This window comes from Physcomitrium patens, chromosome 3 (genome assembly GCF_059467195.1).
Source record: "Physcomitrium patens ecotype Gransden chromosome 3, ASM5946719v1, whole genome shotgun sequence".
In the NCBI taxonomy this organism is placed as follows: domain Eukaryota; kingdom Viridiplantae; phylum Streptophyta; class Bryopsida; order Funariales; family Funariaceae; genus Physcomitrium; species Physcomitrium patens.
Window position 1 is genome coordinate 5,749,492 of NC_143412.1, and position 58,211 is coordinate 5,807,702.

Below are 58,211 nucleotides of genomic sequence, written 5' to 3' on the forward strand. Positions count from 1 at the left end.
TTCTTGAGATGTTAAGAAAATAGTGCTCGGATGCTTGTAAATTAGGGTTTAGAGCATCTCCTAGGGTTTCTTAGATGCAAGAAGATCAGTAGTGAATTTGCAGTTGGTTTTTTTTGTGATAAATTTATGGTTGAATTCTATCCATCATGTAAATTTGAGACAAACTAAACAGTTAGATTAAATTTTATGATTTTGTAAAGTTTGGGATAAGAAAATCCTTTGCGGAAAAAATATGTTTTGAAGGGGTTTGGTTATATTTTGAGTTTTATGCAAAATAAAGGAGTTTTGGGAGGCTAACACAAGATTTACATAAAGATTTAAGCTACACTCTCTACAACTAGATACCATGTGTATTCTCAGATAGCAAATCATGCCATACAACAACGTGTTGGATTGCTTAGAGCTTTGCTCACGGCGCAAGCTCTATCATAGTTTGTTCCTTTATTTGAGAAAGGATTGTCAATTTTGAACAACTTTGAAACTTTTTTTGAGGTATTTGGAGAAGCATTGGATAGACATGACAAGGCGCGATGGGCTACAACAAAGATTTGATTGCTACGACAAGAAGCACACTCCACGTTAGTCTATGCATTAGATTTCAGACAATTAGCGTGCAACATCAACTCGAACGAGGAGGCATTGATGACTCAATTTTATTGAGGCTTGAAGGACGACATGAAGGATTTTTTATTATGTCTTCTTGATCCACAAACGCTCAATGAAGCTATTGGTCAAGTTGAGAAGTATGATAACTGTCTATTCCAACGTCGCCAAGACCAGCACTCAAGACAGCATACGACTCACCACGCTCCAACTTTATCAACAAGTAGCCTGAATTCACATTCAGAGGTGAAAGACATGTAAATTGACGAGGTATGTGTCAAATCTCTAACTCTAGAAGAAAAAATGTGACATATGGATGGAAGGACTATACTTATATTACGGTGAAGAAGGCAACATAGCTAGAAATTGCTCCAAGAAGCAAAATCAACACATTATTAAGATCAAAGGTGTATTTGTGTAGGAAAATGAAGATGCCCAGTCATAATAGGGACTATGTGGCTGGATGATTCAATACTACAACAACAATCAGGTTCATTTCTTTTTACTTAGCCTGCCCATTGCTTTACCATTTTTTTAACTTTTGGCCTTCAAAAACTAAAAACCTTAGCATTATTAGATTCAAAAGCATCTGCTTATTTTTTAGATGAAGAATTTGCTAAGCGTCACGAGATTCTTTTAGTACGAAAACCTAAATCCGTTCACGTAGAAGTAATAGATGGACGACCTTTATTGTATGATAGTATCACCCATGAATCAGAACCTATACAAGTGACGTTTAAAGACCATAGTAGTTATATTATTTTTAATATTATTAGAATCCTATCAATCCCTGTTATTCTTGGTCTTTCTTGGTTAAAAATGCACAATCCATCCATAGATTAGAGGTTACAAAGGATGACATTTCTTATAGAACATTCCGAGAGTAAGCTTCTTAGAAGATTCCAAATCAAAAAATTCTTATTTATTGGAGCAAAAGCGTTTGTAACATTGTCCAAGGAAGGCACATTGTTTGACATTTATGTGACTCCAAGTAGCGGAGAGAACATTTTGACAATTAATATATTGGAAAAATATAAGGATTTTGAAGACGTGTTTCAAAAAAAGAATGCCGACATGCTACCAGAGCATCAACCATACGATTGTGCCATAGACTTGTAGGAAGGAGCACAACCATCTTTTGGCCCAATCTACAATTTATTGCAGATGGAGTTAGCGGAGTTGCGGAAGTACATTGACGAGAATCTAGTCAAGAACTTCATTCAACATTTGAAGTTGCTAGATGGAGCATCAATCTTATTTGTGAAGAAGAAAGATGGCTTGTAGTAGATGTGCATGGATTATCAAGGTCTCAACAAGGTAAAAAAGAAGAATCATTATCCATTACCCTTGATATATGGTCTTTTAGAGCAACTTGGACATGCAAGGATCTTTACAAAGATTGATCTAAGGGGAGCTTACAACCTCATGTGAATCAAGGAAGGAGACGAATGGAAGATAGCTTTACGTACAAGGTATGGCCATTTTGAATATAATATCATGTCTTTTGGTCTTACTTATGCTCCGGCGGTCTTTCAACACATTATGAATGACATCTTTCAGAAGCACCTTGATGATTTCATTGTCATCTATCTACAAGATATTTTGATATTTTCCAAGAATATAGAAGAGGATGAAAAATATGTTCATCTAGTCCTTGAAAAACCTCACGAGCGAGGACTTGATGCGAAGTTGGAGAAGTGCTTGTTTAACCAAACTGAGATGGAATTTTTGGAATTCATTGCAACTATGGAAGGCTTGAAGATGGACCCTAAGAAGGTGGAAGCAATTATATCATGGGAAGTTCCAAAGATGATTAGAGATGTATAATGCTTTCTTGGCTTTGCTAACTTCTATCAGATCTTCATCAAGAATTATTCTTAAGTTGTTGCTCCGCTCACTCGGTTGACATATAAAGATAAGGTCAAATAGAAACCTCTAGCAGAAAAAGCATTCTAAAATCTTAAGACGATATTTACTATGGCTCCAATCTTGGTACATCCAGACTTTGCAAAGGCCTTCTATCTAGAGATTGATGCTTCAGATTTTGCTATGGGAGTTATACTTTCGTCGATAGGCGCAGACAAAAAACTTCATCTAGTTGCTTTCTACTCTCAAAAGTTTTCTGCTACTGAGATCAAATATTAGATCTATGATATAGAACTTCTTGTGATAGTAGATCCTTTCCAAGAGTGGGATCACTTTTTCGAAGGAGCTACGCATCCGGTGACTATATATACGGATCACAAGAATTTGGAGTATTTCATGTTGGCTTAGATTTTGAATCATTGTTAAGTTTGATGGAATATGTTGCTATCTAAGTTTGACTTTGTTATTACTTATTGGCTTGGAAAGCAACAAGGACTATCTATTGTATTATCATGGAGATTGTATCTAGCGCCATGGATTGGAGAAGCAGCATTTGATCGATAATATGCAACATTATTGAAGTCGAAACAATTTAGGCTTTGCTATGCTATAGTGTCAATTAATGCTGACTTCCTCAACTAGGTACATACTGCGACTATTGGAAATTTTGTAGCCCTCAATATCATATAACGTACCAATAATGATAAGTTCAAGGTGGAAAGAGATCTTTTATACTTTAAAGAGCGGTTGTATATTCCAAAGGAACCAATACGACTTCGAATTCTCCAATCTTGATACAACTTTCTAGTTGTAGGAAATTTTGGATTCAAGAAGATCTTGGAACTTATTTCTCGAGATTTTTGGTGGTTCAAAATGTGAAAAGATGTGAAGGATTTTGTCCTCTCTTATGACATCTGTTCAAGTTTTAAGAACCCTTGACATCATCCTTATGGTCTTCTTCAACCATTGCCTATTCTACGTCACCATGGTCTTTAGTTTCCATGGACTTCATTGTGGACCTAGTACCATCGAATTCATTTGACAGCATCTTTGTTGTGGTAGATCGACTTACAAAGATGGCAGACTTTGTTCCTTGCAAGAACAAATCATCAAGCAAAAACATAGCAAGACTCTTTCTTGATAGTGTATATCGATATCATGGTTTATCGGATGATATCGTATCAGATCGAGGAACCTAATTTGTATCAAAGTTTTAGAGATCTCTCTTTGAGATATTGAAGGTAGATATCAAGCTTTCTTCAGCTTTCCCTCCTCAAACTGACGACCAAATGGAACGGATGAATCAAATTTTGGAGCAGTATTTATGATGCAGCATCAACTATCAACAAGATGATTAGATTGCATATCTATCGTTAGCCGAGTTTGCATATAACAACACCCTTCATATGTTGATTTAACAAATACCATTCTTTTTCAACTATAGGTATCATCTGAAGCTTGATTTGTTGAGTCCATCAATCAATAACAACTCGACAGCTAACGAATTTGTGAAACAACTATCGGAGCTTCAAACTGTAATGAAGCTTCAATTGCAAACAGCCCAAGAAGCTTATAAGGCATCCGTAGATAAATTTTGGAATCAGACACTTACTTTCAAAATTGGAGATAAAATATGGCTGCTTTTGACAGAATATCAAAACCAAGCAACCATGTGATAAGTTGGAATACCAAAGATTGGGACCATTTGTCATCTATAAGCAAATCAATCTAGTGGCATACAATCTCGGGTTACCAGTTGCTATAAAGGTACATCTAGTCTTTTATGTTTTTTTGTTGGAGCCTTATCGAGAGTCATCTTTTTTAAAAGAGTGCAATGTCCACCACCTAGAATTGAAATTGGGAACCACGAGGAATACGAGGTAGAAAAGGTACTAGATTCACAGCGTAAGTGGGAGAAATTAGAGTACCTAATGCATTAGAGCAGCTATGATATCAATGAGAGCACATGGGAACCTACGGAAAATCTTATTAATGCATCGTAAAAGGTACAAGAGTTTCATCGATACTATCCTCAAAAATCTAAGTCCTTTCGATGAAAGTTTTCTAGTGAAGTCTATTCTCTTTGAAGCATCTTAATCCTCAACCTTACAAAGAATGGAGAGAAGGAACTTCTAAAAGACATAGTTAGAAACTATAAATCTGTAACCTGAGCCCATTCTTCCATATTTAGTGCTTATTTTTTTGATCTGATATGGATAGTTAAGAGATAGATACCATACCAATCATGTCCTCTCAACCAAGTATCTCACAAAGACGACCTCAAGATGAAGAACCGCATGTACTATAAAGACGATGGAGGATACTTACTAACAAGTCACTAGTGATTGTGTTTGAGGTAGAACTTGCCTATGGTGATCTTCTCGAAGGAGTGTTTGTAGGACATTTTTACAATAAAGACACGAAAGTTCATGCTTGGTTGAAAATCGAAGGCATATGATATTATTGTTGGTTACAAGGACCAATGAACTACTTGCCGCACAAACAACAATTGGAATATATTGCAGATACTATGTGACAAATTTTCAACTTCTTACATTGATACTAACTCGCAATAAGAGTGCTTCTTGTAGACCTTGAAGCTCAATGAGAGGAATGATGTCAAGGACATACACTAAGAAATTATAGAAGGTTCTAGAGAAGCTTTGTAGTTTGTAGAAGCTACTTGAGAAGTTTTCAAGCTCATAAAAGCTCCTTGTAGAAGCTGCTTTGGAAGCTTTGTAGCTTATAGAAGCTACTTGAGAAGCTTCCTAACTCGTAGAAGCTATTTAAGAAGCTTCATAGTTTAAAAAAGCTACTTGAAAAGCTTCATAGCTTATAGTATATATAAGAGCTGAGACTTAGAGGATCCTCAATCTTGACAATACATCTCTTTGAGCTGTAGCTCACCTCTCTAGTGTTGTTCTTGTAATCTTCTAATTAATCTAGTTCTTGTCGATTCTCCTTAAGTTTCTTGTTTAGATATCTAATCAATATTCTAAATTCATGCCAACATATTACTACCATGATTTACATTGGAATTACGTGAGATTTCCACTCTTAGAGTATTGACAATCTTATGAAGATCTACTATAGTTGCAAATCTATTCTCACTTCCATTGAAAGTAGCATTCATAATCTTTCCTTCTATAGACAACTCAAACAAATTTAAAAGTTAAATTAGAGGAGGATATTCAGTAACTTTTAAAAATAAATCCTAAAAAGAGGAATAATCCACTCTCTTTATAAAAAAGATTAGTGTTAAATAACAAGATTTTTTTGTTTAAAGGTAAATAGTCCACAACCTTCAAAACACAACAATAGAAGTGGGATAATCTACTCACATATAAAACAAGGCAGTACAATATGTTAGCACTCTTGTCAAACTATCAAGGACATGAATTTCGAAGAAAGTGAATCTACAATACACTCTTCTATCACAGAAGAAAACTAGAAAGTCTTTCAAAAAATTATATAATATTAATAACAATGGCTATTGCCAAAAATAAGAAGACTAAAATATCTTGAAATAAGACTAAGACTAGAAAGGCATTGACAAGAGTGAAAAAGGCTTCATTCTTGCCTCCATATATACTATCTAACTAAGAGCTACGTCGTGATGACCTCTAAGACCTCTACCATGTATTGACTTTGCTAGCCACATGTCTTATCTTGTAAGGCAAGTTATTTATGTATACACCATGTAGTTGGCATGTTCTACAAGCTATTACACAAAGATAACATGTTCCACAAGCTATTAATACATGATTAGCTTTTTAGCCAAGTTTCTAATCTACAAACACATCTAAAGTCAAAATCACATCTATGAAGCTTCTAGGAAGCTTTTCTAGAAGACTTTAAAAATTATTCTATGTTTACCTACTTCTACTTAATCATATTAGTAAATATTGAAATAAATGTATATGTCCATGACAAAGGTACAATTTGAAATCCTTTATAACTTTTAAGTACCTCTAAATCCTCTTTATCATTCTCCAATGTAATGGTCGATCCTTAGACATGTGTTGGCTTATGCCTTATTATCAAATCTATTGCATCTCTTTTAGTCCTAAACACCCACTTGCAATCAATACTAGATCAATTTGCTGGAAGGGCTCTCAATTCCTATGTATCATTGTTCAAAAGAAATTGATACTCTTCTTCTATAGCCTTCTCCTACTTAGTTGTATCTTAGAACTTCAATGCATCACATAAAGAAAACGGATCAGCAAGAAGAGCAACATTAGCATATTCTTCATTTACTTGAAAAAAGATATGATCCTTCACCATTCACCACGTTGTGTGATTGCTCGTTTTACTTATTCTGGAAGAAACCTCTCAGCATAAACCTGTATAGGGAGATTTAAATATGGAGAATGACTAGTTGCTTAAGCGTTCACGTTAGGATTATACAATTAATTACCTCCTGAATGTATTGTCTCTATTTTCAATATCTGAACACACAAGGAAACTATAATCTCCTCCTTCACTTTATCAATCTCTTGCTTATAGCAATTCAGTCATACCAATAATTACTATTTCTACCAATATATTCACCCTCATAATCTCCAACTGTAATACTATGCCTTCACAGCTTTCAGCACATAATTACCTTCATTCCAATCACTGGAATTCTTCACACAGAACTACCATACACATTACAGTGTTTCACACAAATACAGACTCATTCTCTTTGCTGAACTGCAATCAGATTTCAGCATTCAATCTTTTTTCTTCTCAAATAATACCAATCACATTTCCATTCTATAATTCAATTCACAATATTCAAAAACTCTCAATCTTCTTATTCAAAGAAAATAACAAATAAAAGAAAAGAGATAGCACTAAGCTTACCATGGCTCACACTATCACAGCGATGGCACCTTAATTAACTTCTACAACTTCTATATACTTTCCCTTGATTCTTCAGATTCTAATCGTAATTCTATAATTAACTACTTTTAAAAACTAAAGCACTCATCCATCCTCCTGAATTTCCTATTATATAGACTATTAATATATTTTACCAATATCTTTCAAAAATGAATTTATATCTATTCTACATAGCCCCACTCCTATCTGTGCACCATCCTCGCAAAGACTCAATTGATACCTATCTAAAAATTATTTAACAAAACTCGACAAAAATTACGATCCCTCTAGCCTATCTAATTCATCAATTGCGATAGTATCTATTATTGGTTCGACCGATTCCAATTCCAACTGCAAATTTTCTTCCTCCTCCAATCCTTCCATCGGGTCATGCCTCAATTGAGCTGAAAGGTCTTCATTGTACTCACCCAGTATATGGACTTGAGCATCCAATTTCACGATATGGGCATCTCTCAATTCCAACTGGTGCTGAAAGTGATTCCTTTCTTCTGGAACTTCTTCAATTGATACTTGTGACTGGCTCTTCACTGTTAACTTTTATTTGGACCTACTAATCTCAAAAATACAAGAAATACAAGAAAATGGCACTCCAGCCAATCCAAAACAACACCACATAATGACTTTAACTGGTGCCTCCCTCCTATTCTTTTACCACCTAGTGATAATGACAACATGTTACCCATACTGTCTGTGAAAGGTAATGGAAAGTAATCTTTCTTGGTGGCCGCATTTAACTTTTAAAAATCTTGACATATCCTGATTTTTTTATTTTTCTTCGGCACCATCACGATTGACGACACCCATACACTATGCGAAACAGGATAAATAAAATCCATGTCCAGAAGTTTATCCAATTCTCTTCATCATGAAGGAATATTTAAGAATGAGTAATGTTGCCTTTGACAAATTGGCGTAATATCCTCCTCCAATATAATCTGGTGCTCACATACGTCGATTGGAATCTCTTTCAAATCTGCATATGACCACGCAAAGGTAGATTTGTGGCAGACGAAAAACTATTTCTAAGCATCCAATTTTGTATCGATAATACCGGCATATATTTTAATTAGCTGTGGCATTTCGTTGGTGCCCAGGTTAATAGATTGACACACAAGGTCTTCAACAACCTTTGATTTAATTGTCTTCTCCTGATCTGAATATCTTGTATTATCCGACATATGGAAACCACCCAAACCTGGTTCCAATGTGCTGACTCTATTGACTGTGGGATTATTCATCCATTCGACAATAGCATGATCCGAGTTAGTCGCATCCTCTTGATGCAATAAATATTTGCTAGGACTTCCACATTAGTAGATTTCTGTCTTTGCTGTTGAAGTGTTTTGTCCTACCCCAAATTGTGGTGAACCTATAGCATTGTCATCTGCCTCAATCAATTGACTCTCATTTTCCGATATAAATTTTGATTCTACCAATTGAGATTCTCTATGATATTGTATCGAGTACATCTGTAGAACAATTTGGTCCCGGCCTTTTTCAATTATCAATGTGCCTCGGCCCCAATCGTTCTTAGCTTTGGCTTGATAAAGCCAAGGTTTGCCTAATAAAATGGGATACGGTAACATAGAACTCTATAATCGAAATACAATATAATCGATTTTGTATGTCAATCCCACGATAAAAGTGGCAATATTGTATAAGATTCCCATTCGCTTTACCCGACTATGATCTGCCATTCGCAAGACCAATGTCGTAGATAGCAATTGCTTTAGATCCAAGTCCTCCATTGTATCCGTTGTCGTGTTGTAACACGAGTATACCGTGAAAATATAAAGAAAGGGGACTTTTATTAATGTTCAGTTACCTCGAATATTGGGAGCAATGATCAACTCCAGTACAAATACTGAGTGGCCAGGTTCAGTCACCCCGTTACAGTCAGCCGGGGCATACTGAAATGCTCCATTCGATTCCAATAACGGGAGTCAGCAGGAAGAGAAAGGACCAATTCACACGACGGGTGAGCTTGGTTCGAAGAGCCAATTGGATCCAATTTCAAGAATCCAATCCGGGTCCTTTTACCCAATATGAGACCTGAATTGGCCGGACAACCCACTGCAGTCTAATTACAGAAAAATCCAGGTCTTACTACAGGCCTCAGCCAATCTGACGCGAAGGACCAATTTGATCCAATTACGGGGACATCCGGATCTTACTACTGGACTCTTAGCCAATATGAGACCTGAATTGGTCGGGCGACTCAATGTGGTCCCGATTACGGGGTTTTGATTCTGTTTCAGGCTGTTCTGTTCTCTGTGCCGTTTCAGGGAACGTTGTTTTTAGTAAAAGGATCTCTTAAAGGTAAAAACGGGGAAGAAAGCTCTGACGGCGAGAGCCAATTTTGGATCCAAGCTCTGGCGGTGTGAGCCAATTTTAGATCCAAGGCGGAAGATTGAAGAAATTCAGAGGATAAGGTTAGGGGAGAATATAAGTTTTTGGAGAGGTTTTGAAGGAGGGAGAGAGAGCTAGCTTCATGCTTCGGGCGGGGAAAGAAGACAGAGAATTGGGTTTTTTTTCTTCATAGGATTTTGGGAAGACTGAGGCAATCGTTGCTAAAGTCAGTGTTGTAATGGCGAATCGAGATTTTTAATGAAGTGGGTTTGATTACTCTTGACTGTTTTGTGAAATCGAATTACGTCTGTGATGAAGAGTTAAAAGGGTGTCTATAGGATTGAGTATGTGGAGTGAATGAAATTTATTGGGTTAATCTAGCAAGACAGTCAGTGGATACAAGATCGTGAGTATAAAGCGGTATCAAAGATTAGTAGTTTGGGTTGTTCGGGGTTCTCTGTAACGTCTAGAGACCTATCAGCTAGGGCAAAAAGGACTTCGACAAGTAGTCGAAGGGCATCCATATAGATTTACGGTGTATTCTTATAGTTGTTTGTATTCCAACAGTCAAAAACCAATAAACTGCTTGAATATTAGCGAATCTCCATACTACCTTCTACAACCAGACGCCCGGCACGTTCTCGAGCAGGAAAGCACATAATATGACAAAAGTGGTGAACCTGATGTGAAAGCTTGACGTAGAAGGTATTGGATTTTGGTTGATTTTATCGTTGTTTTTTGGGAAACGAAAATAAAAATTTTGAAGGATTTTTGGAAGGAGTTTCTGGTGGAGATTCTTCTAAAGGACAAGATATGCACATGGATCCCTCTAATGCTAGTATGTTTCAAGCCTTCTCATTATCAATGCAACAACAGCAAAGGAATGATCGAAAGGAAGCTTTGGCAACCAAAGCATTGCAAGCAGTGGTCAATAAAATTGATCAATTTGATGGAAGGAATATTTCAAGGTATTTAAGATGTTATGTTCGTGAAATGGAATTAAATTGGATTTCTGAGAAGAAAATGGTTGAATTATTTGGACTTGCCACGATAACGGAGATAAGAGACCACATTACATCGATTACAGATCATTATGGAAATTCATGGGAGGTTTTTTCACATGCATTGAAAGACAAATATTTCTTGGAAGATGCTGATCGCGTTACTAAGAAGCTATTTCAGGAATGGATTGAACGGCCCAATAAGAATTTGCAAGCAACAAAGCTACTAAGGAAATTTGAGAGGCAGTACTCTCAATTGTCGAAGGTAGAAAAATTGACATTGGAGCCGAACAAAGTTGATCTATTTCTTCAAGCTGCTGATGGAGAATTGTAAGGGAAATTAGAACTCCTTCTTGAAGACAAAGAAGAAGATAAAGGATTGACAACAAAGTAGAAGAACGTTGAAGATGCGGTGGGGTTGGTTACAAAAAAAGAAAGGAGGAAGGATAGGAGAAATATTCCGAAAACAGTACAAGCATCCAAAGCTCCAATACGTACAACACCACTCACAATGCCTACAGTTCAACCTTCGACATCCTTATCAAAGAAAGCAAATATGGGGATGGAAGAAATTATACGAGGAATGCGAGATCTTCAAATCAAATTGGCAAGACTTGAAGAGAATACTTCTATAAATAATTCGAAGAATGTTTCAAAACAAGGATATGTACAAAGATGCATTTGGTGTGATGATGCTTCACACACTAGAAAAGATTGCAATGAATTTAATAATATGATACGGTAGGGAATTATTTGCTCAAAAGATGGAAAGATAGCATTGAAAGATAGGGATGATGTTCTTCAAACCAATTTTGGCAAGGGAGGAATGAGAGCATTGATTCAAGATTACCTAAAAGAGCATGAAACAGCAGCACGAGAAAGTGCAAGTTATGGTACTAGAGTAGATGATGAAATTGGTGGAAGTATGGAAACTAGTGAGTTTTGGGCTTCGGCCGTTTCTACAATGCAAGAAGGGAAATTACCTCGAGAAGCGTTATTAAGGACTGCAGCTACAATACGAGGTGCAATTGGTTAAGAGGATCCTGTTGAGTCTCTTTCAGTTCATGCATATATTGCTAAGAGCCAACACGAAGCTTTGCTGGAAGAAAAGAGACGAGAAAATTTTGATGATACGAGAGAAGGAAATTCTTCTAAGAGGCAAACTCCAGGAGACAAGGCTCAGGAGGCAGCTTCACAAGAATTGCCTGTAAAGGATACCTCACCATCATTGGAAGAAAAAACAAAGGAGACAAAAGATAAGGGCAAATCAATTGCTTATAAGCTACTTTCTGACATTGAAGCGGCAACAAATTTGAAGGGGTGTTGGAAGAACGTATATTAAACACTAAGGTAGAATTCACATTGAAAGAAGTCTTGGGAATTGCAAAGAAGGAGTTTCATGATGTTATCATTGACAGCATTAAGTGAAAGAGGCGATTAATGGGCGAAACTGGATTGAATCATGCTATTGATGCAAGAATATATAAAGATGAAGAAGAGGTTGATATTGGTTACAAGCAACCAACAAATGAAAAGAATGGGTATAATCAACGAGTACGTTTCGAAGACTATAGTGATAAGGAAATGGAAACTTTGAGCTATTATATTCGAAAGCATTGGGCAAAGGCAACTACTGAGATATTGGTGAAAGTAAGAGATATAGAAGAACCAGTTGTTGCTTTAGTCGACCATGGTTCTGAAATATCTAAAGATCTTTATAAGAAGCAAAAATGGCCAATTGATATGGAACATGGATGGGCAATACGAGCAGCTAATAATACATGGGGCGAATTATATGGAGCTTGTCCAGATGTCAAAATTCGGATTGGGGATGTTGCGATGGACCAACATTTCTTTGTTCAAGATACAACGTCTTATCCGTTGATTTTAGGACAACCTTATATTACAGCAACATGGATGGAAACTAAAGTACTTGACGATGGTTCTGCTTATACAAGGGTACGTAGCGAAGATGGGAGGAAAGTTGTACAATTTCTAACAATACCTCCTAACTATGAATGGAATCGAGATAGGTTGAGGGAGAAACCATTGCCAAAGATTGTTGAAAGATTTAAGAATTTTGGGGAGGTACCACTATAAAGCGAGATTATAGAGGTACAAAAGAGGAGGTACTCTCGAGAGATGAAGGTGCCTTTGATGCGTGTTTTATTGGTATTTTGGAGAATGGAAATATTATGTATAAGAAAGTTGATGATTTTAAAAGAAAAGAAAGAAGAAGATTATATGATATTGAAGGACAATTATGCAAGTTAGGGACATTGCAAGATGATGAGAGGATTTTAGGTGTTTATGAAGAAAATGGACTTGAAGATTCATTGGAATTGATTACATCTATTGGATTAGGGGATAATGATAAGATTGTTGAGATTCATTCAAGAGAGGTTTATACCATACTTGAATCTTTTCAAGCACCAGAAGTCACTGTAGAGACGAGATATAAAACGGCAGCTAAGAAGGTAAAGCCTGTTGCCGGACCATTACCAGAAGATTCTAAAGAACAAATGGGAGAAGCATCAAAAAAAGCAAGTTTAAGAGATCCAATGAGTATTGTACATCAGTTTACTAAAGAGACTTTTGAAGAATTGAAGATTGGTTTTGATGGTTCTATATTGCCGGAGGAAATTACTTGCTTCAAAAAGATGTTGGCTAAACAAGGTAGATCGTTTGCTTTCGAATCTCATGAAATTGGGTGTGTGCATCCAAATATTATAACACCTATGGTTATCTTCACTGTACCGCATGTACCTTGGAATCTAAGACCGATTCTAGTATCGAGGGCACATTTACCTAAATTGGTTGAGCTATTAAAAGAAAAGATAAAGATGAAAATATTGAAACCCTTGTTTGCACTGTATTCTAGTCGATGGTTTACGGTACCTAAGAAGAATGGGTCACTACAGTTTATTCAAGATATGCAATCGGTGAATGCAGTAACTGTCAGGAATGTAGGAATTGGACCTATTGTGGATGAATTTACTAAGGCGTTTGCTGGAAGGGCGATCTATTCAATGGGTGACTTGTATTCAGGTTATGATCAATTTCAACTTACCGAAGGAAGTAGAGATATGACAACAATGAGGACACCACTTGGATTGGTTAGAATGTGCACTCTTCCTCAAGGCGCGACCAACTCAGTTGCGCATATGATGAATGGGATGAATAAGGTATTGAGAGATTTTATTCCAAAAAAGACTATGCCTTTTCTGGATGATGTTCCTATAAAAGGGTGCAGAGAAGGAGACAAGGATGAAACTTTAGATACGAGGGGGTGTCGCAAATATGTTGTTGATCATATACAAGATTGTGTAAAGATTTTAACTTGGCTTGGAGAAGTTCATCTTACATTATCGGGTATGAAGTCCGCATTTGGAGTACGAAAGGTTGTAATTGTTAAACATTTATGTAGATCTTACGGAAGAAAACCAGATCCGACTAAAGTTGATGCAATTGGAAGGATGAAAGAGGATTGTGATTCTTTAACAGAGGTTCGTAGATTTTTAGGTGCATGTGTATTTTATCGAATCTGGATCCCTCAATATGCTCACATAGCGGATCCATTATATGAACTTTTACGCAAGGACTACTGATTTAAATGGAAAGAAAGGCATATTCAGGCAATGCAAAGATTGAAGAAATTATTGATGTCACCTCCAATATTGAGGAAGGTTGATTATAAGTGCAATAGACCAGTGATTCTTACTGTGGACACTAGTCCAATTGCCATTGGATGGGCTGTGGGTCAAGATGATTCAAGTGGGAATAGATATGCAGTTTGATTTAGAGCTAAAGTTTTAAGTATTTGTCAGCGTGCATATTCGCAAGTCAAAAGAGAACTTTGGAGAGTGGTTTCGGCTATGAAAGCTGAAAAAGACTATTTGATTGGAGCAGTAGTAGGAATTGAAACAGATTGGTTGCTATTGCTTGGAATGATTACTAACTGTTCAACACCAGATATTGCAATGTTGAGATGGATTGCTTATATTAAGTCACTAAATCCAGAATTTAAGCATATTACAAGGAAAGACAATTTAGTAGCAGACATGCTATCTCGAGCAAGATACGAGAAGGAGGACGAAATGGTTGAAGACATTGATGATGTCGGATTGAAATTCTATTCAATATCAAATCTCAAGAGAGAAGACAAGCTATTTCTTGAAGAATCTTATGAAGGAGGATTATTGGATATTGGTCATTACTTGAATACCTTGACTAAGCAGGAGAATTGGTCTACAGAAAAATTCAAACAAATAAGAAAAAAAGCATATGGATTTTTACTTCGAGATGGATTCTTATGGAAGAGACCGAAGAAAGGAATTGGGATGCCACGACGAGTGATAGGCAAAAGCGAAGAATAACTAAAATTATTAAAAGAGTTTCATGATAGTTTATGGACAAGGCATAGAGGAATCTGGGCTACTTTTGCTAAACTCAAGGAACGATATTGGTGGAAAAATATGTATCGAGATGTGCTCTCATTTGTAGAGTCGTATGAAATCTGTCAATCGTATTCTAATATTCGACATTGAGATGGTCTTCATCCTACGTATCTTCTGGCTATTCATTTTAAATGGGTTGTTGATTTGGTTATTATGCCAGTTGGGTTATGGCAGATGAGATATTTGGTTTTAGCTCATGAATATTTATCAAATCAAGTAGAAGAAAGAGTATTGAGGACAAAATCTACAAAGGGGATTTGTAGGTTTTTGCTTGAAGATATCATTTGTCGCTACAGATGCATAGGAAAAATCACTGCAGATCGTGGAGAATTAAATACACAAGAAGCTCGTAAGTTCTTTGAAAGATGTGGAATTAAACTATCACTGACTATTGCTTATAAACTGGAAGGGAATGCAAAAAGTGAACGCGGTCACCCATCGATTGTGAAAGCATTAGTTAAAGCTTGTAGTGGGAAAGTTAAAGAGTGGCCATGGCTTTTGTCATTTGTATTATGGGCTGATCGAACAACACATAGTTTAGTGACAGGATATATGCCAATAGAACTTATGACAGGTCGAAAACTAATTATGTCGATTGAAGAAAAGGTACTTACTTGGAGTATGCTACCATGGGAAGATGGATTGACAAGAGAAGAACTTCTGGCTATTAGGATTCGACAATTGGAGCAAAGATCGAAAGATGTGCAGATAGCATTGGAACGGTTAAAAAGAGCAAGGTTACAAAACAAGGCGCGATTCAACAAGCAACATCGATTGAGACCTAAAGCAATCGAAGAAGGTGATTGGATACTTGTTTATGACAATAGTCTAGATAATCAACATAGTACTTTGCAAAAATTTTCAAAACGTTGGCTTGGACTATATGTAGTAACAACTGTTCATGATAATGCGACTTACTCATTACGGGAGTTAGATGGTACAAAATTAAAAATACCAATTGCAGGGAAGCGAGTAAAAATATTTAAACAAAGACACATGGAGATGAATATGGAAGACCTTAATGAAGGTATAGAGATTCCGCAGCAAGAAGATGAAAGTGATTTGGATAATGAAGGTGACGAAGACAAACTGGACAAAGACGTAGAGGATATATTTTGAATCAAACAGCAATTGGGTAAATTGGTGCATATTGAAGGATGTACAAGTTCAGAGGGGATGGATGTCGTGTTGTAACACGAGTATATCGTGAAAATATAAAGAAAGGGGACTTTTATTAATGTTCAGTTACCTCGAATATTGGGAGCAACAACCAACTCCAGTGCAAATACTGAGTGGCCAGGTTCAGTCACCCCGTTACAGTCAGTCGAGGCATACTAAAATGCTCCATTCGATTCCAATAACGGGAGTCAGCAGGAAGAGAAAGGACCAATTCACACGACGGGTGAGCTTGGTTCGAAGAGCCAATTGGATCCAATTTCAAGAATCCAATCCGGGTCCTTTTACCCAATATGAGACCTGAATTGGCCGGACAACCCACTGCAGTCTAATTACAGAAAAATCCAGGTCTTACTACAGGCCTCAGCCAATCTGACGCGAAGGACCAATTTGATCCAATTACGGGGACATCCGGATCTTACTACTGGACTCTTAGCCAATATGAGACCTGAATTGGTCGGGCGACTCAATGTGGTCCCGATTACGGGGTTTTGATTCTGTTTCAGGCTGTTCTGTTCTCTGTGCCGTTTCAGGGAACGTTGTTTTTAGTAAAAGGATCTCTTAAAGGTAAAAACGGGGAAGAAAGCTCTGACGGCGAGAGCCAATTTTGGATCCAAGCTCTGGCGGTGTGAGCCAATTTTAGATCCAAGGCGGAAGATTGAAGAAATTCAGAGGATAAGGTTAGGGGAGAATATAAGTTTTTGGAGAGGTTTTGAAGGAGGGAGAGAGAGCTAGCTTCATGCTTCGGGCGGGGAAAGAAGACAGAGAATTGGGTTTTTTTTCTTCATAGGATTTTGGGAAGACTGAGGCAATCGTTGCTAAAGTCAGTGTTGTAATGGTGAATCGAGATTTTTAATGAAGTGGGTTTGATTACTCTTGACTGTCTTGTGAAATCGAATTACGTCTGTGATGAAGAGTTAAAAGGGTGTCTATAGGATTGAGTATGTGGAGTGAATGAAATTTATTGGGTTAATCTAGCAAGACAGTCAGTGGATACAAGATCGTGAGTATAAAGCGGTATCAAAGATTAGTAGTTTGGGTTGTTCGGGGTTCTCTGTAACGTCTAGAGACCTATCAGCTAGGGCAAAAAGGACTTCGACAAGTAGTCGAAGGGCATCCATATAGATTTACGGTGTATTCTTATAGTTGTTTGTATTCCAACAATCAAAAACCAATAAACTACTTGAATATTAGCGAATCTCCATACTACCTTCTACAACCAGATGCTCGGTGCGTTCTCGAGCAGGAAAGCACATAATACGACTCCGCGTTCATTAAATTCACACTAGAGCCGCCATCAACTTATACCCGTGGAATTAAAATGCCATCGATTGATACATCGATTGTTGGTGCTCCCAGATCTGGGTTTAAGCTAACTTCATGAATTTTTTTAGTATGGGATCTTCATCATATTAGCGCTGAATTCAATGTAGATTGACATTCTAGTGCTGTAGCCAAAAGTTGCTTCATTGTAATTGAAGGCTGAATAACATCCAAATCCTTTAGAATGTCATAGGATTCCATATTGAGAGTAATTTCCAATGCTCTTTTGCATTTCATTGGTTTCGATTTTACTCCATGAGGTAAGATATTTTTCTACCTTGGGCTCGGAATTGGAACAGCAGCCGTAGTTTCTTTGGAATTTTTGCCCCCGAGAGGATCTTTCAATGGATAGGACGTTTCTCAGAACTACATGGAGATCGAAACTGCTTAGAATGGAACCAAAGCCTCCGTAATTGGGACCTCATTGGATTGTGCCATTGATTCAGGTTTCATACTGGGTACAAAGCCCGTAACAGGACTTGGATTGGATGGTCCTAGTAAATTGGAATGTGGAACCGAATTGAATTTCTTAGTCTGTTGACATCTCAATATTGAGATACGTCTCAATACTGATATTGGTTCGTTTAGCCCTGTGGACGACGCTACTTGCTCTCCTGTGATTGGTTCATCCATATCCTGAATTAGATTCTTATGTTTTTGTTGGCCTCTGGTAAGCACTGCGTTCACCACCTTGACATGATGTACTGGTGCATCTCGTTGAACAGGGCCTTTGTTCTCTACTAGTTGGCTTGTTTGTATTTGCTGATCCCGGTTATTATAATTAGAAGGTGCATTACACTGTTGATAAGTGTGACGAGACTGCTTATAATTTCCACATATTGGAGCATAGTCATCACTGGTCCTTAAATTAGGACATTCACTCGCATAATGTCTGATTTGTCTGCAACGATAGCAACGAAGTAGTCTCCTGCCAACTCCTTCAGAGATAATGGGGGTCTCTATTGGTATATAATGGCTAGGTCTATTCCATGTCGGATGAATAAAAAATCCTAGTTGACCCATTATTATTGTAGAGTCTGACATTGGTTTCGTCATGGGTGGATATGGATGGTATCTTGGTTGGTTCATCGCCAATCCGTAAATATTAGATATACCTTCTTAGTGAAATTTAGAGTTGATGAAATTGGAATAATTCTTGTTTTGTTTATTCACTCGATTTTTATTCTAGCCAAACCTATTATTCGTCTGTACTTGATTAACATCCTACGAAGTTGGTTGAGTCATTATCTGATTTTTGAGTTGTTGTTGCTTTCATAAATTCCAACAATTGGTGGTAATATGCTTGCCCTCGCAAAAGGTATATTGTACAGTCATTTGGGATGGTGAAGGATATTCTGTTACTAAATGACCTTGCCCCTTACAATTGCTGCACCAGACATTGGGACGCATATTGGTTGATTTATGTTTTTTTTTCTTTATCCTTGGCCAGGTTCACAACCAATTCATCCATTTTTTTTGTCAATATTAATAGCAATGACTCATTGGGATCCCTTGATACTAATGCATTTGGCAATTCCTTTGTAAGTATTGATTTTTGATACACGGAATAAGGTGCATATGGTGTCGTATGGCGTGATTTGCTATCTGGGAATACACTGGATATCTAGCTGTAGAGAGTGTACCTTAAACCTTTGTATGATTCTTTTCTTGGCTTCCAAAACTCCTAAATTTTTGTATAAAACTCCAAATATAACAAAATCCCTTCAAAACATATTTTTTCCGCGAAGGATTTTTTTTGCCCCAAACTTTAGAAAATCATAACTATTGATCTAACCGTTCAATTTGTTTCAAATTTATAAGATAGGTAGAATTTACCCTTAACTTGTACCACCAAAAAAACCAACTGTAAATTCACTCCCAAAATTTTGGCATCTAAGAAACCCTAGCAGACACTCCAAACCCTAATTTATAAGCACCCAAAAACTTTTTTCCTTATATCTCAAAAATCCGAACTTCAAATGTCATAAAACTTATGCACAAAGTTTATTAATATGAAATTACACGTTCCTTGAAATTTTGAGCCAAAACCTCACAAAATTGCTCAAGATATAGCTCAAGAGACAAACACTAGTAAATCGGTTTACTTACTACCCTTAGATTGCATGTGCTGACTTCAAAATCCAATAACTCCTTCATCCCAACTTAGAATCCAGTAAGCAGTGTATGAAAAGTATAGCCGCAAAAGTTTTATCTCCAGTCGCAATCGCCAATCCTCAATTGCTGTCCGTATGCGTGCGTTATGCCCAAAAGAGTGACAGTCGGTCCAAAACTAACACCTTAACTTTGAGCGCCTATAACTTCTTCATAAAAACCCCAAATGGCACAAAACTTGTACCAAAACCTTAACCAAAAACCTAAACCTTCTGACTTTAGCCTTCAAAGTTCGAATGGCCTCGAGAAACTAACCCTAATCCCTAATATGGCCTCGGGCAGCCTCCTCAAAGCCCATTGGTCATGATTTTTGACCAATAGGAATGGAGATTTTTATTTTTCATCTCCATTCATCTAAATTGGTGCCCTAATTCCTCCCTTTGCTACCAAAATCCTTTTTCAATCCTTTTTCTTATAAGATTTATATAATGTATGCTCTAAACACCAAATAAAAGAACCAAAATAAATTTTCAAATATCACCAATGTCCAACAAAGGTGACTCTAAATATTTAGAAGTTACTATCAACCAAAACCAATCTTAAAAGCCACTATCAAAAAGAAATTAAAGTTATACAAATTCTATAGTAATCTTTTTAAACACCCTCTTCTCAAAGTAATAATCAAATTATATTCTACAACCAACTAAAATCTACTAACATGGCTCTCACCATGTTACTTAATAAATTATATATTAAATACATAATTACATTATTTTCATATAGTAGCCGAACCACAACACGACAACAAGTGTCATGATGATGGTGGAACAGCTTGCAATGGAACAGCATCTATTATTCTTTGTGGAATTGTACCATAATCATTCCTTCCCAGATAACTTTTCGATGTGTCATTCCAATTTGTCATTTGATAACCTCCTTGAGATGGAATCATTGTGGCTCCAACTGTTAAGTTCTGGTCATAGTGACATTCCTCCCATACTTTTGTTCGCTCAAGAGATGATGCAATGGTGGCTGATTGGGCCTCCTTTACAAACATCTTCAATTCTGATGGGTGTAGTCCATTAACCAATATGGACAATACAAATGATTTTGACATTTGGTTATTTGGCCATTTTCAAAGTATATCTGCTACACGACTATAATATGACTGTACCGCTTCCCTTGGTACCATTCTTCTGTTCATTAATTTTTCTCTTAGATGTTCTTCAAAACCAATTGATCAAAAATGGGCTAAAAATGTATTTTTCAATGCCTCCCAATTGATAAATTGTCCCACAGGTTGGTGGTTATACCACTCAAATGCTGTATCTTTTAATGTTGCTGGCTGCCATCGCAACCAAATATCTTCAGTTCTTCGATTATTGGCTACATACGTTGTCAAGAATTGAGACAAATATTGATCTGGATCCGCACCTGGCAAATCCCGAAAAGTAGGTCATGGCGCGACGCTAGTCGTTTGATCGCCCACTGCACCCATTTGAACTGCAATTGAAACGGCTGGTCTTCCTGATGCCATTGAATTTCTTGTTTCGCTAAACTCCGTTTTAAAATAATCTCTGCTTTACCTTATTCTTATTTTTGAGCTCTCAGTGCTCCTCGATTTATTGTTATTTTCTGCAATTAGTTTTATTGATAGAATTATAGGTAAAAACATCGGATTTTGAAATACAATATAGTTATCTTTATTGGCGACTAATTTGTGCCAATCTGAAGAGCCACTATTGCTTGTTTTAGTGGTACCCCATATTGAAAAAATATCCAATGGAGTACCAAATTCTTCTATACCTCATTCTCTTTCAGTTAACGGCCTCAAGATTTCTACTGGAATGTTAAAAAAATTTCTCCCGAGTGTTCTTGATACTTTTTCTAATGGTACATATGACTGCAGAATTAACAATCTGTCCGGTTCTTGGTATGTTCGGATGAGTCGACAAGCTTGCAACCATGGTTTAATCCAATTTTGTCAATGCTTCCTTTTAAGATTATGTTCTTGCTCTTCTCTAAGCAAGTTCCTTCCTTGCACTCTTCCTTGTCTTTCTCTCAACTGATTTATTTTCTTCGATGCAATGCTCTTGTTCTTATTAACCATAATCTTGCTTCAAACACTACTAAAATCATCTTCCATTGCCAATTTTCTCACACGTTTGGTAATAAACTCCTAACATTCAAAGCTATTATCACTCCTTGACAGCGGTGCCAAAATGTGATGGCTTGTTTTACTTATTTTAGAAGAAACCTCCTAACATGAACCTGTATAGGAAGATTCGAATACGAAAAATGACTAATTGCTTAAGCGTTCATGTTAGGGTCATACAATCAATTACCTCCTAAATATATCATCTCTATTTGTAATATCTGAACACACAAGGAAACTATAATCTCTTCCTTCACCTTATCGGTCTCTTCCTTACAGCAATTCAGTCATACTAATAACTGCTATTTCCACCAATATATTCACCCTCATAATCTCCAACTGTAATACTGTGCCCTCACAACTTTCAGCATAAAATTACCTTCATTTCAATCACTGGAATTCTTCATTTAGAACTTCCATTCATATTACAATGTTTCACACAAACACAGACTCATTCTCTCTGCTGAACTACAATTAGATTTCAGCATTCAATCTTTTTTCTTCTCAAATAATACCAATCACATTTCCATTCCAAAATTCACTTCACAATATTCAGAAACTCTCAATCTTCTTCTTCAAAGAAAATAACAAATAAAAGAAAAGAGGTACCACCAAGCTTACCCCAACTCACACTATCATAGCGATGGCATCTTAATTAACTTCTACAACTCCTATATACTTTCACCTGATTCTCTAGATTCTAATCATAATTCTATAATTAACTACTTTTAAAAATTAAATCACTCATCCGTCTTCCTGAATTTCCTATTATAGGGACTATTAATATATTTTACCAGCATCTTTTAAAAACAAATTAATATCTATTCTACACATTGCCTTCTTTCTTTCAAAGGATATCTCCTTTCATTTGTAGAAGAAGATTCACCTTGTTGCATTCCATGTTCTTTTTTAACCTTCTTTGCTCTTAAACATTGTCATTTCTCACTCAATGGTTGATACTCCTCATCACCATCATCACCATCATAATCTTCAATATCTTCATTTCTTTCGTTGTTGTTCCTAGCAATTATAGGAGCCTTCATCTTTTCAACCTTTTTTGGCTTTTCATCTTCATCATCTTCATTGTCTTCATCTTCATCATCTTCAATGTCTTCATCTTCATCATCATCATTGTCTTCATCTTCTTGTTTCTATGCTGAATTCAAAGATGTATCCACAAACACACCATTACTCCTACTTGGACACATCTCCAAGTGCTCACAAGCACTCTTGAACTCCAAAAACTCAACATCACGACTTTTGATGATCTTCTTGGTTTCCAAGCTTATTAGCTTACATGCCTAAGTACCTTTTTTAATAACCAAGAATCACAAACTTTGTACCTTTTGTATCAAGTTTGGACCTAATACAGTCTGATGTTTTTGCATATACAATACAATCAAAGGTCCACACATAGAAACTTGTCACGGCCATAATCATGTAAGCTAATAATTACATATAGAAATAGGTAGAAGTAAGTAAAAGTAGATAAAAGTAAGTTAATTCTATAATATTTAATATAGAAGCTTCTTAGAAACTTCCTAGATGCTGCTTTGACTTCATAGGTGTCTTTAATTGACTTTTTGGATTAGAAACGTGGTCAACAAGTTGGCCATGTGCCACACATGTTGTTAGCTTGAAGATCAAGCTAACTATGTGGCCCACACGTAGAAAAACTTGCCTTATAAGTCAAGACATGTGTCCTACAAAGTCAACACATATTGGAGGTCCTATAGAACGTCGCCATGTAGCCCCTAGTTAGATAGTATATATAGAGACAAGAGTGAAGGCTTCTTCACTCTTGTCAACTCCTTTCTTGCTTCTAGTCCAGGTTCAAGAGTCTTTAGTTTCTTGTCTTGTGGCAATAGCCATTCCAGTTTTCTTTTAATATACCTACTTGTTTATATTTTGACTTATTATATCGAGATAGCCTTTTGGTGTATATTTTCCCTCATCGAGTCTTTGTCCTTGACAGATTGACAAGAGTATACTTACAATATCAGAGCTTTGTTTTTTCTTGAGTAAGAGTGGATTACTCCTTTCTCTTGACAAGACATAAGCATATTAGAAGTTTGCGGATTACCCACTTCTAAACTGATATTGTTCTTAGTATCTTCTTTGTTATCAAGTCTTTCTTTTCTTTTGTCTTGAGCAATATCAAACAAATTTTTCTTCTTAGTGTCATTATAGCAGAGCTTGTTGAAATGAAGAGTGCAATGGCACAAATGCACGAGCAAATGAGGGAGTTAATGCTTGCGATGCATCAACTCAATTCACTAACATAGGAAAGAACAAGAATAGCAGAAAGTGGAGATATAGAGAGGATCGGAGCTGCTTCAACATCTACAACAAATCATGTTCCTTTTCCAATTGTACAACACCCTATAAGCACTAGAGAACCAAGAATTGCCTTACCTGAGAAATTTGATGGTACGAGATCAAAGTTTCGAGGGTTCATCAATCAAGTACAATTGGCAATTGAACTTCAACCGCAAAGCTATCCAACTCCAGGATCACAAGTCAGGTTTATTGGCACTCTACTTTCTGGTTCTGCATTATCGTGGTTTTCATCTTTTCTTGAACAACGAAATCCAATATTGGACAATTTGGAAGCTTTTTTGGCAGAGTTTTGATATATGTATGGTGAACACGATGCAACTCGTGTTGCAACAAATAAGATCCGAATTCTGCGACAAGGAAATCGCTCAGTAATAGTATATGCTTCACAATTTCGACAACTTGCAATTGACATCAAGTGGGATGATGCTGCACTCATCAGTCAATTTCTTTATGGATTGCAATACGAAGTAAAGAAATTGATGCTCAACTTACCTGATCCTCAAACTTTGAGTCAAGCAATCGATTTTGCGGTAAAATGTGATAATCGACTTTTCGAATTTCGATCCGAAAATCATTCACGGGAACCTCAACGTTATTACTCAATGGCAACATCAACATCTTTGCCAAATGTACATTAAGAAGTAGAAGACATGCAAATTGACGTGGTACGTTTTAAACCCCTAACTGAGCAAGAAAAGATTCGTCGTCGTCAAGAAGGATTATGTTTATATTGCGGAGAACCTAAGCACACTGCTCAACATTGTCCAAAGAAACGACGCAACTATAAAATGAGGGGTATGACGGTCAAAGAAGACAGCATGTCGGAAAACGGATTCGTCCAGCTACAATAGGGACCGTGCAGCTGGAACCTTGTACAATTCCTAATGAAGGTCCTATCCTCTCCTCAAAACCCTCTCCTTGTTTTATAATAGACTTATATTTAGGACCTAAGAATTACAAAGCCTCTGCTTTATTAGATTCGGGAGCCTCAGCATGTTTTTTAGATGAACAATTTGTTAAAAGTCGTAAAATACCCTTTGTACAGAAACCTAAACTAGTACATGTAGAAGTCATAGATGGTCGTCCCTTGTCTTCTGGAGATGTCACTCATGAAACTCATCCTATAAAAGTAACAATAGATGGTCATGATAGCTACATAGCTTTTAACATAATTAAATCTCCGTCCAATCCAGTTATTTTAGGTTTATCCTGGCTAGAAAAATATAACCCTCGAATAGATTGGAATTCGCGTAAACTTGACTTTTCCCAAAGCGTTATTAATAGTTCTACTAACCAAGTAAAAAATTATAAGTCTAGTATAGTAAAACCTGTACTGATAGGTGCAAAAGCATTTATACACATAGCAAAAGAAGGATCAACTTTTGCTATTTATGCTGCACCTATTTCTGAAAACGTAAAGACTTCAATTGGCATTCCAAGTCAATATCAGGAGTATCAAGACGTTTTTGAGAAAAAAAATGCAGATATTCTTCCTGAGCATCGCCCATATGATTGTTCAATCGACCTCAAGGAAGGAACTCAGCCACCATTTGGACCAATTTACAGTTTATCGCAAGATGAGATGGCTGAACTCAAGACATATATTGACGAGAATTTAGCAAAGAATTTCATATGCCATTCAAAATCTCCAGCAGGAGCTCCAATTCTATTCGTAAAGAAAAAAGATGGATCTTTACGAATGTGTGTTGATTATCGAGGAGTCAACAAGATCACAATCAAGAATAGGTACCCATTACCTTTGATATCAGGACTCTTTGACCAGTTGAATCAAGCTAAGATCTATACAAAAATAGATCTAAGAGGAGCATATAATCTAGTACGGATCAAAGAAGGAGATGAATGGAAGACTGCATTTCGAACCAGGTATGGACATTTCGAATATAATGTCAAGTCCTTTGGACTCACGAATGCACCAGCTGCTTTTCAACATCTCATGAATGATGTATTTCGTGAATTCTTAGACAATTTTGTCATCTGCTATCTAGACGATATCCCGATCTATTCTAAGAACGTCGAAGAACATGAAATACATGTTCGTCAAGTATTATAAAAACTTAGAGATGCAGGATTGTACGCCAAGATGGAAAAGTGTGTATTTCACACTACTCAAGTTGACTTTTTAGGATACATCATTTCAAATGATGGTCTCATGATGGATTCTAAGAAAGTCCAAACAATCATGGATTGGAAGATTCCAAGGACAGTAAGAGATGTCCAATGGTTCTTGGGATTTGCCAATTACTATCGGATCTTCATCAAAGATTTCTCATGAGTTGCAGCTCCACTTACACGCTTGACTAGTAAAGATAAATTCCAATGGAATCAAGAAGCGAAAGCAGCATTTGAAGCCTTGAAGACATCGTTTGTCTCTGCACCAGTCTTATATCGTGTTGATTTTTCCAAGGCATTTTTTATGGAAACAGATGCATCAGATTTTGCCTTGGGTGCAGTTTTATCACAAATGGGAACAGATGACAAACTTCATCCGATAGCTTTTCATTCAAGAAAATTCTCAGCAGCCGAGATCAATTATGAGATCCACGATAAAGAACTTCTTGCGATCGTGGATTCCTTTAAAGAATGGCGTCATTATCTAGAAGGCGCTTCTAGTCCAGTCACTGTGTATACAGATCACAAGAACCTCGAGTATTTCATGTCAGCACGCGTGTTGAATCGTCGTCAAGCTCGTTGGAGTATGTCTTTGTCAAGATTCGAGTTCATTATCACTTATCGGCCAGGAAAACAACAAGGTTTGTCTGATGCCCTATCTAGACATTCTTAATTTGTACCAAAAGAAGGAGATGCAGCTTTTGAGCAACAAAGAACGGTCCTCTTGAAACCGGAGCAATTTCATCTCCAAGCAATGAAATCAACATTGACGGTTGATTCAACTTTTCTCAAGCAAATCCAGTCCAGTATGTCCTCAGACCCTCTTGTTTATGATATCGAGAATAATTCTTCCAAGTCTCATGATCCTTCTAAGTTCGAGTTCAAGAATAATCTATTATATTTTGAAGGACGCCTATATGTTCCAGAAGGAGAAGCACGTTTACGTGTTCTTCAAGCACGTCATGACTTTCCAGCAGCAGGGCACTTTGGATATATTAAGACTTTGGAACTCATATCAAGAGATTTTTGGTGGCCACAAATGTGGAAGTCAGTCAAAGACTTTGTACAATCATGTGATATTTGTTCAAGATCAAAAATTCCTCGTCATCGACCTTACGGACTTCTTCAGCCATTACCTATACCAGAACAACCATGGTCTTCTGTTTCTATGGATTTCATCATAGATCTTCCAAGCTCAAGATCTTATGATTCTATATTTGTGATAGTAGATCGTTTCACCAAGATGGCACATTTTGTGCCATGTACAAAATCTATCACAGGTGAAGAAACAGCTAAGCTTTTCATTGATAATATCTATCGCTATCATGGATTACCTAAAGATATCATATCAGATAGGGGAACTCAATTTGTGTCAAGATTTTGGAGGACCCTTTTCAAGATTTTAAAAGTGGACATAAAGCTATCTTCGGCTTTCCATCCTCAAACTGATGGACAAACAGAGCGCGTAAACCAAGTCTTGGAGCAATATTTAAGGTGTACTATCAACTACCAACAAGATGATTGGACAACCCTTCTGCCATTGGCAGAGTTTGCTTATAATAATACGGCACATTCTTCCATGCAACAAACACCTTACTTTGCCAATTATGGCTATCATCCACGACTTGATACTTTTGATTTTTCAAAAGTTAATAATCCTGTAGCAGAAGATATCGCAAATCGGTTGTCAGAGTTACATGCAATAATGAAGACGCAATTGAAGGAAGCTCAAGAACGACAAAAGATAAACGCAGATCTATATCGTAAGGAGCAACCACAAATCAACGTGGGTGATAAGGTATGGCTACTTTGTCGCAATATCAAGACTACTCGACCTTGTGACAAGTTGGACTATCATAGGCTTGGCCCCTTTTCTATTTCTGAACAGATCAACCCAGTTGCATATCGGTTACATCTACCGGAGTCAATGAAGATCCATCCTGTATTCCACGTGTCTCTTCTTGAACCATATAAGACAGTGGATATACAAGGAAGAAGACAAATGCCACCGCCTCCTATAGAAGTAGATAATAATGAAGAATTTGAGGTGGAAGAGATATTAGACTCAAGGCGGCACCGAAATAAGCTGGAATATCTTGTTCATTGGCGCGGATATGATATTAGTGAACGCACATGGGAGCCATCCAGGAATCTAGCAAATGCATCAGCTAAAGTCAAATTTTTTCATCAACGACATCCATCAAAACCAAGATGAAAATCTCTCTTATAAAAGAGACAAGATTGAGGCAAGATAACATTCAATTTCCTATCCTTGTTTGTAACTTCTTTGCATTTGTGACGCTAATTAGATGGAGAGCCAACCGATTCAACTCAAGAACCTTCGTTTGCTGACCTGCCGGACAAGACATTACGATTGTCACAACCTTCAAGACGACGCAATCGAGATGAAGATCTTCAAGAACGACATGTTCTTCCTCGAAGAGATGGTGAGATACAACGTGTTTGGTATCACGATTTGAGAAGGGACTCTCGATGTTTGGTGATTTTGCTAGAGGTAGGAACAACTCCTGATGGTGTTCCAAATATTCTATTCGAAGGAAGTTACAAAGGCCTCAACAATGATCAAATAACTGGGTGGTCTTTCCGCCCTGGTATGGGATACTATCGATGGTTGAGAGGCCCTATCAATCATCTTCGAAGAGAACAGAGATCAGAGTATGTGGCGAATATAATTCGTCGCATCATAGATTTCCTCAACATATGATGACCGCTCCTCGTGGAACTCGTCTCTAGAAGAGGGGGTAATGTCACGGCCATAATCATGTAAGCTAATAATTACATGTAGAAATAGGTAGAAGTAAGTAAAAGTAGATAAAAGTAAGTTAATTCTATAATATTTAATATAGAAGCTTCTAAGAAACTTCCTACACGCTGCTTTGACTTCATAGGTGTCTTTAATTGACTTTTTGGATTAGAAACGTGGTCAACAAGTTGGCCATGTGCCACACATGTTGTTAGCTTGAAGATCAAGCTAACTATGTGGCCCACACGTAGAAAAACTTGCCTTATAAGTCAAGACATGTGTCCTACAAAGTCAACACATATTGGAGGTCCTATAGAACGTCGCCATGTAGCCCCTAGTTAGATAGTATATATAGAGACAAGAGTGAAGGCTTCTTCACTCTTGTCAACTCCTTTCTTGCTTCTAGTCCAGGTTCAAGAGTCTTTAGTTTCTTGTCTTGTGGCAATAGCCATTCCAGTTTTCTTTTAATATACCTACTTGTTTATATTTTGACTTATTATATCGAGATAGCCTTTTGGTGTATATTTTCCCTCATCGAGTCTTTGTCCTTGACAAAACTGCAAGGTTGTCTCCCACTCCAAGCTTCTTATGGTGTCATTGATGCAAGAATACTTGTTGGACACTTATTTCTTGTATATACTACGTTCATCATAGCTTCTACCCCAAATTCATAGCCAAGGTATTGAGCATGAAGTATGCTCTTTGCCATTTCTACAATGATTTGATTTGTCCTTTTGGCAACACTATTTTGTTGTAGAATGTATGGAGTTGTGGTTTGTCTAATAATTCCTTCATTCTTCAAATAAATATCAAATTGCTTAGACATGTACTCACCTCCATTGTCCGTATGTAACACCTTGATCTTGCATTCACTTTGTTTCTCAAGAAGTGATCTAAACTCCTTAAACCTCCAAAAGCATTCACTCTTGGCTTTAAGAATATAGATCCAAATCTTTCTTGAATAATTATCAATGAAAGAAAGAAAATGCCTTCATCCTCTAATACTTGTATTCTTCAAAGGTCCACATACATTAAAATGGACAATCTCTAATAACTTAGTAGCACTTCTTGCAACGCTACTTAAAAATGATGTCCTTTGTTGTTTGCCTTGTATGCATACTTCACATGTAAGTTATTTTACATTTTGGATTATATTACAAAGATCTAAGTTGCATATAATATACTTGAACAGTCTCATGCTCTTCACATCCAAATAGCCAAGGTGATGATGTGATATATTTAACTTGTCTTGGTTTGATGTAAACTCAGCAAATGTGGCTACTTCCACTCCATTCACCTTCTTACAAATGAAGTAGTACAAATTTCCCTTTTTAAAGCCTTTGAAGACCTTGTCTCCACTCACTGTTCTTACAAAACATCCATTCATGTGAAATTGAACTTTAAAACCTTCTATTACAAGTTTACTCACCGAAAGTAGGTTTTGCTTCATTTTAGGCACATGAAGGATATTTTTGAATCTAATCATATTGGTTTGTCCATTCACAACCACCTCTACTACAATAGAGCCAATTTCAATGGCTTCAGATGAACCACTATTTGCCATTACTATATTTGATGCTGGAATAGCCTCATATGTGTCAAATAATCAATTATAAGATATTATATATTTGGAACAACCTAAATCCATAATCCATCTTGACATGGCAGCCATAGAGGTTCCATTTGTTGCAGTGAATGCATAATCTTATCTTTCAAATTCATCTTATATACTATTTACATTTTCCTTTTCTATCTTTTTGTCCTTGTAGCAATTTTGAGCTAAATGGCCTACTTTGCCACAAATGAAGCAAGATTTGACATTACCTTTTTGATTTGGATAGTTGCCCTTGCCTTGACATGAATAGAGTGCTGAATCTTTACTTTGAGGCTCCTTTTCTTTCTTCTTGGTTACTTCATGGACAAGTCTTGCCGTCACATAGTCCATTATAAGCTCTTTTAGCTTAATAGACTCTAATGCCACAATAAGATAGTTGTAAGATTTAGAAAGGCTCATCAGCAAGGTCATGACAATATCACTTTCTTTTAAAGGCTTGTCAACAATTGATAGTTGGTTTGCAAGAGCCTTTACTTTATTCACATGAGCCATGAAATCTTCACCTTCTTCCAACTTGCAAGTAAAGAACTTCCTCCTTGTAAAGATGATGTTGAATAAGTTCTTGCTCTCATAGATGTTGCAAAGAATCTTCCATGCTTTCGCTAATTCTTTGCAAGAGATAATGTGGGAGAAGTTGGCTTCATCCACATTGATTGCAACCAATCCAAAAGCCTTCTTTTCATGACGTTTTAACTCCTTCTTCTCCTTCATATCAGCATCTTTGCTTGGAGCCTCTTCACTTTCATCTACAATATTCCAAAGATCCAAAGACACCAACAAAAGCTCTATTTTTACCTTCCAATGGTAGAAATTCTCACCTCTGAACTTCTCAATTACTTTCAATCCTTCACCTTTATATGAAGCCATGTCGAAGGGAGAGATGTATTAAAAAAAATTGAAACAAGAAGTCCTAATGTTCTCAAAATCAGCAAGAAAGTATTGCTGCGATAGAATCACATAATCCTTCTTTGTGAACAAACTAATATTCTTCTTTTCAAAATCACTCTCAACTCCACTTCTAAGGCTTTTCACAAGTCTAATGACCTATCTAAATGTCTCAAATCTGAATTTCTACTCAAATATCACTCTTATGCTTACAAATCACATCTATATATCATAAGAGGTCTTTTAAGCACAATCAACACCTTTAAAACATGAAACTACAAAGTGAAACCACAAAGGATCTATCTCAGCAATAGCACAATGTAAGTGTTCTATAAATTTTTCTTAAAGAGAAAAATCAAATACCAACACCAAAATGCTCTTAACCACGAGTAAAAGCAAACCAAGATCTACATGTAGATCTGAATCTGAAAGTTAGCTACTTCTAAATTCTAACATCAGCAACAACAACTTCATCAACTCCACACATCAACAACCACTTCAAAGAACTTCAAAACACTTAAGCAAATGTGAGTGGGCCCATAACCTATTAAAGAAAAGAAGTCTAAAAGCTACAAAAACTTAGCATTACCAAGGTTTGTACACAAAGAGAAGTGTGGAGTAAGATAATTCTTACTTCCAACATCTTTTACTTATAGGTAGTGGTTTGCTAACCAATGAGGCAACTTCCATTCTTTTAATCTTACATCCATTTCTACTTCATCCAACTAAATCCTCGGTGCCACCATAGTAACTTTATTTAACTCTTTGCTATCTTTTGACTATTAGCAACATACTATGCTTAATCTCTATGTGGTTGTAACTAAGCAATTACTTGCTGATCTTCAATAGATATGATATTAATAAATGCACATGGGAACCAACAAAGAATCTTACAAATGTTGCAAAGGTGATTGAGGCTTTTCATCAACAAGATCCATCAAAATCAAGATGAAGAATAATAAGTCTTTGCTATAAAAGAAACAAGGTCTCGGAAAGATTGCATTCTATCTTCTATCATTATTTGTAGTTTCTATGTATTTGTGACATTAAGAAAATAGAAAACCAACAATCAGTGGATTCAATTCAAGAGCCTTCATTTACTGACTTATTGAATAAGACATAGCAATTGTTACAACCTTTAAGACAATGTAATCGAGATGAAGATCCTCAAAAATGACATGTTCTTCTTTGATTAGATGGTAAGATACACCGCGTTTGATAATATGACCTTGGAAGAGAATTCCAATGTTTAGTGATTTTATTAAAAGTAAGAATAATTCCTGATGGTGTTTCAAATATTTTATTTGAAGAAAGTTATAAAGGCCTCAACAATGATCAACCAAATAGGTAGTCTTTCCACCCTGATATAAGACACTCTTGATGGTTGAGAGGTCCTATAAACCATCTTTGAAGAGAACAAAGATTAAAGTATGTGGCAAATACAATTTGCTACATCTTAGATTTCTTCAACATATGATGACCGCTCCTTGTGGAACTTAACCTTAGAAATGCGGATAATGTCACAAACATACACATATAAACCAATAATTACTTATATGGTTAGATAAAAGTAAATAAAAGTAAATTAATTCTAGAATATCTTTTATGAAAGCTTCTTAGAAGCTTCATAGATGTTGCTTTGATTTTATATGTATCTATAATTAATTTTTTAGGTTAGAAACGTGGCCAATAAGTTAACCATGTGCTATATATGTTGGTAGCTTGAAGAACAAGCTAACCATATGGCGTACACATAAAAAATCTTGCCTTGTAAGCTAAGGCATGTGTCTTGCAAAGTCAATACATATTAGAGGTCCTAAAGAACATTGCTACATAGCTCTTAATTAGACAATATATATAAAGGCAAGAATAAAGCCCTCTTCACTCTTATCAATTCTTTTCTTGCTTCTAATCTAAATTCAAGAGTTTCTATTTTCTTTATCTTTTGGCAATAGCCATTCTAATATCCTTTTAATATATATACTACTTTATTTCTATTTTGTCATTTTTCTTTTTACACAAATTTTTCAGATTTATGCATCTTTTTTCCAGTTCATGTCCTTGACAAATTGCTATTGTCAAAGACAAGACGACCATAAAGTCTTGAAACAAGACTAAGGACTAGAAAGGCATTGAGAAGAGGGAAGAAGGCTTCACTCTTGCTTCCATATATACTCTCTAACAAGGAGTTATATTGCAATATTCTATTCAACATCCAACACGTGTTAACTTTGTTATATACATGACTTAACTTGCAATGCAAGATATGTATATATGTGCCACATAATAAGCTTGTTCCACAAGCTACTAATGCATATGTTTTGTGGCTAACTTGTTGATCAAGTTTTTAGGCTATCAATTAACTACAAACACATGTAAAGTCAAAGCAGTGTCTATGAAGCTTCTAGAAAGTTATTTTAGAAGATATTATGAAATTAATTTATATGTACTTACTTCTACTTAATCTTATTGATAAATATTAGAAAAAATATATATATTCATGATAATATATAATATTTATTTCTTTCACATGTATGTATAAGTATATATTGTAGATAGATAATTATATTATTAAATTCACTTGATTTTATATAAATTAGCTATTAAAATTAATATTTTCATACTAATTTTTTGTAACGATAATCACATAATTTCAAAATAAGTTAAATATTATCAAAGTAATAATTTATTTTTAATAGAATAACTTGCAAAGCTTACAATCATATAATACTTGATAATATAAAGATCTTACTTAAGCAAGAATTTTTAATATTTGATATTTTAAAAGATATCTCCATTGTAAAAAAATAAATATTATAAAATCTTATAATTATAAAATATAATAATACTATTTCAAAAAAATGATCAAAAAATATTTTATAGCTTAGAATTTAAAATAATATATAATTGATACTATATAAAATTTTATTAATTGATTTTAATTTAATCATTTTTTATTATTTTTTATAATAATTTAAATTTTGATCTATACTATCAATCTATAAATCTTACATTGTAATTCCTAAACTTTACATTTAAAAAAGAATTAAATATTTAAAAGATATACCTAAAAATAAAATTATATAATAATTATTCATGTTGTGTTATTTAATAAGACATCTCAAAGTTCAATAATGAATACCAATATAAATTCAAGATTTGTAATTTAATTATTTATATATATATATATATATATATATATATATATAATGAAATATTCTACAACATAGATTGTAGATATTTTTAAGTCTTTTGATCATATCTTTATTCTATAATAGCTACAAATATATCTAAATAACAGCCATGTAATTATATAAAAATAGATTGTAATTGCATTCGTATGAAAACAAATTTCCTATAAGACAACTCGGTTATATAAAAATCAATTACGTTTCAAATTTGTGTAAGAAATAGTTACATTTTTTATCCCACTTAGACAAAGAGTAATTGTTGATAATTAAAATAGATTTTATATCTATTCTTGTTGAGTATGTTTTTAAGAAATAGATGCAATTTTTTGTAGAATTTTTATTAAACCAAAGTCAAAGATTTAATTAGATCCCTTTGAAATCTGTAATTATAACATCTTTTTTAAATTAAAATTACATCTAAATCTAAACAAATTTTCAAAAAGAAAATTCATCTATATGTAACCAAAAAAATTATAAAAAATACAAGTAACAAGATTACAGATGGTTATAGTTTTGTTTTTTAATCATAAGCTGGCAAGGAAATCATACAGATTATTTTTAAAGAATATAATACTTCCAAGCTAAAAATCCAAGTTGCAAGAAAATTCTATGACAGTTTCTTACAAATATATTTTCTTTGGATAAGTTTAAATAGTTACATGGCATAGTTGTAGATCCAATTTGCATCTAATAAATTTAATTAATATTTATTGAAATAAGTTCTATAAGAAACAATCATATTTTTCTTATATTTTGATTGTTTAGTAAAATTAGAGATTAATTAAATTATATTTACTACAAAATTTAGTATCTATTTTATAAAATGATCAATTATTGATCTCTTGGTCTATAAATAATGTTTCATATTCAAACAAGAAATTTATTAAATTTATTTAAAAAATTCAAAGATTTTTTTTTTAATAATATGATATTTTGATGTTCTTAATTGGAATTTTATGAATTATATAAACCTCTAATATTTAAAAGAAAACACATTATTGCACAATAATTATCTTCAAAAAATAAAATAAACCAAATTTAAATGATAAGAAATGTAGACAAAATATGATGTTTGCTAAGTAAAATAATAAATTATTTTATAATATAATTATTTTTTCAAATAGCAATAAAGTTATTCAATTGTATCAATAAAGTTATTCAATAGTATACCACAAATGTTGTTATAACAAGTCATTTAATTGTTTGATTTTCTTCTAATTTTAGAATAAAATTTCAATATATTTATGTTTCTATTTTTTATGTTGTAAAAGATATTCTCCAAATTGTAATATAAAGTGGAATCCTTCAAAAAATAAAATGTAATTTAGAAATTTATGATATAAAAAGCCTTTTTGGAAAAATAAAATTATCTTCTATTTTACACGTAAGGATTTTGGTACAAAATAATTAAATGCAAATTTCATTTCAATTAGACAATACATTATTTTAAAATCAAATTTGTTGAAATTAGAGGTTTGTAAATATGCAATAAAATCTAGAGAAGCATATAATCATGGTTGTTTTAGAATAGACAATGGTTGAAGAAGTCCATACAATTAATGTTGCAGAATCTTTGTCTAAGAGTATATATCACAAGATTTTATAATAACATCACATTCAATACCACCAAAAATATCTTTAAAATAACATTCAATAAATAACTAAATAAATAAGAATGCATATATATATATATATATAAACACATACCAATGTGATTTAGTGAGACTGTTTTTCAATTTGACGGTAACCAAAAAAACAACTTAAGCATTATTCCAGGAGGAAAAAAGAGTTGACAGTTTGACGAATCGCCACGTGCCTAATCGAGAGTTGAAATGTAATGTCAATTTGTTGGTAGCCACTGGAATCGTAGCACATTTTTTTTGGACGAGGTCTGTGGCAAACTTCAGAGCTGAGTGCACTCGATCCGATGCTTATGGACAAGGAAGTTGCAGAGTACGCGTTACCGACTGTAGCCTTCCTCGAAAAAGCTTTTGTCGCATCTGCTGTAGCCTTCTGTGCTGGACGTACCGACGAAGCACATTTTCGCGCTTACCAATCCCGAGGATTCTCTTGCTTTGGGTCAACTTCGGCGGCCTAGTCGGATTAAGGTCCTCTCACCAGGGAATTACCGAATACTGGCAATTGGGCGCCCCTTTGGGAGTATCAACGAGATAACCGCACCGATGCACGGTAGTTGTGACCAATTCTATTCCCTGGAGGTGTGGAACCCCCATCCCTCTCGTCAACTTGAAGGCGCAAGTTGCAACCCAAGTGCCTATTCCTCTGCGCGCGGTTGCTTCAAAAGCCCGCTCATCTGAAATCTGCAGATCTTTCAGTGAAAAGCAATGTCGAAGGTTTTGTGAGGACAGGGGCATGCGTGCGAGCGTTCGTCACCGGCTGCACTAATCGGTAGGCAGATTACGCAGGCAGTTTTGTTTTGTCTACTTCTCTTCCTGATTGATATCTTCTTGATGATTCACTGATGTATTATCTTCGCTACCTCTTCTCCTCAGAATTCGGCATATATGAGTATGTAAGCATCCACCGGGTGAATTCCACAATGCGAATGGTATTCGTTCCGATGAATCTTTCCTTAGATGTTGATGTTTGAGGAGTTTCTCTTGTCTGCTGGCAATAATTTTATTGTAGGTTCGGAGACGCGCAGTTTTCAAACTAACGTGCCGTCAAAGGTACGCGAGTTCGTCGCTTAATCGTGTATTAGATGCTGAGGGTGGAGTTTTTGGTTTTCCAATTGCCGAAGTGGTGAGCGGTGTTGCTCATTTTGTGGGCTGAAGAGATCTACTTCAGCAAACAGAAAAGTGTGAGTACCATCATCTGACAAATCTCGATCATAGGGTTGCCCTTCGGTCGTTCAAAACCTTCGCCGTTGAAGTGCAATGCCAGAAACCTTGTGATGTTTATTCCGCGCTTCCTGCTACCACTTATGTTATCGATGGTCTCGCTCTTTGGTCAAATGCGGAGTCTGAAATTTCCAAGGTATAAATGCTACCCTGGAAATTCCAGACCTAGAATTACTTGAAAGGTTGAGTCTCTGTTAGGTTTGTGGTGGTGATTTTCTCGAAGGGTAGTGAGTCCTAATGGGACTCTCGATTCCATTCCTTCATTCAATATATTTGTTCTGATTCTTACTTGGATTTCAGGAAGGTGTTGCTGTTACCTATCGCTCTCGCCGTGAAACCATGGCCGAGAATGGTCGAAAGAAATCGTCGGAGGTCCAAAAGCTAAGTGATCCTAATTTCTTGGTGGAAGTTGGAGTGGGTCCTCCGACGCCAACATTAGTTCCGCAAAGGCCAGGGACAGGAGTAGTTGTGGGAGGCCAGTATGCCGATGAGGTGAAAAGGTTCATCTGGAAGAAAGCACATTTTAGTCTAGATGACAACCGGATATTCGATAAGAATGGACGCTTGGTGGCCGTCTCTTACCACTGGGGAAAGAACCCGTACGAGAGCTTAGACCCTTTGAATGTTATTCCAGATAATCCAGTGGGAGAGTGGGAATCCGTTTGCTACATCTCAGGATACGACGGAATGCCTCAATTAAAAGTAAGGCCCGCGGCCTGGTCCTTGCACGGCAGACAGTACATTTACGACTGCAATGGCGAGAGAAGTTACTGTAACATAGCCAGCGTCTCGAGGCTGAAAACTATGTCCGTCCGACGCAACTTTGCGGTCTTCGCCGGAGACGAAGACTCAGAGCCCACGTACACCGTCCTGGTTGACCTAGCGGGGCGAACGATGCAGCTGGTGAATGCAAATGAGGAGCGCGTGGCGGTGTTCACGAAATCGGTGGAGACGCTGATTCTGAACGCTACTTTGGGGGTGGGATCGGAGTTCACCATCGATGTAGCACCGGGGGTGGACTGGACGGCCATGCTGGCCATCTGCATCGGGTTGAACCAAGTGGGAAAAAGCTATCAGAAGGACGCGATGAACAACTTCCTGGTAGACCCAGCGAAGGATGCGGCCATGGGCTACGCTTTGAACGAGGCCCTCTTGGTCGCAGACGGAATTCAATCGGGTGAAATCGAGGTGCCCGAACTCGGTGAAATCGAGGTGCCTGAAATCGAGGTACCCGAAGTCGAAGTACCGGAGGAAGTATCTAGTTTCTTTGGAACTGTTATGGAATCCTTACTTAGTGCGTTAGCAGAAGAATAGAACCTGCCACTGTTGCTCCAGCCATGTTGTGTGGCAATTGCCTACAATTGCTATAGAATGTACATTCCCTTCCAACAAGATAGAAAATTTCGAGTAAACAAATGCAAAGCATGAATTTCGAGCAGCGTATGATACGACGGTTGTTGCTAGTTGTACAAAGAAAGGCTGCAACATAAATTCCACGTGTACGGTATCATACATTTAATATTGGGTTTCCATTATCTTTTGAAAGTATCTCAGAATTCTTTCGAGTATATTGTTTGAAAAAATGTCTAAAATAAGCGCATCCTGAAGCCTTGCAATTGCAAACCAAGATAATAAGTAACAAATTGTAAAAATCCCCAACCTATTTACTAAATAAACCCATCCATCATTATTTTACCCCAGCCCTCGGTATACAAATTCATGAACTCGATCAATCTTGCAACATCCATCATCAATACCCGCACAACCAAAATAAATCAGTGCAAGATCTGCAACAAATAAAACTATTGCGCTTCAGGATCCTGTATGTCAAACATCCCATATTTCACAAAGTCATTTCGAAAACTCCAAACCTCAACTGAACAACTCCCGATAAAAACATTCATGTTACCACAGCACCACCCCAACAGCTCTAGAACAACATTACTTTGATTCGATTCTTCAAAATCATATGTTACATATTTACCAAGTTTGTATGCACCACTCAGAAAACATGGGTGGATTCACGCGCACCACCAGGCTAGGCCACAAAAATATGTATTTTCAAATCCTCACGCATGACACATAATTGAACAGTTCGTCAACAAGAAATTACTTCAAAACATACATGTCAGGTCCACGCTGGAGCAATCCATTCTCAGCACGCAAGGCCGGCTGTTTCCTACTTCCATATGAACAGACGCCGGGGCAAGCATCCAATCTCCTTCACCTGACTATCGACTCAACGAACTACCAAAACTCTACAATCGGCACTGTACAATCTTGCAGCAGTCCAGGAATTGATCCCTCCGCGCCTGCCTGCCTGCCTACCTACATACATTTAGTGGAACACGGGAGCTCCGCGGATCAGCTCCGTGACAACCAGCGACAAGAATCCCAGCATCGCCAGCCGCCCGTTCCATCGCTCAGCCCGCGCCGTGAACGGCCCGAAGCTGCGAGCATCCGTCGACTCGCCGTTCATGATCGGCACCAGCGACGCGTACGTGAACAGCTGCACCGCGCCCACGAAGTACACCAGCCCGCTCGTGGTGGGGTTGAACAGCTGCTCCGCCACCGTCAATCCCGTCGCCTTCTCCGCGAAGAACGCCCACACGATGCCCAACATCGCCAGCCGGCAGTTGATGGTCTCGGGGGCAGCCCCGTCGAACGCGAACACGCTGAAGAAGGACTTGTCGCCGGTCTCGGGCCGCCTCTCGATCTCGGGGCGGGGGGTGAACCCCACAGCCTGGTCGAACCCCGGGGTGGGCTTGGCGCCGAAATACGAGCGCTGCTCCGACTCGTTGGTCTCCATGTTCTTCAGGATCTCGCCCTCCGTGATGTCCTTCTTCGTGCTCTCATTGATGGTTTCCCGCAGGCCCTTGCCCGCCTCGCATCGAACTCGTCCGGCCAGCGACGCGCCCAGTCTGGGTCGGTCCACCACGCGGGAAGCAGCGCTGGACAGCCTCGTGGAGGAGGGGGCCAGGGCCATGAGGCCGCCGGCCATGGTTGCAGCGGCAGACATCTGAGACATCGCGGCGGCCATCGTCCTGTTCTACTCACGAATATGAGAGGCAATCAATCGGCCTCCTAAATCTCTTCTGGATTGATGATAATGCGAGATATCCGATTGAAGGCTCAATTTCTTAGTTGGTCGTTTGCAAAACTATGAGAACTGCTGCAAAACGATTTAGGATCTGTTGAAGTAACATGAAACCGCGTCATTTATACACGAGGTTCATTTGCCTGAGCCCGTTTGTTCCAGAATGCGAGCGCCGTAGATGGGCATGCAGAGGAAGCAGCCAGATGCAAGCTGCAGGGCTCGACAGAGCATGGTTGTGGTCAGGAGGGGAATGCGAGAGGTAAATCGTGTGGCATGTGGCAGTGAACGGCTCTGTGTAGTGTAAAGCGACGGTTTGGCTCAACAGAGTTCACCACGTTTCCAGATTTCGCGTGAGCAGGCGATGGGGTGGGATGTGCAGCGCTACGATGGGGCGCGACGGTGTCCGTGGATTGAACCTTCGGCTGTAGCTCTTCCACCGCGTCGTCCGTCACGTACCCTCCTGGCCATCGACGACGGCTGCGCTGCAGCCACAGAATTGCCCCCTCTCTTTGTGGTTTCCATCTTTAACACTGCTCGCAGGATTCTGTCACAATATTGGCTCTGTTGTATGGGTTTCACTTTTCTTTATTGAGTTAGTATCTTGTCCAGTTTGAAAATTTGAATCTATGTCAAAATATCACAATCTGAAGTGAGTGGATGGGTTCAGAGTGCGATTGATTCTTTGGGTTTGAGACCAAGGTTATTTTATTTGCTGTGCTTACTCTTTTGTCAGGTCTGAGACACACTTATTTGTAGATGTTGTGTTTAACATCAAGTTTCCTCACGAATTCCATGTGTTTTAAGAATAGTATTGAAGATATTTCAAAAACTGGAAGATACATAGTGTAATGACTTTAACACACACAAGAAGATGGTCAATGTGGCACCTTAGTGGATTACAACTTTTAATATCTATTTGAAAGCGTTTTTCTAAATGATAGAAAATGAGTTCAAGAATAGTTATATATATACCAGACAAGACATTAGAGATTTAAACAACCTTATTTGTTAATAAAAGAAGGGAAAGAAGAGAATTTGTGTTGAAAGAAAGGTTTGAATTTAAAAGTTCATAGAAATATAAATGAAAATAAATGTCTTTTATAGAAGATAACACTACAATATAAATTTGTTACTTCACCCATATAACTTATATTAGAAATTATAAACTCTAAATGTGAATCAAGTATAAAATAATTAAAGATATGAATCAAAGTGTATTAATATTTAGATTTTCAAAGTTGTGCAATGCAACCAATGATGTCTAAAATAAATTTTTAAATGTTTTCATGATTTAAAAAGACTTCAAATTTCATTAAAGTTTTCTTTTTGGATACAACCTTATTATCAAAGTATTCTAACATTTCAAAGTAAGAAACAAAGTTTTGCAAATGAGTAACAAATGTTGAATATGTACATTGTGTTACAAAAGAGGTTTTATAAGTTGAGATGATGGATGCTCCTTCATACTTTAGATCAATTAAAGTAATATTTTTGTTTTTATTTTTATTTTTAAAAACAAAGAGCTTGCTTTTATCTCGTCAAATTGATACAAAAAACAAAATTACACAACATTGAGTTATAAGTTTAATAACTTTCATAAGAAGTTATTATAATAATTATTATATTATGTGTTGTCTTGTTTCAAAATACATTGGGCATTTGATTATGGAAGGTAGAGTTAAATTTTGCAACTACCTAAGAAACTCTTATAGGTTTGGACTAATTAAGAGCAATGTTATGTATTTCTAGTTCAAGATATTTTAATAAAAATATAATGTGTTCAAATACACTCTTCTTTTTTATCATAACCATGTAGAAACTCTTATTACTTTGTTATGTTTATTTGTTTGCAATATCAAATTTTCCTTTAAAATTAGAACTCTAGTCACTAAACTTTATATAGCTATAGCTTTGAAATACACTATTTAACAAGTGTGAATTTTTGCACACTTATACCACTATAAGCATTCTATAAAATTACAAAAATTTAGCTCAATCATATTCATATATTGTGTGAAAAAAGCCAAAAATACCACACTAATGTCCTTCAAATTCCAACTTGAAAGAAGTTCTAATATCAATTTTTTAATTTCTAATTATTTATTTTGGTTCAAAATTCATTTATAGCTAAGCCATTAAGACTTCTAATAGCCTGCTAAGATTCATCTTAGTTTATTTAGCAGATATTCAAATATTGCAAGAATCGTAACCAATCCTAAAAGTTATTAAATTTGGTACCTCTTTGTATCTATGATATGAGATCTTTTATTTGCATTGTTACAATAGCATAAATTTTAACACATGTTTATTATATATAATAAGTCATATACTCAAAAAATTCCAACCATATGTAGTTTTTTAATTGCATAAACCATCCAAGAAAGCTAGCTCTAATTATATTTTGTAAAACCTGAATTGCCAATACAAACCCTGACTTTGAATAGTTCTTTCAAAGTCAATCCAAAGCAAATTGAAACCAATCTTTTGTATTTAAAACAAGCTTAAGGTAATTTTGCCAATCTTCTAAGCCAATCTCCAAAATGCATCCTTATTTTGCCCTAGGCTATTGTTTTAGTAGCTACAAGTCTAATTTTGACTATGACTTAGAAATAATTGTCTCCCAAGTATCAATTCAACTTATCCTAGGATTCTTTTAGCATGATCCTATACTTAACATTACTTTAGAGTCAATCATTTGTTCTAATTATCTAATCACCTCATCTTTATAGTTTTTTGACTTGTTCAAGGTGGTATAAGGATTTTTATTCTAAAATAGAGCCTTAAAGAATACTTTGCTAATCTACTTTAACGTACTAGATATAAAGACAAGCAAAATAAAACCTTAGTAGGCTTTCATAAAACCTTGTTAAATGTCTTGAATTCTTCTTAAACTAAGATAGTAAAGTATTAGTTTAAGATCTCTCTTGATTATATTTTACCACATAGCTATGTCAATACACAACAACAAAAAGAAACTACAAAACATCTATTTTAGCAATAAGATGAGTTCACTATTAATGCACTTAGCTACAAGTATTGATATTAATTATTATATTTAGATTAATATTTATTTTTATTAAATTAGTCTCTAATGCTAAAGACCTTCTTACTTAATATGTTGTACAAAAAGATTTTTTATTACAAAATAATTCGTGCTTATAATCAAACACATTATAAAGTAAGTGTAATTCTAGTAGAAAAATACACTCCAATTTGAAAGATGTCATCAACTTAAGAAATATTGGGTATTTTAGAAATAAAGCAATATTTTTTAATAAGTATTCTTGAGTGTTTTGAGTTTTGAAGGTTATACCAAAAAGCAAGTAAATTTACTTGATGAGTCTACAAAAGACAAGAAATGGAGAGAATTATATTGCCAAGTCTAGGATAAGTGGTTATCCAGTTGACATGGTGTTGTTGTTAAGCTCTCTTATTGGACTTAATAAATATTGGGAGCATTACCAAAAAAGTTAAATTAGACTTCAAATCTTATTGTGATATGTCCAATTTGTATGTCACATTGAATTGAAATTATTGTAATAAAAAAAGAAGTGGGTTTATAACTAAAGTGTACATTCTATTTTGTGTTCTACTTTTGTACTATTAAAAACCTTTTAGACTAATGATAAATATTGGAAGAATATTTGCATTGATTTATATTACAATTTAAAGTTGGGATTTTTTTTCAATTGGACTTTTCGTTAACTTGAAGAGGTTCATGAAAAGATAAGAAAAAATTAACCTTGTTGCCTAAATTGGTCATTAATGCCAATCAAATTAAGTCTAATGTAGGGCAAATGTTAAAGGTGTGATTACATCAATTGTAATTAATACCAATTGGTGTTACTTATAAGTCCCAAGTTATCAAGATAACTAATTAATCTAAACCAAATAGTAAACAATTTTGTTTATTTTAACTTTTGTATTTGGTAGTGTGCCTCTTTGAATTCAAATTAATAAAATGTTGGCTAAACCAAATTAATAAGAAAAAAATAATTCAATAAGTCTATATACAAAATATTTTAAGATCAAATTTAAACAAATATCTAATAGCATTTAACAACATCAAACTTTTTACATAGCTAGTAGTATTGAAGAATTTAGATTCTAAAATTACAATTTGAAGTAGAAACATAATTTTATTTGAAGTAAAATTTTGAAAGAATATGTATGCTTTGTTAGTTAAAAACCATTATACTTAAATGGTTAATAATATAATGATCCTTTTAACAATACTATTATATATGTTGTCAATTTTTAAAAACACTATGTAACTTATTTAGAAATCTCAGTTTTTTTTGAAAATCTCTCTCTCTCTCTCTCTCTCTCTCTCTCTATATATATATATATATATATACATACATACATGTACTCTTAGAAAAAAATGCCACTGGTTACCTTAGTTTCTAATTTAATAATTTTATTTTGTATGTTTCCATTACAAAAATATTCTAAGTATAATACATCAATTTCAAATAGAAGAAATACATAATAAAAAAATAAAGTCTAATTAATCATTTATCTTTCCAATAAATTTTACGTTTATTACTTGATGCATTCCAAAAACATTACTTGTGTAGTCTGATTTGATGTTATATTTATACATAGATCTCTTCTACCAGCATTAAAAAATTACGTACTGGATCAAATAATCTTCAAAAGAATTAAAATTCATCAAATAAGTCTTCTTATAACGTTCTGGAACAATTAGATCGTAATCAAGATACCCAAAAAACTAATATATCATTCCAAAACCAAAAACTTTGATATTTACTTCCACATAAAAAACTAAATCGTGGTAAACATAAAAGATAAAATAAAATGAAATAACAAGTCAAGGTTTTTGATATAAACTAAGGATATAAATATAAAAAGAAAAAAAATACTTGTAAATTCTTAAGTACAACTGTATCCAAAACAAAAATATAAAACCAAAAAAAAAAAAAAAAAAAAATCTATTAAAAACCTAAATTTGAGAAAACTTAAACTAAATATATTTTTTCTTTTTTCATTTTTTCATCTTTTACATAAAAATCACTAATTCTCCAAATCTAAAACTCGGATCATGTATACCATTCTTTTATGTATAAATACATACATACATACATATATAAATCACTTCTACTAGCTATATCAATACAGAATATAAATCATTGCTTGTATTCTAACTATAAAATATATATACCATGAAAATGCCTAAAACCCACAAATCTAATCTTGATGTGCAGACAACAAAAATAAATAAATAAATAAAAATAAGAAAGAAAAAAGAAAGAAAAAAAAAGAGCTTCAAATAAATCGCAACCACTCCTACAAAGACCAATTTTACTTCTTTTTAGAGACTATTTTAAAACTAAATGGTTTAAATTCTAGAACTTCTCATATTGGCATAGAAAGATTAAAAGCCCGAACAATGAAAACATATCCATTCTCGTATACATATCACTGGTGAGCTAAGAATAAACCGAACGAAGCGACCTGCACCTCGAAAGAGAGGTTGTGTGTGTTGCTGGTGGTCAACACTGTTGAGCACGAGAGATCTGGTCACGCGAGGGGAAAGCAAACGCACATGAGCTCCGCAGCCAGCCTATGAGCGCCTGATGGAGGCACACTCTTGCGGCCAATCCAGACGCGAGGAACAGGCCGTGCCTGGATGCCTCCGTGGTGCCTCCGGAACAACCGAAATTTGGAGGGAGTCCAGTCTGAGTGCACCACGCAGGCATCGACGCTCTGCCTCCTCCTGGCGTCTGCCTTGGCTCTCTATCATCCAGAGGCAGTCGCCTCGATGCGCTTTTCTCCACATTTCCGCAGACGTGGTGGTATTCCTCGCCCAACGCCCTCACTTTTGCGAATGTTTCCGATTCATCGCCACATGCCATCCTCTTGTGCCCCTCATCTCCATCCTTCTCTGTCGCGCCCTGCAGCTTGCAGCTGGGCGCACCTTCCGCATTGCCATCTGCGGCAACCCCACCAGGGCTTCCTCAGATTCTCCCACAGGCCCTTGCACATAAGCCCAGGCGCTCCGCCCCCAATTGTCATCATCGCAACATCCATCAACCTTCCACCGCGCGGCGAAATAAACCGGATCGACAACCATTCACGTTATTATTCAGTAGCCTGTCTTTGCTGTGCAGCGCACTCTTTCCTCCGCGCGATTTAGGAGGCCGATTGATTGCCTCTCGTATTCGTGAGTAGAACAGGACGATGGCCGCCGCGATGTCTCAGATGTCTGCCGCTGCAACCATGGCCGGCGGCCTCATGGCCCTGGCCCCCTCCTCCACGAGGCTGTCCAGCGCTGCTTCCCGCGTGGTGGACCGACCCAGACTGGGCGCGTCGCTGGCCGGACGAGTTCGATGCGAGGCGGGCAAGGGCCTGCGGGAAACCATCAATGAGAGCACGAAGAAGGACATCACGGAGGGCGAGATCCTGAAGAACATGGAGACCAACGAGTCGGAGCAGCGCTCGTATTTCGGCGCCAAGCCCACCCCGGGGTTCGACCAGGCTGTGGGGTTCACCCCCCGCCCCGAGATCGAGAGGCGGCCCGAGACCGGCGACAAGTCCTTCTTCAGCGTGTTCGCGTTCGACGGGGCTGCCCCCGAGACCATCAACTGCCGGCTGGCGATGTTGGGCATCGTGTGGGCGTTCTTCGCGGAGAAGGCGACGGGATTGACGGTGGCGGAGCAGCTGTTCAACCCCACCACGAGCGGGCTGGTGTACTTCGTGGGCGCGGTGCAGCTGTTCACGTACGCGTCGCTGGTGCCGATCATGAACGGCGAGTCGACGGATGCTCGCAGCTTCGGGCCGTTCACGGCGCGGGCTGAGCGATGGAACGGGCGGCTGGCGATGCTGGGATTCTTGTCGCTGGTTGTCACGGAGCTGATCCGCGGAGCTCCCGTGTTCCACTAAATGTATGTAGGTAGGCAGGCAGGCAGGCAGGCAGGCGCGGAGGGATCATGGGCGGTGGATAGCATCGCCGTGGGGTGGCTGCGTGTGTATGATACTGTGGCGGAGTTCGCTTGTGTAGCGGAGCTGGGACGGCGATGGGGCTGGGGAAGCTGGTATACAATTTCGTGCTGGGATGAGATGGCTAAGCGGTAGGCCTGCGAGAGGCGGGCAGGATCAGTTGTGAAGGACCATGCAGGATGTACAGTGTATTGTTGAGATGGCGTTGAGCGTGAGTAATTGGAGATGAATTGAGAAACATCGTTTGTTTGGGGGTGTGTGATGTGGGATGTGCATGCAGTGGTTTGAGGGCAGGGATCGTTGTCTGAATGAGATGTTTTGTTACAAGAATGATTGGATTTCAGCAGACGTCATGAGAATGGGATGCTTTGTTATAAGAATGTTAAGATTGTAGCTATCGCAGAGGTGCATTTTGTGCAACATGATATTCGTTTCAGGGAGGTGATTTGTGGAATGTGATGCGGGCAAAGTAAAGGTGCTGTTCCGGTAGTGGAACAGAATTGTGAATGGGTTTTTCGTCGAGAGACCGCTTCTCAAAATGAGGGTATCCATCGATTTAGATACTTGATGTTGCAGTGATTTCAAAAGCGCTTGAGTATTTGTTTCACCGGGTGCATGTTAGTATTGTCATGAAGAGTTGGATGACGGGTTTATAGTTATGTAAAACGCCGTTGCAGTAGTGATCTTCTAATGCAAATGGTGTGAATTTGTTACTGCAATGGAAGTAAAAAATTGAAAACAGTGTTGCAATTGTCCAGGTGGTGATGTAGGAGCGGTGTAGTTGTGGTTGAGATTGTTGGTCATGAGAATTATGTATATTTTGCACTATATTTCTTTTGCTTGAGATAACCAAGTAAGGGTGCAACTTTTTGCAGCAGCATGGGCTATAATTGCTAGTGTAATGGCATGGACTTTGAAGAGAACTTTAAGGAAGTTTGTGTGAAATGCTTTCTATAGTTGTTAGTTGTGATTACAACTTTTTGTATGCTATAGCATTTAGAATAGACATCGGGGGTAAATGGAATGTTCTTTAATAAATCATGACATTAGAGCATTGTGAGTAAAAATATAATTTTAGATTTTAATTATATGGTTAGTAATTGGTATCAAATAAACATATATTTGTTTTATAAATTTATAACAATAAGGTGTTTTATACTAAAGTGAATTGGGTGATATTTTTTCTTTGATGATATCTCAAAATATTGTGACATATTTCCAAATATTACTTGATACTATAGAATCACCCACATTGTGTAATGGATAACTTTGGAATCTAAATTTAAAAAGAAGGGCCAATGAAATCACTAAAATTGCCTTGCTTGCTTTAACTATGTATCTCTGCCTTAACTGCCTTGACTCTTCCAAATCACTAAAATGTCAAGTGATATTTTAGAAACTTGAAGAGGGTAATGAAGTTTGAAAGGTGATGTTTTGGGAGGTATCATTTTTAGTGATCCATGATATTTAGTTTCCTAAAAACCAAAAACTCGTAATATTTATTGATCCAAAAATATTAAGTCTAAATTTCTTTTTTAGGAAGGTTTGTATATCAAGGGAAGAATAGAATAAGGTAACTTTCACTTTCGATATTTATTACTTTTAGGTGGTAGTTGCTGCTCTTATTAATAATTTCTATAGTTTGACTTTTATACTCTGGAAAGCATATTCTTTGATATTGTATATACTAAAGATATACTAACTAAATTTGTGATGTTGTCATGGTTTTCCAAAAAGTTTAGTTTGTCAATATTAGGATACTATCTTATACATTAGTAAAAAACTTTTGCAATCAAGTTCTTCAAAATTGATTCTACATTAATATTACAACAAAGTCTAGAAATAAAAGAAAATTGTTGAGTGATGAAATATTGTAGGGGATAATTTACCTTTTACAAATCAAGTCATGGACTTGCCATACAATTAACTGCATATGTAAAACAATTCAATCTGATTTATATATATTTTTATATATTGTAAATAAATAACATATTATTATTGATGATTTCAAAAAATGGTAATTAATAACCATTCATTTTTATTTTTTTAAATTTTTGGTGTTAATATGATAGACTTCTTCTATCAAATACATGGAAGTATTCACATTGAGATTACTTTTTAAAAATAAAAATATATTTGAATTAAATTTTGAGAATTAAACTTTTTAAGCATATCAAACTGATATAGGTACTTGTTGATTTTACAACAAGTTTTCAAACTTATATATGAAAATACTATTTGATTTTTTAAAAATATCACAAACACTTAATTTTGTATATTCAATACCTTATATACACTTATAATTTTTGCAATGAAGTTTCATCATTTCATAAATTTAATTACTTGATATTTGATAATTAACTTTATCAACTATGTAGAATATTAACCACATGATATATGATAAATTTTTTCCAATTTTCATGTATCAATGAAAAATTCACATGGCATCAAGAAAAAAATTTGATTTTTGTGTCAAATACAGATGAATTTTGGATTTTTATAACTCATATTTATTATCATACCTTTTTTTTTTTAATTTTTCAAAATGGATTTATTTACTTAATTTATTTGAAATAAATGATATCTTCAATTGAATAAACATACACACACATAAATGTACAGTCAATCTGTATATGTTCTTGATAATACTTGAAAATTACATCATTGAGCAACCTTGTTCTCAATAATAAACACTATTTTCCAAATCGATACATTATTGAAACCAATGAGCATATAAACCTAGGATGTTATTATGGTATAATTTATAGATACACAAAAAATTGGTCCTAAGGAGGATCAAGGAATTCATATTAATTGTAGTGAAAACATCATTTCCATCAACTAAATTATTAGAGCACAAATTCATGTGATCTGTTGAGAATCTCAACTTTCAAGGGGTTGGAAGTGTTGGAAGGGAGTTTTGTTCTCCTATCATTGATTCTCTCTGTTTTTTTTGTTGAAATACCAAGTGTGGTGTATATTTTAGTACACTCCTCTAGTGAAAAGAATATCAACATATAAATGTTAAGCTTAAAATTTCATTGTAAGAATTTCTCCTTAACCATTGAAGGCTGTTTTATCTTGAATTGTCACTATCATCAATATATTGATGTTTGTCCCAAATGTCTAAGTACGTCCCTTACAAACAATAACCATACAAACTCAACTGATAATTTGTGATAAAAATTAAAAAATACTAACATGAATAAACACAATAAAACTACGTTTTTTGTTGAATCAAATGTTTGTTGGTTCTAATATCTAGTTGCAATATATTGAAGAGAAACAATAAGAATAGTCTTAAATATAGATGAAAATAGTATACCAAAGGGAGTTAAAACACCCACCACAACCTCATTTGTTTGCAAGATTGTCTCTTCCAAGTTCTCTTGACTTGATCAGTTCTGTTTAGATAGATAAGAGAATTCATATGCTTTGGTTTGCAAAAGTAGTCAATCAATTGTATTGCAAGGATCCTATATTGTGTGCCATCTAGCATTAACTTGAGACATCATTCAAATCCATATTCTTGAATATCATGCAAAATATATCTGATATCAAGCACAATGAAAAGCAAATATCAAATAAGCAGCATAAAACTTTTGGCAACCTCATTTTCAAATATAATAGAAGCTCTCAACTATTCTAAATTCAAGTGATAAAAACTTGGTTTGCGTAACAAATCAATGAACATCAAAGTTGATTCTGTAATAATAACTAATTACTATTTGATTTATACAATAATAACCAATAAGCATCAAATTGCCATCTTGTCAAACAAATTGAGTTTCTACTCACTTGATTATATCACTTGCTTCACATCTTCTTGCAACTAATCCATTTCCATGCACAAAATATACAATGACCATCTTCTTTAATCCTTGGCTACTAAATATATGGAAAAGGCTACAGTTAGCCACAAATGAAGCAAGATTTGACATTACCTTTTTGATTTGGATAGTTGCCCTTGCCTTGACATGAATAGAGTGCTGAATCTTTACTTTGAGGCTCCTTTTCTTTCTTCTTGGTTACTTCATGGATAAGTCTTGCCGTCACATAGTCCATTATAAGCTCTTTTAGCTTAATAGACTCTAATGCCACAATAAGGTAGTTGTAAGATTTAGAAAGGCTCATCAGCAAGGTCATGACAATATCACTTTCTTTTAAAGGCTTGTCAACAATTGATAGTTGGTTTGCAAGAGCCTTTACCTTATTCACATGAGTCATGAAATCTTCACCTTCTTCCAACTTGCAAGTAAAGAACTTCCTCCTTGTAAAGATGATGTTGAATAAGTTCTTGCTCTCATAGATGTTGCAAAGAATCTTCCATGCTTTCGCTAATTCTTTGCAAGAGATAATGTGGAAGAAGTTGGCTTCATCCACATTGATTGCAACCCATCCAAAAGCCTTCTTTTCATGACGTTTTAACTCCTTCTTCTCCTTCATATCAGCATCTTTGCTTGGAGCCTCTTCACTTTCATCTACAATATTCCAAAGATCCAAAGACACCAACAAAAGCTCTATTTTTACCTTCCAATGGTAGAAATTCTCACCTCTGAACTTCTCAATTACTTCCAATCCTTCACCTTTATATGAAGCCATGTCGAAGGGAGAGATGTATTAAAAAAAATTGAAACAAGAAGTCCTAATGTTCTCAAAATCAGCAAGAAAGTATTGCTGCGATAGAATCACATAATCCTTCTTTGTGAACAAACTAATATTCTTCTTTTCAAAATCACTCTCAACTCCACTTCTAAGGCTTTTCACAAGTCTAATGACCTATCTAAATGTCTCAAATCTGAATTTCTACTCAAATATCACTCTTATGCTCACAAATCACATCTATATATCATAAGAGGTCTTTTAAGCACAATCAACACCTTTAAAACATGAAACTACAAAGTGAAACCACAAAGGATCTATCTCAGCAATAGCACAATGTAAGTGTTCTATAAATTTTTCTTAAAGAGAAAAATCAAATACCAACACCAAAATGCTCTTAACCACTAGTAAAAGCAAACCACAAGACACTCTTGATGGTTGAGAGGTCCTATAAACCATCTTTGAAGAGAACAAAGATTAAAGTATGTGGCAAATACAATTTGCTACATCTTAGATTTCTTCAACATATGATGACCGCTCCTTGTGGAACTTAACCTTAGAAATGCGGATAATGTCACAAACATACACATATAAACCAATAATTACTTATATGGTTAGATAAAAGTAAATAAAAGTAAATTAATTCTAGAATATCTTTTATGAAAGCTTCTTAGAAGCTTCATAGATGTTGCTTTGATTTTATATGTATCTATAATTAATTTTTTAGGTTAGAAACGTGGCCAATAAGTTAACCATGTGCTATATATGTTGGTAGCTTGAAGAACAAGCTAACCATATGGCGTACACATAAAAAATCTTGCCTTGTAAGCTAAGGCATGTGTCTTGCAAAGTCAATACATATTAGAGGTCCTAAAGAACATTGCTACATAGCTCTTAATTAGACAATATATATAAAGGCAAGAATAAAGCCCTCTTCACTCTTATCAATTCTTTTCTTGCTTATAATCTAAATTCAAGAGTTTCTATTTTCTTTATCTTTTGGCAATAGCCATTCTAATATCCTTTTAATATATATACTACTTTATTTCTATTTTGTCATTTTTCTTTTTACACAAATTTTTCAGATTTATGCATCTTTTTTCCAGTTCATGTCCTTGACAAATTGCTATTGTCAAAGACAAGACGACCATAAAGTCTTGAAACAAGACTAAGGACTAGAAAGGCATTGAGAAGAGGGAAGAAGGCTTCACTCTTGCTTCCATATATACTCTCTAACAAGGAGTTATATTGCAATATTCTATTCAACATCCAACACGTGTTAACTTTGTTATATACATGACTTAACTTGCAATGCAAGATATGTATATATGTGCCACATAATAAGCTTGTTCCACAAGCTACTAATGCATATGTTATGTGGCTAACTTGTTGATCAAGTTTTTAGGCTATCAATTAACTACAAACACATGTAAAGTCAAAGCAGTGTCTATGAAGCTTCTAGAAAGTTATTTTAGAAGATATTATGAAATTAATTTATATGTACTTACTTCTACTTAATCTTATTGATAAATATTAGAAAAAATATATATATCCGTGATAATATATAATATTTATTTCTTTCACATATATGTATAAGTATATATTGTAGATAGATAATTATATTATTAAATTCACTTGATTTTATATAAATTAGCTATTAAAATTAATATTTTCATACTAATTTTTTGTAACGATAATCACATAATTTCAAAATAAGTTAAATATTATCAAAGTAATAATTTATTTTTAATAGAATAACTTGCAAAGCTTACAATCATATAATACTTGATAATATAAAGATCTTATTTAAGCAAGAATTTTTAATATTTGATATTTTAAAAGATATCTCCATTGTAAAAAAATTAAATATTATAAAATCTTATAATTATAAAATATAATAATACTATTTCAAAAAAATGATCAAAAATATTTTATAGCTTAGAATTTAAAATAATATATAATTGATACTATATAAAATTTTATTAATTGATTTTAATTTAATCATTTTTTATTATTTTTTATAATAAATTAAATTTTGATCAATACTATCAATCAATAAATCTTACATTGTAATTCCTAAACTTTATATTTAAAATAGAATTATATCTATCAAAGATATGCCTAAATATCAGTGCAAAGATTTTTGTCCAAAAAGTTAATATAGTCTAGAATTCACAGTTCATTTTATAGTTGATCATATCAAAAGACTATGTTGTGCTAGATTGCTGGTGATAGCATTGGAGTGGCAAGAAGGGAATTAAGTAGGATAAAAGAGCAACAATGCTTATAATTTTTTGATTTATTTTCAAGCTCAAGTGTAAAAAATACTTGATTTGTGTTTTTGATCCATTGCATACTGAAAATTTTGCCTTTGATTGCCTATATTATGTTCAAAAGCAGATAATACCTTGATCAAAATAGAGTGATATTTATAATTCATGTTTTTGATTGTTGAATTTATGAAATTGATATCTTTTGGCATTATCTTTTGGTAGGGATCACACATAATTGGAAGTCATGCACATCACTGGTATTACATCTCAAAGGCTAACTGTAGCCTTTTCCATATATTTAGTAGCCAAGGATTAAAGAAGATGGTCATTGTATATTTTGTGCATGGAAATGGATTAGTTGCAAGAAGATGTGAAGCAAGTGATATAATCAAGTGAGTAGAAACTCAATTTGTCTGACAAGATGGCAATTTGATGCTTATTGGTTATTATTGTATAAATCAAATAGTAATTAGTTATTATTACACAATCAACTTTGATGTTCATTGATTTGTTACGCAAACCAAGTTTTTATCACTTGAATTTAGAATAGTTGAGAGCTTCTATTATATTTGAAAATGAGGTTGCCAAAAGTTTTATGCTGCTTATTTGATATTTGCTTTTCATTGTGCTTGATATCAGATATATTTTGCATGATATTCAAGAATATGGATTTGAATGATGTCTCAAGTTAATGCTAGATGGCACACAATATAGGATCCTTGCAATACAATTGATTGACTACTTTTGCAAACCAAAGCATATGAATTCTCTTATCTATCTAAACAGAACTGATCAAGTCAAGAGAACTTGGAAGAGACAATCTTGCAAACAAATGAGGTTGTGGTGGGTGTTTTAACTCCCTTTGGTATACTATTTTCATCTATATTTAAGACTATTCTTATTGTTTCTCTTCAATATATTGCAACTAGATATTAGAACCAACAAACATTTGATTCAACAAAAAACGTAGTTTTATTGTGTTTATTCATGTTAGTATTTTTTAATTTTTATCACAAATTATCAGTTGAGTTTGTATGGTTATTGTTTGTAAGGGACGTACTTAGACATTTGGGACAAACATCAATATATTGATGATAGTGACAATTCAAGATAAAACAGCCTTCAATGGTTAAGGAGAAATTCTTACAATGAAATTTTAAGCTTAACATTTATATGTTGATATTCTTTTCACTAGAGGAGTGTACTAAAATATACACCACACTTGGTATTTCAACAAAAAAAACAGAGAGAATCAATGATAGGAGAACAAAACTCCCTTCCAACACTTCCAACCCCTTGAAAGTTGAGATTCTCAACAGATCACATGAATTTGTGCTCTAATAATTTAGTTGATGGAAATGATGTTTTCACTACAATTAATATGAATTCCTTGATCCTCCTTAGGACCAATTTTTTGTGTATCTATAAATTATACCATAATAACATCCTAGGTTTATATGCTCATTGGTTTCAATAATGTATCGATTTGGAAAATAGTGTTTATTATTGAGAACAAGGTTGCTCAATGATGTAATTTTCAAGTATTATCAAGAACATATACAGATTGACTGTACATTTATGTGTGTGTATGTTTATTCAATTGAAGATATCATTTATTTCAAATAAATTAAGTAAATAAATCCATTTTGAAAAATTAAAAAAAAAAAGGTATGATAATAAATATGAGTTATAAAAATCCAAAATTCATCTGTATTTGACACAAAAATCAAATTTTTTTCTTGATGCCATGTGAATTTTTCATTGATACATGAAAATTGGAAAAAATTTATCATATATCATGTGGTTAATATTCTACATAGTTGATAAAGTTAATTATCAAATATCAAGTAATTAAATTTATGAAATGATGAAACTTCATTGCAAAAATTATAAGTGTATATAAGGTATTGAATATACAAAATTAAGTGTTTGTGATATTTTTAAAAAATCAAATAGTATTTTCATATATAAGTTTGAAAACTTGTTGTAAAATCAACAAGTACCTATATCAGTTTGATATGCTTAAAAAGTTTAATTCTCAAAATTTAATTCAAATATATTTTTATTTTTAAAAAGTAATCTCAATGTGAATACTTCCATGTATTTGATAGAAGAAGTCTATCATATTAACACCAAAAATTTAAAAAAATAAAAATGAATGGTTATTAATTACCATTTTTTGAAATCATCAATAATAATATGTTATTTATTTACAATATATAAAAATATATATAAATCAGATTGAATTGTTTTACATATGCAGTTAATTGTATGGCAAGTCCATGACTTGATTTGTAAAAGGTAAATTATCCCCTACAATATTTCATCACTCAACAATTTTCTTTTATTTCTAGACTTTGTTGTAATATTAATGTAGAATCAATTTTGAAGAACTTGATTGCAAAAGTTTTTTACTAATGTATAAGATAGTATCCTAATATTGACAAACTAAACTTTTTGGAAAACCATGACAACATCACAAATTTAGTTAGTATATCTTTAGTATATACAATATCAAAGAATATGCTTTCCAGAGTATAAAAGTCAAACTATAGAAATTATTAATAAGAGCAGCAACTACCACCTAAAAGTAATAAATATCGAAAGTGAAAGTTACCTTATTCTATTCTTCCCTTGATATACAAACCTTCCTAAAAAAGAAATTTAGACTTAATATTTTTGGATCAATAAATATTACGAGTTTTTGGTTTTTAGGAAACTAAATATCATGGATCACTAAAAATGATACCTCCCAAAACATCACCTTTCAAACTTCATTACCCTCTTCAAGTTTCTAAAATATCACTTGACATTTTAGTGATTTGGAAGAGTCAAGGCAGTTAAGGCAGAGATACATAGTTAAAGCAAGCAAGGCAATTTTAGTGATTTCATTGGCCCTTCTTTTTAAATTTAGATTCCAAAGTTATCCATTACACAATGTGGGTGATTCTATAGTATCAAGTAATATTTGGAAATATGTCACAATATTTTGAGATATCATCAAAGAAAAAATATCACCCAATTCACTTTAGTATAAAACACCTTATTGTTATAAATTTATAAAACAAATATATGTTTATTTGATACCAATTACTAACCATATAATTAAAATCTAAAATTATATTTTTACTCACAATGCTCTAATGTCATGATTTATTAAAGAACATTCCATTTACCCCCGATGTCTATTCTAAATGCTATAGCATACAAAAAGTTGTAATCACAACTAACAACTATAGAAAGCATTTCACACAAACTTCCTTAAAGTTCTCTTCAAAGTCCATGCCATTACACTAGCAATTATAGCCCATGCTGCTGCAAAAAGTTGCACCCTTACTTGGTTATCTCAAGCAAAAGAAATATAGCGCAAAATATACATAATTCTCATGACCAACAATCTCAACCACAACTACACCGCTCCTACATCACCACCTGGACAATTGCAACACTGTTTTCAATTTTTTACTTCCATTGCAGTAACAAATTCACACCATTTGCATTAGAAGATCACTACTGCAACGGCGTTTTACATAACTATAAACCCGTCATCCAACTCTT

At 35.2% G+C, this 58,211-nt stretch overlaps 3 protein-coding genes across 4 annotated transcripts; 2 read left to right on the plus strand and 1 right to left on the minus strand.

Moving 5' to 3' along the window:
• Window positions 1-36,951: 36,951 nt before the first annotated feature.
• On the plus strand, window positions 36,952-39,266 carry LOC112279364 (uncharacterized). Of its 2 annotated transcripts, XM_024513740.3 has the most exons (3): window positions 36,962-37,266; window positions 37,507-37,678; window positions 38,019-39,266. In XM_024513740.3, exon 3 carries the CDS (start codon window positions 38,058-38,060, stop codon window positions 39,030-39,032), a length of 975 nt encoding a protein of 324 aa, XP_024369508.1. In that variant the 5' UTR covers window positions 36,962-37,266; window positions 37,507-37,678; window positions 38,019-38,057; the 3' UTR covers window positions 39,033-39,266. The 2 variants fall into 2 exon arrangements, with proteins under 2 accessions (XP_024369509.1, XP_024369508.1); XM_024513741.3 differs by lacking the exon at window positions 37,507-37,678 and having other exon boundaries at window positions 36,952-37,266.
• A 491-nt stretch (window positions 39,267-39,757) lies between these two features.
• LOC112279366 (early light-induced protein, chloroplastic) lies at window positions 39,758-40,934 on the minus strand. Its single transcript, XM_024513745.3, has one exon. The coding sequence runs from the start codon at window positions 40,756-40,758 to the stop codon at window positions 40,057-40,059; it is 702 nt and encodes a 233-aa protein (XP_024369513.1). The 5' UTR covers window positions 40,759-40,934; the 3' UTR covers window positions 39,758-40,056.
• Window positions 40,935-46,910: 5,976 nt separating this feature from the next.
• Window positions 46,911-48,016, plus strand: LOC112279368 (early light-induced protein, chloroplastic). Its single transcript, XM_024513747.3, has one exon. It carries the CDS (start codon window positions 47,020-47,022, stop codon window positions 47,719-47,721), a length of 702 nt encoding a protein of 233 aa, XP_024369515.1. The 5' UTR covers window positions 46,911-47,019; the 3' UTR covers window positions 47,722-48,016.
• Window positions 48,017-58,211: the final 10,195 nt, after the last annotated feature.

Excerpts from the sequence above, each read along its gene's own strand:
- LOC112279366 (XM_024513745.3), bottom strand. The coding sequence starts at position 40,758 with ATGGCCGCCGCGATGTCTCAGATGTCTGCCGCTGCAACCATGGCCGGC.
- LOC112279368 (XM_024513747.3), top strand. The coding sequence starts at position 47,020 with ATGGCCGCCGCGATGTCTCAGATGTCTGCCGCTGCAACCATGGCCGGC.
- LOC112279364 (XM_024513741.3), top strand. The coding sequence starts at position 38,058 with ATGGCCGAGAATGGTCGAAAGAAATCGTCGGAGGTCCAAAAGCTAAGT.